This window comes from Lissotriton helveticus, chromosome 4_2, assembly GCF_964261635.1.
Source record: "Lissotriton helveticus chromosome 4_2, aLisHel1.1, whole genome shotgun sequence".
NCBI lineage: Eukaryota > Metazoa > Chordata > Amphibia > Caudata > Salamandridae > Lissotriton > Lissotriton helveticus.
Window position 1 is genome coordinate 121,470,387 of NC_136064.1, and position 72,089 is coordinate 121,542,475.

The 72,089-nt window shown below is 44.9% G+C and overlaps 1 protein-coding gene across 1 annotated transcript; it reads right to left on the reverse strand.

The window, feature by feature from the left end:
* Positions 1–344: 344 nt before the first annotated feature.
* On the reverse strand, positions 345–52,269 carry LOC144751964 (nicotinamide N-methyltransferase-like). The gene is made up of 3 exons (XM_078639926.1): positions 52,114–52,269; positions 16,787–16,979; positions 345–890 (listed from the first exon to the last, which is right to left on the reverse strand). Exons 1-3 carry the CDS (start codon positions 52,259–52,261, stop codon positions 452–454), a joined length of 780 nt encoding a protein of 259 aa, XP_078496052.1. The 5' UTR covers positions 52,262–52,269; the 3' UTR covers positions 345–451.
* Positions 52,270–72,089: the final 19,820 nt, after the last annotated feature.

A 72,089-nucleotide genomic window follows, 5' to 3' on the forward strand; every position in this document is an offset into this window, starting at 1 on the left:
CGTCCATCAACTGTTTCTTTTGCATGTGAGAATGTGATGATGCATGGAATGTTGGTATTGGTGTGCAGGGTGAATCTTGCGGGATAATTACAGATGGAGGAGAAAAAGGAGGACTAACAGGACCTATCAGGATGTCACTGGAACCTAAAAGCCTAACATGGAGCACAGAACTTTCCTTCTGTCTGAGTGGCTACAGAATATTATTTTATAATGACTCTGTCATCCAAACGCAATAAAGAAAGTTGTGTGAGGGAAGCAAAAGTTCATCATGACTCATTTTATTTATCAACTTACTCATTAATATGCTTATTCTTTGTTGTTTATCAACATTGCATGTTTGGCTTAGTAGAACACTTGCAGTTTCCAGGTAGTAATCATCAATCTTGAATTATACTGGAGGTTCAAGGGCTGTGACACTGCCTTGTCCCTCGTGGTTTCCACAGTACTGCATTTATGTGTCAGAAGACATCTCTCTTTCTTTGCGAGCTTTTAAACTACAAATAGCAGTAAAATCTGAAACATCATATGACTTGTTGAGTTGTCGAGTACAAATGTGAAGGTCCACAACAACATAACCGGCCTCAATGACAGCACTCCTCACAAACTCGTCATCGAGGTACAAATGGGGACACTTGACTGTGCCAGCCATGAAATATGTGCATCCGAGGGAGATGGTCAATATCAGATGCCCCCCAGTTTTCAACAGTGAGGATATATTTTTCAGGGCACCGCAGAAGGTCTTCTTGTCTATCACAAAGAGCTCCAGGCAGTGTGTGAGCAGCAGACAGTCAGCCTGGGGCAGGCTTATGGGTGACAACGGGGCACTGCTCAAGACATCACACTTGAGAACTTGCTTGGCTTTTCTGCGGACTATGTTTAGTTTCTCATCACTAAAAATGGAAACATATAAAAAGAACAGCATGATTAGGTATGAGAGATAAAAGAAAACAATGTTGTTATTCTTTACACATAACAGTAAATAATGACAACTAATTTGTGTCCCACCCATCTGTTAAACACATACATGATCAGGACGGCAACCTGATGCCATGAGTCATGGTGGTCATGTGCTCATGACAGCCGGGAGCCGTCCGAATGTTGCCGCTCCGCCCACGCTCGATTAATTCCCCGCCTGTGTGGGAAGATTTAATCAGTGGGTGGAGTTCGGACAGATCACAGCCATCATGAGCACATGCCCACCGTGATTTATGATGGCCGGGAGGCGTCACGGGTACCGAGCGCCGCCACCCCATGCACCAAAGCGGATTTGACGCTCGGCAAAAAGGTTAACAATCTGTGGTACATAAACTATAGGCCAATAACTGTTGATTCTTCCCTCGGTTGTTCTTTATTCAACACAATGATTTCAGGTTTGACTTTTTAAGTATATTCCAGCCTGGATGTATTTGAGAAAGACATATTTTTGATGGTGTTAAGATAGCCCGACGTCTTTTTTTATTGGCTTTAGTGTGGATTCATGATAAAGCTCCAGGAGATGTTGCAACAAGGGACATTAACCTGATAGTTTAAATTATAGGATTTGCCATTGGTGCAATAGGATCAGTGTGCAATGGTCACTAGGCTAATGTGCAAGATGCAAGTCCTAAAAAACGAAGTGGTGGGAGCAACCAAGCTAGTCATCACAGCATGTAACAAAGGCACATGCATTCACAGGAAGTGGCATCACAACCCATGACCTCAAAGAAAGTGACATTACAAGAAGTGACACCATATTTTACGACCTCATGAATATGTTTAGCAGGTCTACCATGAGTTCATTTGAGACTTAATAAAACTTAACAAATTAAACCTGTTTAGTACTTCAGTCAGTGACTTGAGTTCCCTGTCTAAAGAAATGAACAGCTCCAAATTGGGTGAAGTTTGGTGTCTGACTAACTACAGTCAACAAGCCTTCTGAGTGCTACTAGCTGGGTATGCCAAACTTGGCACCAAGAGCAAAGCACAGTCCGTGCGCTGCATTAAAAATACTAGGCACTGAAACTGTGAATGTCATAACTATAACGTGTTAATCTACCCAAAATACCAACTTCATAAACGCTGAAAAAAATTTGCACACTTTAAACTTTATAAAAAAAATTACGTTGCACATTGCAGTTGGTATTCTGATCATGGCAAACAATAGATACAGTTGGAGTTGGATATGTTGCACATATAATAATTCAGGCATTCTGTACCATGCTATATCACCATAAGCTTTTTAGTAACTAGTGTGACCTTAAAGAAATCCTGTGTATCAGGTACTTTTTGTTGTGGTGGGCAGGAGGAGCCACCTTCCAGACTGAGTGTCATACACATGGCGATGAGCACTCAGCCATCTGTCAACACAAGGATTACATGGAGGCAGAGGAGGGCCCATGAGATCTATGAACATTAGTAAAGAAAGACGTACAAACCCAAGACAGATTTGTAAGGGTAACATGATCAAGTTCTTTGTGAGAAGATATCTTTCTTAGTCACTTGCAGTCACTGGTAATGTGTTTATGGCCCTCAAAATAGGTTGCAGTTGTTCTGTTTTCTCATTCCACCGTTGTCAATAGAGTCTTTGAAACTTTCTAATATGAGTTTATAAATAAAATAGAAGCTCCTACCTAGGTCTTTACACTAGCACACACTACATAATTAGAATTAGTCTCCTGTTCATTTCTTCAAAGGTCCTGCTAGGAGGGTGTTTCTGCAGACATTAGTGTAGCCATGGTTCTAAAGCACATGGACTGCCAGCACTTGTCTAGCATACATAAATTGTCCATGTATGCTCTGTGGGTGCGGCTCCTTCAGCTTTAATCACACAGCATTAAATGTCCTAAGAAAAAGTAGTAAAAGATGACAAAAACAACATGTCTGCATCCAAGAATCAAGTGGTCAACATCAGTGAAGGAACAATATAAAGGCTTAACTATATATAAGGTAAAATACTGAACAGAATGGAGAACTGATTAACTACTCAACTGTTTTAGCTTCCAGTTTACTACTGTAGAGACCTCTGTGTAGCATGCAGATCTGTTTGAATCTTAGCCACACCACATCAGACTTTCACCATTGTAGAAAACTGATGTAATTAGAACCAGTGAGATGAATTAGGAACATATAAAGTTATGAGACAAGTGTATAGACACGAGTGAGATCCTAGAACTGCAGAAAACAGCGCTGAACCTTGTCAGACAGTTCAGTTTCCAAAGCATGGGTACGAGGTGAGATCCATCATTGGAATGTTTGGACATCACCCAGTGTGCTTGCAGAGACTGTGAAATGGACCATAAAGAGAATCGGCAAGAAGTATATAAGCAAACCCCCTTGATTTCGGCAGAAGACTCAACACTTTTGAAAGCTACCCACAAAACAATGTTGCAGTTTGTCAATGTAAGTTTTCCTTTACTCACGGATTAAACATGCTAACTCTCCTGCCAGCCTTCTCCAGCAGCGGTACAAAAGGGGGTGGTGATGGACGGAAAATCTGAACCAATCAAATACTCACACCCAGTAAATAGATCTGGGTTTAATCCTTCATCGTTCTTTAGCCCACTCTGCCACCCCAGTTCAGACATGGCTATATGCAAATCAGTTTGACCCTGTGCCTCATGGGAACAGTCCAGCCCGAACTGCCAAGACATGCCTTCCCTGGACCGGAAACAAGCTTCCGACGACCGGTTTCTCGCATTGCAGCCGTCTTCAGCCCGGCTTGCTTGAATCCAGTGGCAAAGTGAGCAAGGGACTCACGTCTGAGCATACCCCGCCACACATATGGCAGCCAAAAGCGGTACAAAAGTGGGTGGTGATGGACGGAGCATCTGAACCAATCAAACACTCACACCCAGTCAAAAGATCTGGGTTTAATCCATCACCGTTCTTTAGCCCACTCTGCCACCCCAGTTCAGACATGGCTATATGCAAATCAGTCTGACCCTGTGCCTCATGGGAACAGTCCAGCCCGAACTGCCAAGCCATGCCTTCCCTGGACCGGAAACAAGCTTCTGAGGACCGGTTTCTCTTAAGAGTGCGCATGTCCTGAGAGTACCAAGGGGCATTTTTAGGTCTCTGTTTGGATTTGATGTCCTTAAGTGGAATAGTGGAGTCAAGAGAGGTGGTAATCCATTTATTGAAATTGTCGTTGCTGATGATCGGATCGGGGTTGTTTTCCGGGGCAGAAGCTTCCAGTGCGGAAGTCCACAGGTTGGTGTTGAGTTGTGACCATTTGCGGTTTCTGCTTGGGACGGGGGGTGGTGTGGGGCGAGATTCTGCTGGAGCCCAGGAGAATGGGATCATGAAGTGGTCCGTCCATGGAAGGGTGATGGGTGAATTAACTGTAAAATGGGAACAGTTATTAAAAATTGGGTCCAAGAGGTGACCTTTTTCGTGGGTGGGTTGCAGAACTAGCTGGGGGAGGTCTAGTGCTAGTAGATTATTTCGTAGTTCGGCGGCTGCCGAATCCAGGGGGTCATCCAGGTGCACGTTTAGATCGCCTAATAGAGTGTAATTAGGTGATGAGTAGATACCACTGGCTATCTCTGGGGCAAGTTGGTTTATAAAGTTAGTCGGGGTGCCGGGTGGTCGGTAGATGAGAGTCCCTGAGAAGGCACAGGTGGGGGAAAAGTCCAGCGAGAAAGTGAGGTGTTCGCAGTTGGATAGATTAGTTGGAGAGGAGCGGCAGGTGTAGCAGTTTTTATAAATGATAGCTAAGCCACTGCCTTTTCCAGTAGAGCGATCTGCTCGAAGAATTTGGTATTCTGCAGGGAGTCATTAAATGACATCGGGGTCGGAGTCAGTTTGGAGCCAAGTTTCTGTGAGGAAAATGGCGTTGAGGTCTTTGTCCGAGATCAGCAGGGATATTTCTGTGGCATGTTTAGGGAGGGATCTGCAGTTAAGTAGGACCATGCGGAACGAGGGGGGGGGGTGGTAGGGTGGCTTTGAAACTTACAGTGTGAACAGTTGAAGTGGTTTGTGGTGGGGTCCCATGTTGCGAAGCAAATATTATTAGAGTGTCCACGTAGGAGATGTAGTTTGCTGGAGGAGTACTGTGTGAGACAAATTTTGCCAGCGGTCATGGCCCCTGGTCCCGGTCGGTCGCGGACGGGCGCAGACGGGCGCGCCTTTGGTGCGCCTTTGGCGCCCCGCCGGCACCGCCGCTGCGCCCATCCGCTGCGCCTCCTGGGTAGGGAAATCATTTTGTAGGGCTAGGGCCTCGGGGTGGGAGGGGCCTAGCAAAGGTGATCGGGTTCCTCACCCAAGATGGTGGACCCGGAAGTTGAAAATGCGACAGGGAAGCCGAAGGCTCTGTCGGTTTCACGAGGGGGGGGCAGGATGCGCTATCACTCAGCGTCAGCCTGAATAGTAAGTGCCAGAATACAAAGTGTGATTTTTAAAAGGTGCAAATTATACAGCGTTCGATTTTCAAAGTGCGCGTTAAAAACAATATTTGTTTTTTTCAGTCCAGCGGTAAATTTACTAGCGTTGTCCCGGCTTCCGCCTCAGGACCAAGCAACACACACCACACTCACTCGTAGTCAGTGGGTGATTGGTGTAATCGTTGATCTTTTGTAGGGCTAGGGCCTCGGGTGGGAGGGGCCTAGCAAGGTGATCAGGTTCCTCACCCAAGATGGCAGACCCGGAATTCTTAATAAACTAAAACCGAGACGTATGTCAACCTTTTTCTTGATGGAAAGAGCTCATAGGGCGCTAGGCTCGCCGCCGAGGCTGGGACTCCTTGTTGTACCATAATTACCTGTATACTGAACTCCAGAGATCTGGATGAAATATTACAGGCTGCATGTATGCATGTGGACCTACAGTTGGACAACACAGTGATCTGTAGGTACTCAGACATAACCTTACAAGTGCAGTGTCTATGAAGAAGCTTTAATGAAGTAAAAAAGGCCCTCCATGCTAAGTAACTGAAATATATAATGCTCTACCCCTCCAAGCTGAGAGTTATCACAAACAGAAAGACACTGCACTTTGCTACTCTGGAAGAAGCCTGGGGTTGGCTGGAAGGTTGGAGATTGGTTGGGAAAGGGGCAACTGCTGACAGAAAGACAGGGTCAAAGGCCACAGCGAGAGAAGGGCCATCCCCCTGACAGCCAACGAGATCCTTCACAGGCTTCACAGAACTGTGCTTTTTGTGTTTGTGGTGTGAGAAGAGGGTGGGCTATTGGCCCCCGGGTTATCCCTTTGGTATTGAGGGGGGCACTGATATCCAGCAGCAACTGAGGGTGCACATTCTAAGCGACAAATATGATAGACATGCATGAGGCTTCACAATGGAAAAATATAGTCCTGGAATGTCAATGGGTTAAACGAGTAGCATCAAACATACATTGGTTTTGCTGGCCACATGTGTGGACTTGATCTTGGCTGATGTGTGTTGGATGGTACTTGGCTAGAGGTGTGCATGGATGGTACTTGGCTGGTGATGTGTGTGGATGATATTTGGCTGCCGATGTACATGGATAGTGCTTGGCTGGTAGTGTGTGAGAAATGGCACTTGGATGTCTGTATGTGTGGACTGTCACTTAGCTGGCTGTGTGGCTTAAGTGGATCCCCATAGTTTTCTTAACGGCTTCGCTATGGCCAGAATTCCCCAGCGGTGCTGATAAATTTGACGCGCGCGCGGTTGGGATGGCCCCCGGTCATCCTCCGCACATGCCCACCGTGATGTCAGACGGCCGGCTGACACATGGAAGCGGTTAATCCAAATCCTCCGCAAACCTGAATCTTTGAGAAAAAGTCATAATTTTCTCACATTTCTCACAAGTTGTGGAATCACCTGCCCGGCATAAATTTCAAACCCCCTAGCGTTCCTCCAGGACTCTTGATAAAGATGTTATCTCACTTGTGAGGGTGGGCCAAGTGCCCACAACAGGTAATGGCCCAAAACATATTGTGAGGTAAAAAAATTATTGATCACAAAATGGCCTGGCTTTGCAGTGGGGGTCATCGGTGTTTTTAGTCCTGGACTCAGCAGCCATCGAGGTAAACCTACCAAACCCAGACAGTTCTGAAAACTAGACACCACAGGAGTCCAGGGAGATGTAGCTTGCATTGATCCCCCAATGTTTTCTTACACAGAATCCCCTGCAAACCTCACATTTAGCTAAAAAACAATCACAGTTGCCTCATATTTTTGTGTGAAAAAGCTGTGGGATCACTGGCCCAACACAAATTTCCTACCACCCAGTGTTTTCCAGGTTTCCTTTTAAAAATTGTACCTCATTTCTGTCAGTGTGCCAAGTGCCTGTGACAGGGGAGGGTCCAAAACATATTGTGAAGACATCAAAATGACCTATCACAAAAAACCTGGTTTTGCAAGGGGGCACCTACATTTTTGGTACTGGGCTCGGCGGCCATCGGGCGAAACCTACCGAACCCAGACATTTCTGAAAACTAGACATCCAAGCGAGTCCTGGGAGTTGTGCCTTGTGTGAATTACTCCATGCATCCTGATAAAGATGCTCTCTCACTTGTGTGGGTGGGCCAAGTGCCCCTAACAGGGAAGTCCCCAAAATGAATTGTGAAGACATCAAATTATCTATAACAGAATGACTTGGTTTTGCAAGAGGGGCACCTGTAGTTTTGGTCCTGGGCTTGGTGGCCATCTAGGGTAACTTACCAAACCAAGACATTTCTGAAAACTAGACTTCTGGGAGGGCCCATGGATGTGTAGCTTGAATTTTCTTACTAAGAATAGCCTGCAGACTTGAAATTACTCATATTTGTTCACATTCCTGTGTGGGATCACTGCACCAGCACAAATGTCCTACCACCCAGTGAACCCCTTTGTCTCCTGAGTAAAATTATAGAAGTCAGCTGCTGGGTGTCAACAGATGTGTCTCCTCTGAAATAAGGTTATATAGAGAAAAAGCATCATTGCCTTGGACCGAGATTGTTATCAGGCTGCTGTTGTTTGTTTTCCACAGCTGTGTCACCTCATGGACGTAATAACAAACATGTTTGTATAATGCACGTGAGGGTCTTATACATGATGGCAAGGAACTGTGATAATGTTCCTGTTAGAACTGGCACCTTGGCGTGAGTCTCCCTTCCACTTTTTGCTGATGTACCTCAGATGTTTTGCTGGTATTCGATGCTTAGGGCACTGCGCCATGGCCAATCCGTGCCACAGTGCAAGTGCTCCCAATATTAAGTGTATGTGTAATTGATTTCCACGATTGGCTTATTTGGTTTACCGTCAGTCCCCAGTAACGTGCACGAGGAGTGCTGGGGCTTGTAGACACAAATGCTTCTAGTGGGCCTGCAGCACTGGTTGCGCCACCCACAGAAGCAGCCTCGTAAGATATCCCTCGGGTCTGCCATTGCAGACCCGCGTACAGTCTCGTACTGTCACGCTGACTGCGCAAATGCCCACACTTGCCAGTCCCTGAACCTTCCCTAACCTTCATATCAGTCACCCCTATGGTAGGCCTACGGGCAGGGTGCATTGTAAGCGTAAGGTAGGACAAGCCTAGAGTGTGGCATGTCCTAGTAGTGATTTACCGCCCTTTTCTTTCTTCACTATTGAAGGGCTACCGGTTCTCTTAGGCCAGATGCGCTGTCACCACTATTACACGCTATAGTCCCGGCAAGCTCAGGGAACACGTTAGCACGTCGAGTTTAGTATGCCTGAACTCAGAATAATAAAATACTTCCTTTAGTAAGGTTTATTTTTATATCCTGTGTTTGCAAATGCTACTTTTTAGAAAGTTAGCCTTTGCTGGCCTAACAGTTTCAGCTCGCCTCTGCCAGGATGTGTATCTGCTGTCTGGGTTTGTGTGAGTGACAGGGCTGGGAGATTCCCAGGGACAGTCTGGGGCTCCAGGTGGTGAATAGGGTGTTTTCTCCAGGATGGGTGGGCGGAGTAGTCCTTGGCTCAGAATAGGGTTGTGCTCCACCACCACAATGCTGGCTCCACCTCCTGCGGAGCATCTGATGTCTCTGCCCTGCACCCTGAAAGAAGACGGCAGCCTCCTGTCAACAGAGTATTCCAAAACCGGGTTGAACTAGGCTCAGGCCCCCTGGCCAGCAAAGACAAAAGAAACGCAGTATAAATATAGGAGCTCCGCTCCTTGATGGTGGGTTTCTAAAGCGCTAGAATCGACTCCCGAAGGAGTATCTCTGCGCTGTAGACCGCTGGGGAACCCGTCCTGGCTTTCCCTGTGAGATGCTCCCTACTGGGTATCTCCATGGTGAAACCAGGCAGCCCCAGCATATGTGGGGGGCCGCTGTGGGGATGAGGCAGGCTAATGCCCAGAGTTGCCGAGTGTGATCCCTAGTTAGAGTAGGCACCGAGGCGAGAATTATCGAGTCCGTTGACCCTGGTCCAAGACCCTGCCGCGTCGGGAATTGAACCCTGGTCTCGGGCCATCCTCTGCTCCCGGGTCTGCCGCCTCTAACAAGTGAGCCACACCCCTCCACACCTTACAAATCAGATCCAGTTTTGAATGCGACGAACCTCTGCCTGACTAGAAGGACCAAGAGAAGCTGAAGGACAGAAACCAGTGTGTATCCTGTAAGACCGGCCTGCAGTGGTGCCTTGCAGAGAACGGTGAGGAAAGGACCAGAAAGAACTTTGTAGACTTGTGCCTGAAACGATCTCCAAGGGCTTGATCGAGAGCTTGCCCCCTGAACGGAACCCCAGGACCATTGGGTTCTATTCTGCTTGTGCCCGGCTGCTGTTGGGCCTTAGTTCTTATTCCCTCACCAGAGTTGTGACTCGGGTGCCTTCGCCCCCTCCCAGGTCGTGACAGCTCGGAACCTGGTCGCCCCGCCGTAGAGAGCCCCGCTCATCCCTGAGTCGCTCTCCGCTTCAGTGCCGGGCCGCCCGCTCTCCTGTCACCTCGCCGCTAACGGAGCGCGTTGTGTGCCTCTCATGTTCTCCAGCTGGAATCTGCACGGAGAGCATTCCATAGCCTCGGACGGTCCGTACGTCATAACGTACCCTACTGTCTCGCTTTGCCCTCCTGCATACCAAGGCTCGTGCCGCACCTCAAGAAAGGCCTCCCTGTACTGTGGTACCGGAAGCCTCGTGCTGCACCCGTCTGCCCGAGAACGCGACGCCCCTCACAGATCCACGAGTGCGACCCGGCGTGCTAAGAAGTGGTATGTCCCGCAGGCCTGAACGGCACCTCTCCCTGTGAGCTGCATCGACCCCGGATCGCCGCATCCCTCCACAGTCCTGCTCCCCCGCCTCGCTCCTCGAGGGGGACCGAGTCGGAGAGATCCTCTGGAGAACCGTCAGCCTCGTCCCGGGTCCGCCCTCACCAGTAGCCGCTCCAGAAATGCCTTGGACTTCCACCAGCAAGGTATACTTGAACTCCGTCTCGAGTTCATATCAGATCCAGGGTCCGCAACGTTCTTATTTCCCTGTCATCGTAACTTGCTGAACAACGAACATTCAAAGACTAACTTGTCTATTGTAATCTGGTGGCCTCAAATCGCTAAACGTTATATGGTCTTGTGATAATCCTGCTTGAATCTATCTTTTATATAAAGTATACGTATTTTTGATACAACCATACGACTGGTGTCCATTTGTGTTTGGTCAGTGGGGTTACTGTGTGTGATCATAAATGCTTAACTAACTATCGCCCTGAGGATTAGCCTTGTCTGCTCGTGCCACACTACCTAGAGGGTGAGCAGTGGTTATTCAAAGGAGTAGTTCCCTTGCCCTGACTGGAAGTGAGGGTCCCTGCTTGTCACAAGTGCATACCTGTGCCAACCAGAAACCTCCGTTCCAACATTGGTACCAGCGGTGAGGATTTCGGATTTGCATTTATGATTCATGTACAGTGAATTACTGATCACCACTTAGTGAGAGCAGACCTATAACGAAGCCACAGATTTACGTTCTTGCCAAGAGGTCTCCAATCTCCAAACCATGCCTGGTTCACTCCCCGAAAGAGCATCCTCTGTTATCTCTGGAGTTGACGATGTTGACTGGGAAGGGCTTGACAAATGCAAAGTTGAGCAAGCTGACCCTAAGTGTCGCTTGTTCGCAAAACCCGCACCCACTGGTGCTCCACCCTGGCAAATAGCTAATGTTAATTTTGGGGAGGAAGTAGCCGTCCAAATGGGTGGGGATCCCATACAGATGACCCTAGTCTCGCTAGGAGACAGTGAGATGGTCCCCATGAACTACCTACCCAGTAACACTAAGAAATATGGGCAGGTAGTGACCATCAACGGTAAGAAGGCGGAGGCTCTTCGAGATACAGGAGCCAGTGTGACTGCAGTGAGGCAGCACCTGGTGTCTCAAGAGCAGGTAGTACCGCACGCCTACTGTAGGGTTGTCAATGCTGACAATTCTGAGAGCCAGTGTCCAATGGCTCAGGTTACCTTTGAGTGGGGGAGGGGGGTCTCAGGTACTCTGCAAGTAGCTGTGAGGACCTCCATGCCTGTAGATTGTCGGCTAGGGAATGATTTGGAGAACTTTCCTTGGGGAAAGATGGAGAAAACAAGTCATCAGCGGATGGTGGGTCTACCCGACTGGGCGTGCATGACCACGCAGTCCATGCCAGCCAGTAGGGGTGTTGAAGAAGTCCTGGAGCCTGAAGGAGAGGTCCAGGAACCAGCCTTAGAGAGAAGGCGCCGGGGGTGCGGACAGCCGGCTCCCGAAGTTCCCACGGCCCAGGAGGAGGCACACCTTGAGGGGGATGCCCTGGAGCCTACCGGGGAACAGATCGCCGAACTGGGGGACCTGCCTGAGCTGACCCATTGGCAGCAAGAAGGAGGCCCCTCCAGGGAGAAGTTCTGCAAGGAGCAGAAAGAATGCCCTTCTCTCATGGGTATGCGGCAGCAGGCTGCAGACCAGGCAAATGGTGTTCAGTCTGGAAAACACTTGATCTACTGGGAGAACGATCTCCTGTATTCAGAGTCTAAGGCTGCTGAACCTGGGTCAGCCCATGTGCTGGTGGTACCCAAGAAGTTCAAAGCCTTCCTACTGGGTTTGGCTCACTATGTGCAGTTAGCAGGACATTTGGGGATGGACAAGACCTATGACAGGTTTGTCACCCATTTTTATTGGCCCCAAATGCACAGGAGCTCAGACGCTCACTGTAGGACATGCCAAACTTGCCAGGCAAGTGGTAAGTGCGGAGGGAAGAACAAGGCTCCCCTCCAACCATTCCCCGTCATCAGTACCCCATTCCAGCGAGTAGAAATTGACATTGTGGGGCCTCTGGACCCCAAGACAGCCATGGGCAACAGGTTCATCCTGGTCTTGGTGGACCATGCCACCCGGTACCCTGAAGCCATCCCTCTGAGGAAAGTGACGGCCCCCGTGGTGGGACAAGCACTGATGGGAATTTTCTCTTGAGTGGGATTCCCTCTAGAGGTGGTGTCTGACAGGGGCACCAATTTCATATCGAAATATATGAAGTCCCTTTGGCAAGAGTGTGGCGTACCGAGAGGTGTCACAGAAGTCTCTGGGGTTCAGTCCCTTCGAGCTTCTGTATTCTACGGTCACCCGGTTCGAGGGCCTCTGAGTCTGGTTAGGGAAGACTGGGAGCAATCTCCCAGGAAACCAGATGAGGCGATTCAGGCAACTTGCTGAGGCAAACCTGGAAGCCAGCCAGGAAGAGATGAAGCGGTGGTACGACCAGAATGCCACTCTGGTGGAGCTTCAACATGGACAAAATGTGTGGGTCTTGGCCCCAGTGGAGCCCTGTGCACTTCAGGATAAGTGGACGGGTCCACTTGATGTTGTGGAGCGCAAGAGTCCTGTCACCTACCTGGTGAACTTGCAAACTCCCAGGAACCCTTTGAGGGTCCTACATGTTAACCGCCTTAAGCCCCACTTGGAAATGTCCGAAGTGGGTATGCTGTTGGCAACCGATGACGGAATGGAGGAGGTGACCGAGCCTCTTCCGGACCTCTTGGTGGCCTCTGAGCGAGTGACAGGGCTGGGAGATTCCCGGGGACAGTCTGGGGCTCCAGGTGGTGAATAGGGTGCTTACTCCAGGATGGGTGGGCGGAGCAGTCCTTGACTCTGAATAGGGTTGTGCTCCACCACCACAATGCTGACTCCACCTCCTGCGGAGAGTCTGATGTCTCTGCCCTGTGCCCTGAAAGAAGACAGGAGCGTCCTGTCAACAGAGTACTCCAAAACCGGGTTGAACTAGGCTCAGGCCCTCTGGCCTGCAAAGACAAAAGAAACGCAGTATAAATATAGGAGCTCCGCTCCTTACAAATCAGATCCAGTTTTGACCACAACAAACCTCTGCCTGACTAGAAGGACCAAGAGAAGCTGAAGGACGGAAACCAGTCTGTATCCTGTAAGACTGGCCTGCAGTGGTTCCTTGCTGAGAACGGAGAGGAAAGGACCAGAAAGGACTTTGTAGACTTGTGCCTTAAACGATCTCCAAGGGCTTGATCGAGAGATTGCCCCCTGAACGGAACCCCAGGACCATTGGGATATATTCTGCTAGTGCCCATCTGCTGTTGGGCCTTAGTTCTTATTCCCTCGCCAGAGTTGTGACTCGGGTGCCTTTGCCCCCTCCCAGGTCGTGACAGCTCAGAGCCTGGTCGCCCCGCCGTAGAGAGCCCCGCTCATCCCTGAGTCGCTCTCTGCTTCAGTGCCGGGCCGCCCACTCTCCTGTCATCTCGCCGCTAACGGAGCGCGCTGTGTGCCTCTCATCTTCTCCAGCCGGAATCTGCACGGAGAGCATTCCATAGCCTCGCACGGTGCATATGTCGTAACGTACCGGACTGTCTCGCTTTGCCCTCCTGCATACCAAGGCTCGTGTCGCACCTCAAGAAAGGCCTCCCCGTACCGTGGTACCGGAAGCCTGGTGCTGCACTCGTCTGCCCGAGAACGCGACGCCCCTCACAGATCCACGAGTACGACCTGGCGTGCTAAGAAGTAGTACGTCCCGCAGGCCTGAACGGCGCCTCAGCCTGGCCCGCTAGTGCAAGGGGTTCGCCCTTCTGCGCACAAAGTCCTCAGACCCAAAGGAAAAAGTTGGCACGGAAACTGGAATTGCAAAACATAGAATTTATTAAACTTCATGAAGTGGTGCTAAAGTTCGGACAATACCCTTCGGCACTATGAGAAGTAGCACAAAGGGCTACCGGACACATGGTTTATTTATACCCACACAGGGGCTCAAGAGAAGGTGGTACAAAGCACAAAAGCACTTTTTATGTCCATTTTATGTCCATACAAGGTAATATCGAGAAGCAAAATCGAGCAGTGGGAGGAGTTAACAAACGTGGGATCTCAGCTAACTCATTCCAATCTAGGGCTAACCATTAGCAGATGTTGACCCTAACGGTCAGCGGCAAAACACAGAGATGCTATTATTAGACTGTTCCTGGGCAGATTCAAAGGCCATGAGCAGAAAGGTAGGACAACACACATGGTCGACATGAGGCAGCGTGTAGCAGACAAAATGGCTGCTGCGAATACAAAATGGATGCCGCCAAATTTCAAGATAATGGTCAAAACTCGATGTCTTTTGCTAACGCTCAACTCAATCGATGTTATAATACAACACCGTGAGCTGCATCGACCCTGGATCGCCGCAACCCTCCACAGTCTGGCACTCCCACCTCGCTCCTCGAGAGGGACCGAGTCGGAGATATCCTCTGGAGAACCTTCGGCCTCGTCCCGGGTCCGCCCTCACCTGTAGACGCGCCTGAAACGCCTCGGACTTCCACAAGCAAGGTGTGTGATCATAAATGCTTAACTAACTATCGCCCTGATGATTAGCCTTGTCTGCTCGCGCCACACTACCTAGAGGGTGAGCAGGGGTTATTCGAAGGAGTAGTTCCCTTGCCCTGACTGGAAGTGAGGGTCCCTGCTTGTCACAAATGCATACCTGTGCCAACCAGAGACCTCCGGTTCCAACAGTTCCCACAAAGTCCTCTGTGTCAGCAAGGTCTGTTTTTCCAAGAAACTAACCCTCGAGTCACAAAGGCAAATGTGTCAAAAGTCAATGGGACAAAGTAAATACAACTTTAGAAAAAAACTGTGTACAAGTAAAATTGCACTATTTCTTACCAGGCTGAGCTCAGGCACATGACAATACAATAACAAATGCTGAATTAGAATGTATGAATACACCAAAGAAGCCAACAATGTAACAGGCGCGCAGGCTCTTCTGAATTACACACAGCCAATTACCCCAATGCTGAATATGATGACTAAATGGACCATCACCTAGGAAAAGTCTCTTCTCTAGGGAGATATAAATTCACGGATATCAAATCAGACTTAAATCCAAGGAGGATTGAAAGGGGCTTTCATCATACCATTAACCACCACAAGTTTTTTAAAGTGTGAGCTCCTGTTCAGAGAGACTAAAAACCACGGCTCCCATTACAATTTTGGTGCAACTCCTAATTCGGGCTCTAACACAGTTTTGAACCTGCATTGGAATTTTGCATATTGAAGTTACACCAATACCATAGGGCTTTTTTCCAGGACTATTTTCTCCTAGAAAAACTTGTATTATATTTTGTGGCACAAACTGCACATTCTACTTTGCATAGCTCAGAATTAGTGACAATACCTGGCATAAGTGTAGTATCCCTTACTGAAAATTCCAGAATGTGGAATTGCTCATAATAGAATATCTGCTCAATATTGCACCCCTTGGTATTGTTACTTTCTGGGTGCATTATTATCGACTAGGACACACATATGTTTTGCATAAGCAGGCTTTGAAATGTCAAATATCAATCTTTTTGTTTAATCTGAAGCACAATTGAACTTCCTTTCCCAGAATATGAATGCACACTTACCATCAACACCTGGGCCCATGTCACAGATAAGGTACCCTGCCATGTTCAGCGTTGGGCACAGACCAGGTCAGTGTTCACTAGCTCAATGATGCACTGCCCTGAGAGCAGTCACAATGTAGTGCCTGCCCAGCGGGCAGCACATTAATGAAAGAGAACCAGCAGTTTGAAGCCACCCCCTTTACATTTCATTATGCTGGTGGCATTGTGGCCTGCTTTTGGAAGGGGGCATACATCTTTCCACAGGTGGGTGCAGCGAATTACTGCAACCCTCGCTGCAGATACATATCTTGGGGTTTCATAGGACCCCCTTTTCTTCTTTTCATGGGGCTCCCTATGTGGGCTCAGGGCCTAGTTCCCACCTCTTTGTGGAACACAGTCAGTGTGCCTCCTGACAGCATCTTTACTTCTGTACCTTTAACATAGCAAGCGTGCAGAGGTAATGTGTTTCCTCATTTGAATGGCTGCATGTAAAGTAATACCCACTTGAGGTTGTCCCGGTGCTACATATGACCAAGCAGAAGCTGTATTACACGAGGAGCTGTCCAAGCTTCTGCAATAATACCCAAGTTCCTTAAGTGTTCAACAAGTGTGTGCATATGTGTGTTGCACACTTGCAGACTTTTGATAATAAGCTCCTTGATCTACATCCAGGACTTGTGCATATATAATAAAATCAGACGCTTGAGATAATATGTACTCTACATGGTCTATACACTGCTAGTGTGACTCCAAACTTGCATGAAACACACCTACCTGATAGAGGTGAACGTATGATATGTGCAGAACATATATCCTGAGAGCAGGGGTGGAGGGTTTGTGTTATTGGGGGAATTGAAGGTGAGTAAATGCACTTCAATCTGACTCAAATTTAGCTTCAACTTGCAATACAAAACTGTACGCATATCCGTAAACTCTACCCTGGCATGTGTGCCGCACTCTGTGAGCACTCAAGTTCTTTAGAAAGGATATAAATCAAGACTTGAAAAAGAAAACAAATAGGACAATCATATTATACAGTAGAATACTTATTACATACCAGTTTTTCTGCTTCTGTATGTCACTCAAGTCCATGGCATCTGGTTTGTTCTTCAGCCATTTCTCTACCTCCTCAATGGTTTTATCGTGCGGGGAGGCAAAAATGATCTCAGTGAAATAGTCGCAGATTGGTACAGTATAATGTATGAAGGGGGCCAACAATATTTGAATCAGAGTATTTCCTTCAACAGCACCTGTTTAGAGAAATATTCAAAAGTTAGAGCATTGGATATCTATAACATGATTCAAATGACTGAAGGGGAATAAACAGACATATACCTGGTCTAATCATTCTTCCTACATGCTATTTTATGCAGCATCAGACCTTCTTCTGAATGGAACTCTTCCTAGAAGGTTATTCAAAGAATTTGGGAACACATCTGTAAGGATGGTGAGTGACTTCAGGACTGCTGTTGAGTCAAGCACAGATGATCTGTAGGTTACAAGGTTTAATCCCTGATCATTCCTTCCTTTTGAGGTTTGTAAATTGAGTACTCTTAATATGAGTAATAACAACAACTCTTACTTATGGTACTTAGAAGCAGTAGAGGTGTGGTATGAGGTGTAATATAATACTAGGTTATTGTTACACACAATAGAATATAAGACTTGTACAGTTTAGGAGATAAACAATCATAGTCTTGGCCACTGTCCTCTGTAATTATTACCTCTTAGAATGCCAGAATTTTGCATAACTCTAGAGTCCAAAAATGTGACTCACCTCATTGTCAGAATTTTGTTATTTGTATTGCTCCATCAATGTGCAAACCTTCAATATCTCTTACAGAGGACCGCAACACAAAATCTTTATTTAAATGAGATGTGGCGGCTTGTAAGGAAACTATGAATGATAAAGTTTATTCTTGACAGACTCTCAGGGAACAAAGGATTTGCAGGGTCAGAGTTTTCTAAATGTTGACAACTATATCTGAAGAGGTGAATGGGTCAGGTATTCGATGCACCAATTCTAAATTATTGATTGAAACAGCCATTTTAAAACTAATCTGCACAGTTTGGAGAACTGGGTTAAAAGTACATTCTGTATTTGTTGCTAAGGTTAGTGTAGTTAATTTAAGCTGTGAATATTATGAGTTTTAAATAATTATCTGACTAAAGCATTGAAGAAAATAGAAAAAAAATCCGTTGGTCATAGTTTTGTTATTAGGAATCTGGGACCTTGGCATCCAGTGCCTGCTTTATTCTTCAGATCTCATGTTTTCTGTTCCAGTTTGCTTGTCTTTCCTTTGTCATAACACCCATTTAGGTATAGCCCTAATAGGAATGTGTGGTTTGTAGGTGATGGGACATAGACTAAGGAAAATGCTCTTGGGCCTAGTACCAAACTAGGAGCTCTTGATAAACTCTTCTGAGTAGTTGCACTGTTACCCTACACAGTATAATACAAGGAAAGGTGTAAGATATCTTCTTAGGAATGTTCTAGTTTTAGGGGGACACAAAATAAAGAAAAACAACCTTTGTGGCAATCAGATTTATGTTACACTAAATTATTCAAGCAGGAACCTCTTGTCAATGGAAAGACTTATATCTCATCTGGGATTGTGAACCAATAATATTGTCCTGTGGACAATACTGCTTCTTCGGAAAGATACTTTTTAAGGTGACCCCTGCCTCCCAATTCACAATCATGACCTCGGAAAAAGAAGCAAAGAGGAAGACCAAGTTTGATATATTTTCTCGGTTTCACTCCCTCCTCTTCTGGCTAATGTCTACATATGATCACAGAACATCCCTCTGGGTGTCGGTGATCAGAGAATGATCAATATAGTTCAGGCCATAAGGACATTCACCCATGCACTGCGGATAGAGTTCAGCATGCACTGTATTCTTCTGATAGTGTATACCCTCTAGTGAGTCATGGGTTGATTGTGACAATTATGTAATGAAAATACTTCTGAAGAAGGAGGAGTTGAGCTCCGATTTGAATTGATGTAGTGCATTTACAAGAAATATAGGAATACAGTTAGGACGGGAAAAAGAATCCCAATGCTACCAATCCCAACTTCCACAGACATCAACCCCAACCACCTGCTTACTGCCTGGGACCAGCTCAACACACAAAACACCACAGCCATAATGAATTCCATCCTCTCATAAGCCCCTTCGAACCCCTGTCCCCACTTCGTTTTCAACCTTGGAAGCAAAAAGCATAAAAATCAACAACAATCTCACAAACATTTTCAACCTTTCCAGCACCACAATCCCTATCCCAGACTAATTGAAAAATGCTGGGGTCAAACCATTTCTCTAGAAACTGTCTGCCAAACCCAGCAAACTCAAGATCTACCATACCATCTTTCTGCTCCCCTTTCCTGTCAAATTCCCCGAGAAGGCCATCAGCCGCAAACTCATTAAACACCTGGTGAAAAACAGTCTGGATTCCAAACCAACCACAACATCGAGACTGCCCATCTCATGGCCACAAAGAAATCAGAACCCTCCTTGACTGGGGCAAAAAGGAGGCGCTGATCCTCCTCAATTGGATTGCTTCCTTCCTCAATGGAAGAACCCAGAGTATCTGGCTACTGTATTTCAGCTCTGAATCCAAAACATAGTCTGCATCATCCCTCAAAGCTCGCCCCTCAGCCCTACACTGTTCAACACCTACATCACCTCCATGGCCAATATCATCAGAACCCATGGACTAAACATCATATCCTGTGCCAACGACACCCGGCTCATTCTCTCAGTTTCAGAAGATCCCTGCACTGCGATGTTCAAGGATGTTCAGGAGCATGATGATCATCACCGACTGGATGAAAGATAACTGTCTAAGACTCAACACAAACAAATCAGAAGTGCTGATTTTCTGGAACAAATCCTTATGGAATGTCCCTTGCTGGCCTTCCACACTTGGACCCTGACCCACTCCAACACATCATGCCTGGCACGTCCGCATCATGCTGCAAAGCAAGCTTACCATAAAAATCAAGAATACCACAGTCTCCTCCACCTGCTTCCTCACTAACCGCATGTTCTGTAAGTTCTTTAAATGGCTCCCTAGCAACACCAGACACACTGTCACTCAAGTCCTAGGGATCAGCATGCCGGGCTAGAGCAACACACTATATGTAGGAGTCACAACACATTTCTGGAATAGACTGCAGACCATACAGAACTCAGTGGCCAGACTCAACCTTGGTCTACTAAAGCAAACCCACTTCACCCCTCTCATCAAGAAGCTCCACTGGTTCCCCATTCAGAAGAGATGTCAGTTCAAGACTCTGAGCCATACCCACAAAGCCCTACACAACAAGGACTGGCATACGTCAACTACCACCTGAATTACCACCAACCCTCCAGGCACCTGAGCTCTTCCTACCACTCCCTCCCTCACACCCCCAGCTTCCACCTAAGCAACAGTGGAGGATGCGCCTTCTATTACTTCACTATGAAGACCTAGTACTACCTCCCCTCCACCTCTGCGCCTCTTCCTCTCTGTTTAAATTCAGGAAAATAGTTAAGACCTGGCTGTTCCAATCAAACCCTTCCTAAGCAGAAGGGGTCTCAGTGCTCAGATACCCTCGAGGGTAGTTAGCCCCATTTTAAAAGAACTGGTTGACTGCATGCTGATAGTTTCATAATAACTACTGCATCCAACGTCAGAATTTCTTATATGTATACCTGCATTCTGGTTCTGCACACAGCTTTTAATACATTCCACAACTGATTCAAATACATACAGGGACCACTGACTGATTAATTTTTAAATCATCAGTCGCAGAATACATTTTACGAGTCAACAACATGATTCCCAAAGCAGTTACTAGCCCATCTTCATGGCACATAACTGATCAATGGTTGGTGCTGGGAATTGCAGTAACAAATAATGAATGCATTTTTTGTCTTTTATTACAGCATACATTTCTGTTGGGTTATTGTTGCTTTTTTAATCCTAAAAGTAGAGTTCCGAAGGACATTGAGGGGAAGATGGCTCATGATACTTGTGGTGTCCATGACAATTGCACCAGCTTCAATGAACACCAAATCTGAGGATACATTGACTACCGGACATGCAGGATATTTTATATCCACCCTGCTGAGTTCTGGAGACTGTTCCTTTTCCCTATAGCAAATACTCAATGACTCTTTTAGCCAACTAAACTTCTGTTTCATTATCCTTGTAGCCTTCCACCATGTCCTCTATATATATATTCTATTTCTCAGTTACCTGTGCCTTTTCCCTAGATTTACATCCAGGCAGAGATTGGAAGTGAAAGTTATACTATAAGTGTAGTATGTTTAGTAGCAGGTATATATTGGAATGCAGTTTTTTGTACTTACATTCCTGAAGATCCAATTGCATACAAACATAGTGATGAGATGAAAATGAAAGTGGGTACCCTTTGTTTGTATCATAGATCCAGCATTGTGGCACAGATGTACTCTTCTGAGGACACAATCTCTTTTTGCATCCCATGATTTGTGTTCAGACAAAGACATAAGGTGTTCACCAAAGCAGCCGCTTCTTTATTACATTGGCTGATGTTTGTTCCACCTTTGCAATGTTCCTGCAGCATATGCAACAGTGGGATTGGTTGGCTGAGGGCACTCTCCTCCAAAGGCAATGGCATTTGGACCAAACACTCTATTAGCATCCATTTGCCACCCGTAATCATTATGGCATAGGCAATAACCCCCCTTTGAAGTACATTTTCATTAATAGACAAATGTATTGCTGCATGAAGCAGGAGAAGGGCCAACAGGATACAATCTCCTGAATGGTGCTTTAAATGACTACATTAGCATGCCTATTTTTTCTTAACTGATTCTCTGATTTGAAAGGCTGAATAGAGTGCACACCCTGCAACAGTTGACCAGAATGTTGTTAAACACTTGTTCTGGTTTTGAGAAATTCATGCAAAATTAAGTTGATGCAATATGATAAACATTGGAGTCTGAAGTATCCTCGATCAACCTTGAATTTAACAACATTGCTTCCATTATCATTAGCAACAAGTATAGTGCTGCGACATCTGGGTTGAAATCACTTGTATTCTTTCATAGTAAAGTCTTCGTAGATGTTCGCAGCTGTATATTCTTCCTCCATGGAAAACATTGGAAGTGTTGCCTGCTAATCAGCACCTTGAAAAGCAACAGTAATTATGATATCTTCTGCCAGCCTTTATTTAACCCTTTGCAGGAGACCCAGTGTGCAGTGATGCACATGTAGTTTATAACTCGACAACTATTCTACACGTCTTTCGTGATATGGACTAATGAAAAATACTCCCCTAGATTGCTTCACCAATCAATTGCATCACTTGATGGTGTAACACTCACATAGCAGCTGTGAAAAAAATAGATCCAGCTCGGAACATTGGAATTTGAACATTCACTCTCTGTCCCCCTCAACAAAAAGGGAGGAGGTCAAGCGCTAACATTTTGCCCAGCTTTCCCTCATGGGTTTAGAAGAACAATGAGTCCATGCTGAACATAAACTTGAATAATAATTGATTATTGGGTCTGTTGTCTTTGTGCGGCTCCCCCTTCAACTGACCTACTGGGAGCAGGTAGGCTGCTTGGAAGTTTTGAGCTGACTATGTCCCTCTTTTCCATATGCCACGCTAGGATTTGTGTGTGTGATGACGGCATACTAAGAGTGACAGTCACAGTGCTGCGTCACATGATAAAATATTCTTCCTTATCACCACTTATTTCTTCTCTCTCGGAAGCAGCTGTCCTTCTGAGGTGCTCTTCCCATACGATTGCATGTTGTTTTATGATATGGGAAAGTTGACTGCCATCCCACATACTGTACTGTCCACCTCACTTACCACAACACGCTTGTTTACTGGAAATTGTGAAATCTGCAATGCAGCATTCATGGAGTCTAAGTGTGAAGAAACCTCATGAACACACACGCACACACACACCCACACACACACACATACACTGGCTCCACAAATTGATGGTTACCCACATGGCCACCTGCATGGGCCATTGCATGCCATCAGTAAAGCAGAAAAAAACAAATCGCCGTCAAAAGTCACCATGCATGGTAACGCATGGGAACTCTCCCAAGTCCGTCAAAAGTCACCGCGCCTGGTAACGCTCCCAAGTCAGAAGTGACTTGGGAGCATTACCATGTGCGGTGAATTTTGACGGCGATTTGTTTTTTCACGAAGACGGTCGTGAGGTCCTCTTTGGTATTTCCAACTCGTAATTCACTCTGTAATCCTTAGGTACAGGAGGATGTGAAAACTTTGCGCCCGACAGTGGATCCCTTCAATCGACAGCACCTGAATTGCTATACCTCCTTTATTCTGACCTCATCTATCTTCATGAGGATATGTGTGCACACTTAATCACACCCACTGTCACAAAGCTATTCCTAACAGAACTAAACAATTTCAAACAAAAGCACAAGTGCACCACTTTTCAATATGCAGGGTAACCAAATATACAATTCATTCCCAAACTGCAGTCTTCTTCTAAAGTTTTCTTTATTCCAGTATCAAAAAGATTTGTAAAAACAAGGTCATAAGCATCACTTGTTGAAAGTGGCACAGCCGATGCGTTTCGTCCTTGAAGCGGACTTCTTCAGGGCAACGGTTGTTCCCATATCATATAAGGGTAACTAGGTTGACTGATATGTGTATCCAATTCCAAGGAGTCATAAACTGCAAAGTACCAACTTCAAATTCTGAAATTATAGTGATCCATAGTATGATCTACAATGTTATTAGATCTAAACCAAGGACTGCATGTTCATAGTCATTGACAAAATTTGTCAGCATATAGGCACTTCCTTCCGGATTTCGAAACTATATCTATTCGATGGCAGTCAATAATGTGAATGGTTTCCCCATGTAAAAACAGCATCAATAGTTTTGCTCCTGATGCTGTTTTTACATGAGGAAACCATTCACATTATTGAGTGTCATCAAGCAGATTATTTGTTTTCCTTGTAAAAACAAAAGACAAGAGGTGTTTGTCAGAACAGGAATTTCGTCCAGGAGGACCGTTATAGAAGCGAGTCTGAGGACAGTCTCAAAGTACAATCAATCTGAGCAAGGTTTAATACATTTATTGGGTATCATAAAGTACTTCCGTTGATCCTTTTTTAGTAAGGAATCCAGGCCTTTTCTTTGGAGTCATAAATAAGGCCCCTGATAACAATTGCAAGTGGGCCTCGATCTTGCATGGAGACAATGTGGGCCAGTGGATAATGTGTTAAGATGTCCAGCATGAGGGGCATGTGATCACTGCGTGTACTGTGTGTGCTGTGTCCTGAATGGCTATGTGTTCATAACTTCATGTAGCATCTAACTTTATGGTGTTTTAGGGAATAGACTAACCCCTCTGGCCATGTGTGCTTTATTTGGGCCAATAGTCCTGGAGAATCGTGGCATGACTGCGCCTATCTGTTCAATAGACCTGTGTTTCCTGTTCGCACGTTTGAGTCAAGGTTGACGGTGAGTTCAAAGAGGGAGAATTTGATATTAGAGATGGACTATGTTCTTACAAGTGAATGTATTATTAAGATCGACTTTTCCAAACTTATCAGAGCTATTGACACAAAGTAGAATATGACATTCACAAACAATACACTCAGCCCCCGAAGTCAGGGCTGTAATGCTTCATGGGCTGTTAAGTGAGTGCCACATCTCTCAAGTTAGTGCTCATGGTCATTACCTATTCACTATAGATGACACTCAGCTTAAGCCCCATAAGTAGTCTCAGGAGTCCCACTCTGACTCTGCCTCTGTATTAGAAACTATGTAGTAAAATCAAAAGTATTCCAGTGCTGAAGTGCTATCTTGTAAACAGTTTTTCCCAGGGCCAACTAGCCCAAAATCAGTCTTACCTCACCAGCAGGATCGAAGTGACAGCAGTCTCTGAGATCACCCCTCAGTAGGCACTGAAGCTGCAGCATCTATTTCTGGTAAATTCTTTGCACTCAGCGGCCCTCGAGTTCCTCACATGCTGTTATGCAGTCACAGTTGCGGGGGGGTCCTTGCAGCTCTGCCAAGCTTTGTAAGTTCTTCAGCTCTTCTCACAGTTGGTGGGGGTGCAAAGGTCCTGGTGCTGGTCCTCAGTCATTGTATAAGCTTGCTCGGGGCTCTCACCCCCAATGATCGTCTTGCCTAGTTCACACTTCTTGTTCGCTCCTGTTGGAGGCCTCTGACAACAGGGTTCACCATTGCACAGTGTTCTGACTGGATCAGCACAGCGGGGTTCATGGCAACCACCCAGCATACAGAGTCTGCAGATTTCCATTGCACATGGGCTACGGCCTACTCGGAACAGCAAGTTGTTCTCATCTGCCTCACCTAGCATATGGGGCTGCTGACTTAACACAGCATTGGGCAATGACCCGTTTGGGGGAGTATCAGTCATCGCTCCCTTCATGACTGCCCTTTTCTTGCATATGAGGGTCACCTACTTTCCTTTTTCCTGCACACTGGCACAGACCTTATCAGTGCAGTAGCCATCTCCTAACACCTCACTGATAGGCTCCACTCACTAGGACTCTTTAGTGGACCTCACTGCCTCCTCTTCTTCAGAGGGCAGATACTGGTGCTCCAGGCTCTGGATCAGGCAGTCTTAGATAGCATGGGTGATATGTTCTCATACAGCCAGGGAGTCTTGGCCTCAGTCCTAGTCACAGGCAGAAGTCTTACAGAGTTTCTCCTCCTTTTCTCAGACACACATATGCCTAGCACATGCACATCTCATTCACATACTGTTCTGCGTTATCACAGTACGGTACCATTCACAGGACATATTTATCCTTACCGTAGCTAGGGGAATTTTCCTTGCGTCTCTTTTTATTAGTTATGCCAGCCTCTCTGCAACAAACCTTTTACGTCAAAGAGGTTTCCTTTCTATGTATCCGCGCCACTGAGGACATATTTATCCTCACTGCAGCCAGGGGGATTTTTTCTTGCATTTTCTTTTTAGCAGTTATGCCAGCCTCCCTGGAGTAAGCCTGTTATCACCCACACAACATAAATGGAACTTACTGAACCATGTACACTTCTGATTTCTCAGTAGATGAAGATGTTTTTACGATTATTTGAACCACTACGGGAAACGCTGATGCAACCTTTCAGCATTAGGAGCTATACCATCACGGACCAGCTGTATTTCAGGTACCTGCTTTAAAATAGTAACCTATCTGCACTGTACATATCATACCCTGCATAATAGGAAGTCCACTAATACTATTACGAACGGAACCTTAAGGCCGCTCACATTAAATCACCTTGTGTTAGTAAGCTTTAGCATTTATGTTTCCATATCTGAACATAATAACCTCTTCCATCAGTTAATGCCGCTGAATAAACGTGAATCAATGAAGCCCGGCTCAGCCCTGTTATGGTTAACTTTGTCAGCTTGTTTAATATAGCCATGGTTTAACACTAACAGTAATAGCTGATCTTGCTTTCTGATTTTCCTCTTGGTGGGCAAAAAACAGACAAAGAAGCCCCATGTTTACATTCTGACTGCATTCGTTGTAATCAATATTATCTACATTACTGAAGATAGAATACATGGTAAGCATTGTTATCCCATACTCTATCCAGCTAAATAAAATATTCATCAAGTATGGTATCTTCACCATATCTACATCCTTCCTGCCCTTTAATCCCTTTAAAGCAATTCATTGAAGTATGAAAAAATAGGCAAAAACGAATCCCCGGCCATCAGCATAGATGTACACTTAAACCATCGACTGGAGACACATTATTTCCTCTCTCTTCTTTTTTTCTCTTTCTCTCATTAATGAGTACCCTGGTATTATTTTCATCCTCTCCTCTGGTCTTTATGATCTTTTTTCTTCCCTATTATGTTCTCACATGATGGAATAATAAATGTTTGTTCTAATTAGAGCATATCCTGTTAACATTTTCTTCATGATAAAGAAAATAGAATGAACTGCGGTATATCATTGTTTTTTATCATATCACTGGCTTTATTGCCTATATAAAAATTATTAATCATTGTGTATATTAAATGTATTAATTGTTTTCTTTTGCACTGCCTAGCACAGAGGCATATTTTTAAAACACTGTTTATCTATTTTTAGTAACAAGATGGTAGTGTCCTGAGGAAGACACATTCAATGTGTCGAAACGCGTAGACGGAAACCATCTCCTGACTGTATTATTCAATTATACAAACAAATTATGCACATCTGTTGTATATTCATTGAAAGAAATCTTTTTATTGTCGTTTAATTAGTATGTCAATGCATCATTTCGTGACATTCTTATAAAAAAAGTTTTTATTAAATTGAACTTTCTGTGCTAACTTTGTGCTATTTTTTTGTGCTTTATTATTTATTATTATTGCATTTTCTTAATTTGTGCCAGTGATTGTGTGTTGCCTGGGTGCATTATTTTCCACAAATTTGATTTACTAAAACTATTATTTGAATTGCTATTGTATAAGAGGTATGGGTTCAAGGCAGGAGTTAATAAAGTGCAAGTTTGAAAAGGTGCATGTACATACTAAAAAAGTACATACGATTTAAAATGTTTAAATTGTATACGACCTGTAAAAAATTTAAATGTCATGCCTTTTCCTTTTTGTATTAGATTGACAGCAAATAAATATCTACTAACACTAAAAAGAATTTTATGCGATGTATCAATTTTCGAAATCCTAGTAACTCCTGATTGGGACCTAATTTCCAAATTTGGACAGATGGGTTTGATCCATTTTTTTCTTGGAATAGTGTACGTTGGACAGAAATATAGTAAGTGGGGATTATTTTCTACTGCATTCGATTGGCATAGAGGGCAGTATATTTCACTGTCATCAGCATTTTTGTGTAACAATTTTGCTGTTTTATAATTAACTTGCAAGACGTCAAAATGGGTCGTCATATACACAGATTTTGCCAATTGCGGTTGAACTTTGTCCAAATATTGCCCAACATGGGGAAATATTTTTATTAACAGGAACTGTGATGTTAGCCTACCTATACCAGAACTGAAGTGGATACTATTTTGCATTAATGCCCAAAATGTATTGTTCAAGATATTTTTGGAGAGCGATGTTAAGGAATTTGATACATCCCAATAGTGATTTAACCCTAATTTGCTGAACCACAGGCGCACATGCCTAACCCACTGGAGGGTAACATGTTGGTCAAATCTTAAGATCTCAATTAACCCCACTTTATTGTTTGGGAGTTCTTCTGTGGTCCACACAGGGACCCGGAATAGTAACGGTCTCAATATGGCCTAATGGTCAATGCACTTTACATTCAGATCTACGGTCATAGGGATCAGGGGTGTATGTAAATGCATACATAATAGCATCCTTAAAAATGTGTTTTCATCCCCCATCAACTACTTACCCCCTCAGAGTTCTACACCACAAAGGGTTGCAGACTATTCCCTATATTTATAGACTTTAAGTGCGGGAGATACAGTCTTGATTACACTGTTCTGATGATTTTCGGTATTAACAAGGTGTCTTAAAGCAAAATAGTCTTGCTTTTTTGCAGGTGCAAATACCAGGTCAGTTTAGTATCTAATGTAATGCTGAGGTAATTAAAATTGGACACATAGTCTAGCTTCTGTTTTTGGACAATGATATTTTTTTGAAAAATGTATGAGGTTTTGTATCCATGTATTTTGCTTTGTTAGAATGTATTTCAATGTCCTTTAAATCGTAATATTCGCTAAGAGAATCTAATAGGTGTTGAAGACCCTTTGGGGTTTGTGATAATAGAATTGTATCATCAGCAATTAGTAGAGCCAGTACTGGCACCATCCTAATTTCGGTGAATCATGTTTACACCCTAAAAGATGGTTCACAACATCATTTACAGATAATGAAAAGAGGGTAGATGCCAGAAACACATCCTTACCTTACTCTTCTTCTGCTATGGATTGCCTCAGTGCGTTTACTCCTGGGTCCCCATCTGACTTTGGCATCGTTGTCTTCATGCAATCTGACTATATGTAATAGAAGATCTTCAGGTACACCCTGATTTTTAAGAGAGTTCTAAAAAGAATCGATGGGGATAAGATCAAAGGCCGCCTTCTAGTTTATAAAAGCTAAGTAAAGGTGTCCTTTAGTTAGAGTAGTATATTTCAAACCTTTACAGAGAAGTCTAAAGACCTGGTCGATTGTGCTTGCTCTTGATTTAAACCCAGCTTGATACTGCGATAACATGTTGTTTCCCTTTATCCTGTTATTAGGTTTAGATAAAATCTACTTAGCATAGATCTTTTGTAAGATGTCGATTAGGCTTATAGGCCTATAGTTAGCAGGATCGTGTTGGTTTCCCTTTTTAGAAATCGGGATAATTTCAGCCTCTTTCCATGACTCTGGTAATGGGGCTCCTGTTGCTACAGCATTACAAAGAAGATTTATGTAAGTTCCCTAGAGTGCTTTGTCATGTCTCAGCAGGTCCGGGGGCTTTTCCTGTCTGGACTGCATCAATAGCCGTTGCGGTTTCTTCTAAACTAACATACGGGGCATGATTGTGTCTGCTTTGAGCAGTTGCTAGGGGGCATATTGTCTTTATTAAATATTTAATTGTATGTTCGGTAGGGATGTATGTCATTTACAATGCGGGCTTTACACCGCGCTACCATTACGATGCAGCCATCATAACGCAAGTCGGTACATTGACTTGCACTGGAGGCGCTGGATTTAGGAATAGTATGATTTACTATACCAACTCCAGCCTACGTAACAGTATGGAAGGTGTTGGAATAGTAAACCATACTATTCCTTAGTATATAGCACCATCCAGTGCAAGTCGTTGTAACAACTTGCGCTGTGATGGCTGCGTCGTAATGGTAGTGCGGTGTAAAGCCCGCGTTGTCATGGCTGTCTCCCATGTACCTGATTCCAAAACGAGATCCATGCTGGTTCTGCCCGTTTTATTGCCCATAGCTAATCTTCTCCAGAAACCTGCATGGTCCTTATTCTTAGCTGCAATGATCAAGTCGTCCCAGACATGATCATCCCAATCTCTTTTTGTTTGTATTAGTAATTGATTATATCTAGCCATTTTATCCCTTAATGCTTTGACATTGTTAGATCTCACAGCTGCTAGTAACTCACTCTTTGCTTTCTAGCACTCACTGTTATACCAATGGTTAGTTTAGGGGTGAATAACTGCCCCAGCTACCTTACTCAGGATCTGTTTCAGTTTATCTATCATAGTGCGATGGATCTACACTATAGGGATCTTTGGTATAGATAAATCTATATAATGGGCTGTGACATCTGAGAAAGTATTATAGATCCTCATAATAGCTTTACAATTGCCTAAGATCGAAAGTCATTTTAGGGCTCCGCGATTATTGCTGACTATCAGTTGGATTGGAATTATAGTACTAACATTGTTTCTCAGAGTCCTGGTTTCAAAGACGGATAGTGTTATTGTTAGGCACAACAGGAAATGATCACTATCATCTCTGGCATCTACTTTTAGATTGAGTATATTTGCCCGAGAATTACAGTAGCCATTATGTAGCCAATTCTACTTCTTGGTAAATACTCTTTTAAATGTATGGGCCATTAAAGTCCCTGCCCTGAAATTAGTCAGATCAATTATGCCACTACAATTGTGCAGGGTACAGTAGAGCCTGCCTCATAAGGTGGGACACCATTTGCCCTATCCTCCTCCTCAAAAATAGTTTCCAACCCCACAACCAGTTTGAATTTACAATTAAACTCTCCCCCTATAATTACTACTGCCCTGGCATCTATAGTACTTAAGAATTTATCAAGTAACTCTATCACTGGAGATTCCTAACTAGCTGGTCCTGGTCTGTTATAAGTATTCAGTAAGTAGATTTCAGCTTTATTGTGTGTTTTTACTGTTACCCCCAAAATATCCTGTGTTGGGAATTCCAGCTGGAATGTTTCGACATTGAGGGTGATTTTTCCCAATAGTATCAGATGACCTGATGGTCTGCCTCTCATTGAGGGAACGATTCATAAAGGGGGTGGTGATGGACAGAGTATCTGAATTAAGCAGAACACTCCTACCCAGTCAAAATATCAGGGCTTGATCCATCACCGTTATTTAGCTCACTGCACCATCCCAGCTCAGAACCTGGCTACATGCAAATTAGCCTGACCCTGGCCCAGTGCATCATGGGAACAGGGCTGACCAAACTACCAAGCCAATTCTTTACTGGAAAGGAAACAAGCTTCCGGGGACCGGTTTCTGGGATTACAGCCGTCTTCGGCCCGGCTTGCTTGAATCCTGATGGTGCAGAGAGCAAGGGACTCACATCTGAGCATACCCTTCCACACTTGTGGTGGCCAAAACGATTCATAAAGGGAGTGGTGATGGACAGAGTATCTGAATTAAGCAGAACACTCCTACCCAGTCAAAAGATCAGGGCTTGATCCATCACCGTTATTTAGCTCACTGCACCAACCCAGCTCAGAAACTGGCTACATGCAAATTAGTCTGACCCTGGCCCAGTGCATCATGGAAACAGGGCAGACCAAACTACCAAGTCAATTCTTTACTGGAAAGGAAACAAGCTTCCGGCGACCGGTTTCTGGCATTACAGCCGTCTTCGGCCCAGCTTGCTTGAATCCTGATGGTGCAGTGAGTAAGGGACTCACATCTGAGCATACCCTTCCACACTTGTGGTGGCCAAAACGATTCATAAAGGGGGTGGTGATGGACAGAGTATCTGAATTAAGCAGAACACTCCTACCCAGTCAAAATATCAGGGCTTGATCCATCACCGTTATTTAGCTCACTGCACCATCCCAGCTCAGAACCTGGCTACATGCAAATTAGCCTGACCCTGGTCCAGTGCATCATGGGAACAGGGCTGACCAAACTACCAAGCCAATTCTTTACTGAAGAGGAAACAAGCTTCCGGGGACCGGTTTTTGGGATTACAGCCGTCTTCGGCCCGGCTTGCTTGAATCCTGATGGTGCAGAGAGCAAGGGACTCACATCTGAGCATACCCTTCCACACTTGTGGTGGCCAAAACGATTCATAAAGGGAGTGGTGATGGACAGAGTATCTGAATTAAGCAGAACACTCCTACCCAGTCAAAAGATCAGTGCTTGATCCATCACCGTTATTTAGCTCACTGCACCAACCCAGCTCAGAAACTGGCTACATGCAAATTAGTCTGACCCTGGCCCAGTGCATCATGGAAACAGGGCAGACCAAACTACCAAGTCAATTCTTTACTGGAAAGGAAACAAGCTTCCGGGGATCGGTTTCTGGCATTACAGCCGTCTTCGGCCCAGCTTGCTTGAATCCTGATGGTGCAGTGAGTAAGGGACTCACATCTGAGCATACCCTTCCACACTTGTGGTGGCCAAAACGATTCATAAAGGGGGTGGTGATGGACAGAGTATCTGAATTAAGCAGAACACTCCTACCCAGTCAAAAGATCAGGGCTTGATCCATCACCTTTATTTAGCTCACTGCACCATCCCAGCTCAGAACCTGGCTACATGCAAATTAGGCTGACCCTGGCCCAGTGCATCATGGGAACAGGGCAGACCAAACTACCAAGCCAATTCTTTACTGGAAAGGAAACAAGCTTTGGGGGACCGGTTTCTGGCATTACAGCCGGCTTCCGCCCGGCTTGCTTGAATCCTGATGGTGCAGTGAGCAAGGGACTCACATCTGAGCATACCCTTCCACACTTGTGGTGGCCAAAACGATTCAAAAAGGGGGTGGTGATGGACAGAGTATCTGAATTAAGCAGAACACTCCTACCCAGTCAAAAGATCAGGGCTTGATCCATCACCGTTATTTAGCTCACTGCACCATCCCAGCTCAGAACCTGGCTACATGCAAATTAGTCTGACCCTGGCCCAGTGCATCATGGGAACAGGGCAGACTAAACTACCAAGCCAATTCTTTACTGGAAAGGAAACAAGCTTCCGGGGACCGGTTTCTGGCATTACAGCCGTCTTTGGCCCGGCTTGCTTGAATCCTGATGGTGCAGTGAGTAAGGGACTCACATCTGAGCATACCCTTCCACACTTGTGGTGGCCAAAACGATTCATAAAGGGGGTGGTGATGGACAGAGTATCTGAATTAAGCAGAACACTCCTACCCAGTCAAAATATCAGGGCTTGATCCATCACCGTTATTTAGCTCACTGCACCATCCCAACTCAGAACCTGGCTACATGCAAATTAGCCTGACCCTGGCCCAGTGCATCATGGGAACAGGGCTGACCAAACTACCAAGCCAATTCTTTACTGGAAAGGAAACAAGCTTCCGGGGACCGGTTTCTGGGATTACAGCCGTCTTCGGCCCGGCTTGCTTGAATCCTGATGGTGCAGAGAGCAAGGGACTCACATCTGAGCATACCCTTCCACACTTGTGGTGGCCAAAACGATTCATAAAGGGAGTGGTGATGGACAGAGTATCTGAATTAAGCAGAACACTCCTACCCAGTCAAAAGATCAGGGCTTGATCCATCACCGTTATTTAGCTCACTGCACCAACCCAGCTCAGAAACTGGCTACATGCAAATTAGTCTGACCCTGGCCCAGTTCATCATGGAAACAGGGCAGACCAAACTACCAAGTCAATTCTTTACTGGAAAGGAAACAAGCTTCCGGCGACCGGTTTCTGGCATTACAGCCGTCTTCGGCCCAGCTTGCTTGAATCCTGATGGTGCAGTGAGTAAGGGACTCACATCTGAGCATACCCTTCCACACTTGTGGTGGCCAAAACGATTCATAAAGGGGGTGGTGATGGACAGAGTATCTGAATTAAGCAGAACACTCCTACCCAGTCAAAATATCAGGGCTTGATCCATCACCGTTATTTAGCTCACTGCACCATCCCAGCTCAGAACCTGGCTACATGCAAATTAGCCTGACCCTGGTCCAGTGCATCATGGGAACAGGGCTGACCAAACTACCAAGCCAATTCTTTACTGAAGAGGAAACAAGCTTCCGGGGACCGGTTTTTGGGATTACAGCCGTCTTCGGCCCGGCTTGCTTGAATCCTGATGGTGCAGAGAGCAAGGGACTCACATCTGAGCATACCCTTCCACACTTGTGGTGGCCAAAACGATTCATAAAGGGAGTGGTGATGGACAGAGTATCTGAATTAAGCAGAACACTCCTACCCAGTCAAAAGATCAGTGCTTGATCCATCACCGTTATTTAGCTCACTGCACCAACCCAGCTCAGAAACTGGCTACATGCAAATTAGTCTGACCCTGGCCCAGTGCATCATGGAAACAGGGCAGACCAAACTACCAAGTCAATTCTTTACTGGAAAGGAAACAAGCTTCCGGGGACCGGTTTCTGGCATTACAGCCGTCTTCGGCCCAGCTTGCTTGAATCCTGATGGTGCAGTGAGTAAGGGACTCACATCTGAGCATACCCTTCCACACTTGTGGTGGCCAAAACGATTCATAAAGGGGGTGGTGATGGACAGAGTATCTGAATTAAGCAGAACACTCCTACCCAGTCAAAAGATCAGGGCTTGATCCATCACCTTTATTTAGCTCACTGCACCATCCCAGCTCAGAACCTGGCTACATGCAAATTAGGCTGACCCTGGCCCAGTGCATCATGGGAACAGGGCAGACCAAACTACCAAGCCAATTCTTTACTGGAAAGGAAACAAGCTTTGGGGGACCGGTTTCTGGCATTACAGCCGGCTTCCGCCCGGCTTGCTTGAATCCTGATGGTGCAGTGAGCAAGGGACTCACATCTGAGCATACCCTTCCACACTTGTGGTGGCCAAAACGATTCGAAAAGGGGGTGGTGATGGACAGAGTATCTGAATTAAGCAGAACACTCCTACCCAGTCAAAAGATCAGGGCTTGATCCATCACCGTTATTTAGCTTACTGCACCATCCCAGCTCAGAACCTGGCTACATGCAAATTAGTCTGACCCTGGCCCAGTGCATCATGGGAACAGGGCAGACCAAACTACCAAGCCAATTCTTTACTGGAAAGGAAACAAGCTTCCGGGGACCGGTTTCTGGCATTACAGCCGTCTTCGGCCCGGCTTGCTTGAATCCTGATGGTGCAGTGAGCAAGGGACTCACATCTGAGCATACCCTTCCACACTAGTGGTGGCCAAAACGATTCATAAAGGGGGTGGTGATGGACAGAGTATCTGAATTAAGCAGAACACTCCTACCCAGTCAAAAGATCAGGGCTTGATCCATCACCGTTATTTAGCTCACTGCACCATCCCAGCTCAGAACCTGGCTACATGCAAATTAGTCTGACCATGGCCCAGTGCATCATGGGAACAGGGCAGACCAAACTACCAAGCCAATTCTTTACTGGAAAGGAAACAAGCTTCCGGGGACCGGTTTCTGGCATTACAGCCGTCTTCGGCCCGGCTTGCTTGAATCCTGATGGTGCAGTGAGCAAGGGACTCACATCTGAGCATACCCTTCCACACTTGTGGTGGCCAAAACGATTCATAAAGGAATGGTGATGGACAGAGTATCTGAATTAGGCAGAACACTCCTACCCAGTCAAAAGATCAGGACTTGATCCATCACCATTATTTAGCTCACTGCACCATCCCAGCTCAGAACCTGGCTACATGCAAATTAGTCTGACCCTGGCCCAGTGCATCATGGGAACAGGGCAGACCAAACTACCAAGCCAATTCTTTACTGGAAAGGAAACAAGCTTCCGGGGACCGGTTTCTGGCATTACAGCCGTCTTTGGCCCGGCTTGCTTGAATCCTGATGGTGCAGTGAGTAAGGGACTCACATCTGAGCATACCCTTCCACACTTGTGGTGGCCAAAACGATTCATAAAGGGGGTGGTGATGGACAGAGTATCTGATTTAAGCAGAACACTCCTACCCAGTCAAAAGATCAGGGCTTGATCCATCACCGTTATTTAGCTCACTGCACCATCCCAGCTCAGAACCTGGCTACATGCAAATTAGTCTGACCCTGGCCCAGTGCATCATGGGAACAGGGCAGACCAAACTACCAAGCCAATTCTTTACTGGAAAGGAAACAAGCTTCCGGGGACCGGTTTCTGGCATTACAGCCGTCTTCGGCCCGGCTTGCTTGAATCCTGATGGTGCAGTGAGCAAGGGACTCACATCTGAGCATACCCTTCCACACTTGTGGTGGCCAAAACGATTCATAAAGGGGGTGGTGATGGACAGAGTATCTGAATTAAACAGAACACTCCTACCCAGTCAAAAGATCAGGGATTGATCCATCACCGTTATTTAGCTCACTGCACCATCCCAGCTCAGAACCTGGCTACATGCAAATTAGTCTGACCCTGGCCCAGTGCATCATGGGAACAGGGCAGACCAAACTACCAAGCCAATTCTTTACTGGAAAGGAAACAAGCTTCCGGGGACCGGTTTCGGGCATTACAGCCGTCTTCGGCCCGGCTTGCTTGAATCCTGATGGTGCAGTTGGCCACCATGAGTGTGGAAGGGTATGCTCAGACATGAGTCCCTTGCTCATTGCACCATCAGGATTCAAGCAAGCCGGGCCGAAGACGGCTGTAATGCCAGAAACCGGTCCCCGGAAGCTTGTTTCCTTTCCAGTGAAGAATTGACTTGGTAGTTTGGTCTGCCCTGTTCCCATGATGCACTGGGCCAGGGACAGACTAATTTGCATATAGCCAGGTTCTGAACTGGGATGTTGCAGTGAGCTAAAAAACGGTGATGGATCAAGCCCTGATCTGTTGACTGGGTAGGAGTGTTCTGATTAACTCAGATACTCTGTCCATCACCACCCCCTTTTTGTAATTATTTTGGCCACCATGAGTGTGGAAGGGTATGCTCAGACATGAGTCCCTTGCTCATTGCACCATCAGGATTCAAGCAAGCCGGGCCGAAGACGGCTGTAATGCCAGAAACCGGTACCCGGAAGCTTGTTTCCTTTCCAGTGAAGAATTGGCTTGGTAGTTTGGTCTGCCCTGTTCCCATGATGCACTGGGCCAGGGACAGACTAATTTGCATATAGCCAGGTTCTGAACTGGAATGGTGCAGTGAGCTAAAAAACGGTGATGGATCAAGCCCTGATCTGTTGACTGGGTAGGAGTGTTCTGATTAACTCAGATACTCTGTCCATCACCACCCCCTTTTTGTAATTATTTTGGCCACCATGAGTGTGGAAGGGTATGCTCAGACATGAGTCCCTTGCTCATTGCACCATCAGGATTCAAGCAAGCCAGGCCGAAGATGGCTGTAATGCCAGAAACCGGTCCCCGGAAGCTTGTTTCCTTTCCAGTGAAGAATTGGCTTGGTAGTTTGGTCTGCCCTGTTCCCATGATGCACTGGGCCAGGGACAGACTAATTTGCATATAGCCAGGTTCTGAACTGGGATGGTGCAGTGAGCTAAAAAAACGGTGATGGATCAAGCCCTGATATGTTGACTGGGTAGGAGTGTTCTGATTAACTCAGATACTCTGTCCATCACCACCCCCTTTTTGTAATTCTCCTTGAGGGAACAGCACTGACACTAAACGTTTTGTAGCCAAGATTTTACGGGATGTCTAGTGCCCAGGTTTCTTGTAGCAGGCAGAAGTCATTTTGGCTTATTTGCTCCAGCCATTCACAATCTATTAATTTACGTTTTAGTCATGCTATGTTCCAAAACAATGTTATTTCTTTCTGGGTTTATGGGCTGGCTTGGACATAATCTACCCCTATAGCTACCCTACATTCTGCAAGATTAACCTGTTGGTTAAAAAGGGTTCAATTGGATCTGGGTTTGCATTGGGCAAGCTTGGGAGCCTGTCCCATCGATCAAGTGTAGGGACAAGCATTGGGAGTTAATCGTCTGTTTGTAATGTAGAGTACAGTGCCTTGAGATACATTTTTACTTCACAGGCACTCTGCCTCCAATAGATCTGAATGTATTACTGACAGGCAGGTTCTCTTGTGTCAAAACCAATGTATTACCTTATTTTTTAATGACTCTTCATCCTCCTTATATGAAGAGAGATTGAGTTTAAGGACATTTGTCATATACACTTTCTATCCCACTGGCCTGCAACTGCCAATTGTTCCTTATTTGGTGGAGGTCTGCCTACGATCTGAACCACTAGTGGATGGATATCGCTTCAGCTTCGCAATATAATGGTCCTGCACCCATGGTGGTCTATCTCTACCTATTCCACTTTGATTGGCGTGTCCCTCCTGGTTATTATTATGATGAAAGTTGTTATTATCAGTGTACCTTTGGGCACCCGCTGTCTTTTCCTGGTACTCATTCTCTCTCTCAAGTCTTGTTTTTCTGTAACAACTAGTCATCCCCCTAGTCCCAGCTACCTATCCTCATGATTTTTACTTTGTAAGTCATTACTCATGCGAAGGTGTTGTGATCTTAAATTGATATTTTCAGCTCATTGAGAGTCAGCCTGGTGCCTCCTACGGCATCCTAGAGGTTCCTCTGGTGCCGTGTCCCTATCTAAATTAGCATGCCAGGTTAAATTCCCTATTACTGCTTTGGCAACCGCATCCGTTAGAGCATCTAATCTCTGCACAAGCTCAATTATTAGTTGAACACTGTTATTGGTTTGCACACTGTGGACCAGTTTTTCTGGCACTTTAGATACACTTTGTGTTGTAGTGGCTTTTCCTTTTGTGTTACCATGTTGTTGTGTAGGCATGTTTGGGTTGGAATTCTGTACAGGGTGAACCATGAAGTCATCATCTGGCACTGATACAGAGTTTAAAGGGGAGAACCTATTTGATCCCACGATGGGCAGTGGGTCCTCCTACCAGTGTCAATACTAGTTAACTCATTTAGGGCACAGGTCTTCATCTCCTATGAGGCATCACAATTGCGTTGTGTAAAAAGCATAGGTGGTGGTTGATGGGTTTCTGTTGCACGGAGCGGGGGCTCAAATATTTCTTTTGTTTGGCCCAATGTGTAGTGCTCTCTACAACGCACTATAGAAGGTGGTGATTTTTTCTTTTACATGTTAGCGGGTTTGCATTTGTTACTTAGCATTGATTCAACCTCTTCAATCAGGTCATCTATTTCTTCAATGGTGTCGTTTTGAGCAGCACTTTTTCTTATCCTCGATGATTTCCCTTTATCTGGCCCCTCTACAGCCTTCCGCTTGCCCATAATAACAACAGGATTTTTTGATTAAGATGGAAATGGAAAGGAAGTGCCTCCCCAGTGCTTCCCCCACCCGAGTTTGCTTTGGGAATTTCCCCCTTTTCCTCATCACTAATGACAAAATGTATTCAAAGAGACAACAACAGTTGGCAATAGTTCACAGACAGGAGGATAATTTGAACCCTTGCCAGTACCATTGACTATCGTCTTAACCAAAAGTTATAAAATTGAGCTCCAAACAAGGTGTATACCATAGAAAGTCAACAGTGCACCCTTGAAGTCGATGGAGCTTATATTACAAAGTTTTTCAGGTTCTCATCCCGGTAGATCATGATCCAGCCACATTCCAATATTGAATATGGATATCACTTCAGCCGCTCTCATGGTGGTCTATCTCTACCTATTCCATACCGATTGGCGTGTCCCTCTTGGTTATTATTATGCTGAATGTCGTTATTATCAGTGTACTTTTGGGCACCCCTGTCTTTTCCTTGTACTCATTCCCTCTCTCAAGTTTTGCTCTTCTGTACCGACTAGTCATCCCCTTCTCCCAGCTATACTTATCCTCAGGGTTCAAATTTGGTCTCAAAACAATCTGGGTACTTGATTAAACAATAGTTGCTCTTTAGCAACTACAATCAGGGCCATTTAAAGTCTTACCTAGGGGCTGTAGATACACAAGGGCACCAAAGCCAAAGGGGATATCCTTACCCTGCCCTACATCTTCCTGTCACTTACTGGCACAGATGGGCCTGCCCTTGGCCCGGGATTTGCCCCGGCACATCCTGCACTGCAGGAGATCTGGAAGGCTTAAGGCACCTCCTGGCATGGCAAACGCGGCGTTACTGCCATAATGCTGGCTGGGGGCTGGAGTCTCTGCTCCCTTGGTCTGTGTAGCTAAAGGGGCTTCCCGTTCTGCAGGATCCCTGGAGGGCTTAAGGTTCCTCCTGGCACAGCATTATGTCACTGCCATGATGCTGGCTGAAGGCTGGAGTTTCTTCTCCTCCAGTCCATGTAGCTTAAAGGGCTTCCCGCACTGCTAGAGCCATGGACAACTTTAAGGCACCTCCGCACATGGCATTGGCAGCGTCACTGCTGCGTTGCTGGCTGGAGTTTTTGCTCCCACGGTCTGTGTAGGTAAAAGGGCTTCGCCATCTCACCTCAGAATAGCTAAGCTTTGCAAAGCAAGAAAACATTTTTGAGACCAAATCCACAGAGGCAAATTAGTAACACCTCTATCACTGTGGCTCCCAAGCCATCTGTGGCCGGTTGCAACAACTTCATGGAAAAAAAAGTTAGAGACATCCATATTTGGCTTCCCATCAGCAATTCCCTTAAAACGGTTGAGTATCTACCATGCAAGACACCTCAATCATGGTCATCTTTCTCTCCAGTCACTGAGCAGGACCTATAATAAAACTATCACCAAAGTAAAACACTTAAACCGTCATCAGGAGGCCAATCCAGACTCTATCAGCAAATCTCTAGCCAAACACCCATTCCCCGGTGAACCACAATGGTCCATTCTTCTCTTGAAAAGGGCCTCTTCCCAGAATGACTAAAAATGGGCCAAATCACTCCTTTTGAAATAACAACCTTTCAATCTAGAAAACATGAGCAACTACCGCCCAGTCTCCACACTCCCATTTTCAGGCAAAGTCATTGAAAGTTGTGTAGTGTTACAACTAGCCTCACACTTTCAAACTGCTGACTCTGGCTACTCTTGCCTCCTGGTCCTCATAGAATTTATCTACCATATTCAACACTGTCAACAGTCTTGATCTCCTTCATATTCTTGAACTACGCTTAGGATATGGAGAAACTGTTCCCAACTGGTTCTCCTCCTACCTCTCAAACATTCCCAAATTGTGAAAATAGAAATGGGCAATTCATTTTTAAGACCAGTCAGTGTTTACCGAGAGGTCCCTCAACCTTTTCTCTTCCACACGCAGCTTGCTCACCAGCTGCCTTCCCGATCCGAGGAGACGCAACATCAGGGGTCTGTTGATCCTGCCCGCTCCCACACCTTAGCCACTTGAAGGGACCACATTTCCCAGCATTCCTGATGTGGCGCACGGCCATCTGTATCACTAGGAAGCACAATGGAGGCGCTTCAAAAGTGGTTGCGGACTCCCACAGCACCAATGTACGTCAGTGACAGGAAGAGGCAGGGCATGGATACCCCTCTTTCATTTTCTAAGTCTGGCTGTGGAGTTGCTGTAGAGACCTTAAGGTACTGTTTATACCCTCCTGACTTTGACTGAACGATTACGCCATTGATGATACTTTCAGATTGAAATAGTCGGCCCCAGTACTTCTTGTGTATTATTTCTTCCTCTCGGTTGCTGCACTCTAGATCGTGCTCGTAAGGTATAATCACATTATGGCGACTCACCTTATTATACACGCTGGGTGAATTGTTTGTCTGAAGTGGTCATAATATTTAATTTGTAACTTACAGTTATGGGGAAAATGAAGTTACCAGGTGGAAGCGGGGATGGGGTGAGGCTGGAGGCAGTGGAACAATCTGAGGTAGTAGGGGCAAAAAGGCAAGGAAGCTCCAATTGCATGCTGGCAGTAATTGTGCACTACATCAGATAAATACACTAATAGGGGAATGCAAGGGTATTTTGGTGTCTGCGCCCACTACTCAACCCACTTGAACTACAACTCCCTCCAGTTTGATCCAACATCCAAATTCCACTACTCCTACCATCCCTGCAATGTTCTATAAAACACATACAAAGAAATTGTCTAATAACAACGACAAGGGGGTAGGGGTAGTAGGTGCCCAGCTAATACACACTACCTCGTTTAGACATATCTGATAACAAAATAAGTAGAGAAGGAGAACTAAAGTCAACACAGATGACACAGACCTCACCCGTGCAGAGAAAGGTAGTAAGGCCAGATATGATTATGGAGCACCAAGATATGCTACAACACTTCATTTTATTAAGCCAGGAAATGGGATCAAATGAGAAGTCAGATAGAGGAGTTAACGTTGATGGTCAAGCTATTAACCCCTTAAGTGCTGGCGTCGGCCATTAGATGTCGCGAGCACTACCTTCGTAGTGCTGCGCACGTCCAACGGCCGACGCAGCCCCGCCCGTGTTGCAGAAGTGCTGCACTGCCACGGAATCACGGCAGTGGGAAACGGGTTAACATGTGTTCCATCACAAAATGGGGATGGAAGGGACAGTAGCTGTACCGTATGCTTACAGGGCGCTACTCCTGCCACTCAGGTAACACCTAGGGCTACACCAGTCACTGCCCCCCAAGTAAAAAAAAAAACACTGAAGGCGGGATTCCATCCAGTTTGGGCAGGACCACGATAGATAATATCTGAGGTCACTTCCATCAAAGCCTAGACTCACTCCACATCCTACTGCTAGTAACATCGACAGCTCTTATAAAAACAGCACTCATGAGGGCTCCGTCACTGCATAATGAAAATACCACAGTGCATCCTACTCAGCCAGAGGTCGGGCAGAGACAAAGGCAACAAGTCCATCATTCCACAGAGTTCCCCAATACTCATAGAACTCTTATGGTGAACATACCAAAGCTTGACGCAATCAAAAGTGCACAAAACGAGGATTTCCTAATAAATAAAACTATTAATTGGATACGGCATGTCAGGGGATGCCCATCGGTGATAAGGGAAGACATATCAAAAGCTTGTAGGTTGTTTCACCAGCTCATCATCTGGATTGTATCGAGCTCACTATGACTAGGGCAGATCTAGCAGAAAATCTATTTGCTCTATAGTTTCCTACGAGCCGGCAAGGACTGTCAGCCATTCAGTTTAGACATTCCCCCCTGAGTAATGAGAACGGCCGCTCCTTCACCCAGAAACTATCTGGGATGAAGGGAAGCTTTACTTTAGAAAACAGTGACTGACTAAAGGTGACATTACCACTAAAGCAGAAGTACTATCAAACAGCTAATACCATCAATAAGGACAGTCCACCTAAGCGTTGAACACTTACCTATAGAGTTGGATCAAATCTCAGAATCTGCACCCCTTCCAACTAGACAAAATGAGGGGATAAGGAGGGAGGGTAGTCCAATTTCCTCAAGTTCCTCTTTTGTAAGTGGTCATTTGGCTGTTTGTACAATCCCCTTAAAGGAAACCCTGTCTTCCTGGAACATCGCAGGATTATGTTCAAAATTGGGCTCCCCAGAGTGGCATCATTTTATTGAGGGTTTTGATATCTGTCTCTTTCAAGAGACTTGGGCAGAAGCCACCCTCTTTTGTGTGGGATATTTAAATTTGTATAATCTGGCTACTAAAGGTGAAAGTTGGAGACCATCCCGGTGCTTGACAATCTGGGTGAGACAGGACCTAGAGTTAGACATCCAAGTACTTCCAACTTATACATCCAGGCTGCTAGATTGACTAGGGAAACAGACAGGACCATGGGTATATATAATGTCTATGTGTGAGGCACAAGAGGGAAGAAGTTGGGAGTTTTGGCGGCTCTTGTCAATCTTCTTGACATCAGCCAGATAGACACAAATGTCATTGTCGTGGGGGATCTGAACACGACGTTTGAGCCTCTAATGAGTGAGGAGGGTAATTTGTCAGAAGAGGAAGACATTTAGTGGGGTATCCCAAAGCAGGAGCTTGACCCAATAAAAAGATGGACCGAAGCGGTTATTCAAATCAATCTTTATGGAGAAGGGATTGCGGGCAGTTAATGGCCGTACACCCTCAGATAAAATATGGTCTACCACTTTTGACAATGGCTATAGTGTTAGTAGGATAGACTATGTATTGGTTAGCTTAGCTCTTTGGCTGCCATTAAGGATATGAGGGTTTAAGATAGATTAGAAAGTGACCACAGCCCATTATGTATGAACTTGGATCTAATAAGTTATAAGGCTCCCCATGAATCACAGGATACATATTCCACCACTGACGTTGTTTCATCTAACGACTTGAGGTGACTTAAATGGCACTCACATGCTCCTCTAAAGAATCATATTCTTAGAGGCAGAGTCTCTGCTCCATGGTTCAAAGATGCTCTTAAAACTGCTAAACTTGACTGTAAACAAGCAGAGCGGAAATGGAGACGCGACTACAAGGAACCCTTTAAAGAAATATGGAAAACAAAAATTCTTGCCTACAAAAGCCTCATTATTAGATCAAAAGCTGATTACTACTCCTCTCTTATTTGCAATTCCACCAATAATGGCAGGAGTATTTTTAACATCTTGAACAGCGTTACCAACCCAGACGCTTGCAAGAATGAGATTGTCCCGTCTCAAGATCTTTGTGACAATCTTGCCATATTCTTTAAAGAAAAAATTGATCTGATTCTTCAGGATTTGGACATCTCCACTGATGATGATCCCACTCTGGAATCTAGACCCGCCCCATTGCCTAACCAGGCACCCAAGCCGGCTTTGACTCTGGAAAGCCCCTTGCTCAGCTTCCTACCACTTACCTTTGAAAATGTTTCTAATATAGCGAGTGAGATTGTTTCCGGCTCTCCGTTGGACCCACTCCCCCCTAAAATTTGGAAGGAACTTGCTGTTGAGCTTTTTCCCTCCCTCCACCTCATCTGCAATCAATCTCTGACAACTGGCACCGTCCCTGCTCACTGGAAGCCTGCGCTCGTCTCTCCCCTTCTAAAAAAACCTTCACTAGATCCTGAGTGCTCAAAAAACTACCGTCCCATTTCACTACTGCCTTTCCCCACCAAGATAGTTGAGCGGGTAGTTAGTAACACTCTTTCCACCCACTTGGAACAACGTCTCCTTCTTGACGAGGATCAATTTGGCTTCCGACCGGCCCATGGGACTGAAACTGCCCTCATCACCGCCATGGATGAACTTCAGAGGCGCGCAGACAGAAATCAGGCTTCCTTTTTGATCTTGCTTGATATGTCTGCCGCCTTTGACACAGTTAATCACAAGATCTTGCTAAGGCGGTTGTTTGAAGCAGGGGTGAGAGACTCAGCTTTGAGCTGGTTCCAGTCTTTTCTGCAGGGCAGGCAGCAGGCGGTTTCAATGCCTCCTTTTCAGTCACCTTTCTCCCCGGTCTTGCATGGTGTGCCTCAGGGCTCTGCCATCAGTCCTATACTTTTTAACATTTACCTTAGGCCACTAATTTTGCTTATTAAAGGTTTTGGCATTCGAATTGTTAATTATGCCGATGACACGCAGATGATCCTCTCCTCGGAAGGAGAGAAGTCCATCTCTGTGGAGGTCTTACACAACTGCCTCAGGAATACGGCCAGCTGGCTAAAGGCGAATTCGCTTCAGTTTAATGCCGGGAAAACTGAAGTGCTTTTTAGCGCTGGAACAAGGATCCCCCGTCCGTTTCCCAACAATTTCTGGCCCCCGGAATCCGGCTCTATTGTCCGGCCATCGGACTCTGTCCGTAACCTGGGAGTTATGTTGAATCATGGGCTCAGTATGGATACCCATGTTCAGAAAACATCGGCCTGCTGTTTTGCCATTCTCCGCTCACTTAGGAAGGTTCTGCCCCTGTTACCATCCCACGCTCGTACCCAGGTGGTTAGATGTACCATCCTGAGCAGGTTGGACTATTGTAATGCCCTCCTGCTCGGGTCCCCTGAGTACCTACTGGACAGACTCCAAAGGGTTCAATCTGCGGCGGCGAGATTGGCGTTGGGACTGCCTAGGAGATCTCATGGTCCATCTGCCCTTGCAAAACTACATTGGCTTCCTCTTAGACAGAGGATCCAATTCAAAGCCCTTTGCATTGTGTTTAGGGCTCTTCACGGATGTGGCCCAGCTCCCCTTAGGTCCAAGTTCGTCTGGTATACTCCTTCCAGATACCTTTGTTCTTCGGATGCTAAACTGGTAGCTGTTCCCAGATTTAGGAAGGTCAGAGCTGGTGGCAGATCCTTTCAGGTGACTGCATCCAGACTCTGGAACACTCTCCCCATCGAGATTAGGGCCACTAATGAACTTTTGCAGTTTAGGAAAAAGGTAAAAACTTGGCTTTTCCCTGGCTAGCTTCGCTGGTCAGGCATACTCTGCTGTCTCTTTTCTACCTTGGTTTGGATTTTGTTAGCGCCAGGATGCCTGCAATGACAGTCGCGCTCTATAAATTCTTAAAATTAAATAAAAAACTTAAAATAAGATAACTGAAGTACTAGGTGGCATCAAAATGGATATAGGGCATGCTCTAAATGAGCTTCAGGCCAGTGTAGTAAATTCGATGGCCTTAGAGCAAGCTATCCGCATACACAATACATTTTTTGGTTAGCTACGTACGTAATTTATTAAAAAGGGTATTACTAAAAAGGTTGATATTCCTAAAACACAGAAAGGGTACAACAAAGACTGTAAAAAGGCATGTGCAGACCTAGGGGAGGCTATTAAAGAAGGTGTCCCAATAATGGAACGAGTAGCTAGGGCTACCTATCAGGCGCCCAAGCAAAGGCAAAGAAACAATGGGACAATAAAAAATGGGAGGAACTTAGGGAGGCATGTGTCAGGTGAAAGTTTCCCTAACCAGTTCTGGAATGTACACAAATGGGATAGAGGTGGGCAGGCCTGCCAGCACCAAAACCATGTCTCACAGTCAGAGTGGGTAAACTAATTCAAACCCTGATATGCCGTAAATGAGTATGAGATAGAGGGCGATACAGCTAAACATTTTGCCCAGGATGCAGCCTTTAGCAAGGCAGATGTTTAGGTGGCACTTAAATCTACTTTGGCTGAAAAGTACCAGGTCCAGATGGAATACCAGGGGATATATTCCTTTATGATAAGGATAGATGGTGTCTGTACATTCTCCTATTGACAAATGCCATAGCCCAGGGTACGCCGGTCCCAGGCTCCTGGAAAGGAGCTGAATTCATACCAGTTTTTTTAAAAAAGGGACAAATCGTACCCAGGGAATTATAGGCCGATCAGCTTAATAGATTCTTTGCAAAAGGTAATGGGTAGGTTGGTGCTTAACAAAGTCCAAGAATGGATCGATCAGTTTAGCATTCTATCGCCATTACAAGCAGGGTTCTGAGCTTTCACTAGCACTATTGACCGAGTGTTTCGGTTTGTCTTGCTTTTTTAAAAACAGTAACCATGGGCAAGGGCAGTTTGTATGCTGTTTTCGTTGACCTTAGGTCAGCATTTCATCTTGAACCACGACCTAGACTATGGAGGACATTACAGGAAATGGGATTACCATCAGTCCTGTTGACACTCATCGTTAGAATGCACAAGGACAACAAGGTTGAGATTCGATGGGGTACGCAGGGCGAAGTTACGGAATCTTTCCCTATAAAGAAGGGAGTTTGCCATGGTTGTGTGATGGCCCCATCACTATTTTCCTTATACATCAATGGAATAGTGAACTTTATGAGGGCTACCCCAATGGATGCCCCAACAGTAGCAGGAGAAAAAGTACCCATACTAATGTTCGCAAAGGACACATTGATAATTTTCATGACGCCGGGTAGCCTCCAGAGAGCTTGAACTATCTTTGAGGAGTTCTGCTTGAGCCGTGGATTGGAGGTCAATGTGTCAAAAACGAAACTGATGGCCTTTAATTTGCATAGGGCCTTCAATGGGGCATTAAAATGAACAGCATCCTGATAGAGCAAGTTAAGGAGACTACATACCTAGGGGTAAACATACAGGAGGGATTAAATTGTGCTCACCAGGTTGATATAGCATCCCTAAATATCAACAACTAGAGGGGGTGCTGCACAAGGAATATAACACCTCATTCTCTAAGACAATAAGCACGGCAATCAAGATCTATAACAAGAAAGTTAATAGCTCCCCCTTATACGGTGCTGAGCTTTGGGGGCAGGAGAATTTAGTTAAGCTCACACTATCAGAAATTAAGTTCTTTTGAAAAATTACCAACTTGCCACAGAGTACCCCGACACGCCCATTATTGAATGATCTTGGGAGGAACCAATCAAAGACACTGCTAAACTATGTCTTCTTTTGTATTGGCGTAGACACTGGTCTATCCCACAACTTGCAGAGTACGCAGCTGGTTTCCTAGACATAATAAGGGTAGACACATCATACCAAATAAAATGGTTGAGGGGGCTTAGAGCTATCCTATCGAATATTGGTTTAAATACACTGTGGGTAGATCCCCAAAATTCTACTTTTCCCCACAAAAAGATTTTGAAAGCCAAGTATTAGGAAATAGTCCAGAATAATACAGTGTGAAGTTGTGAGTCCTCTTCTATTACAGGGCGATTCTTGGACAGTAAACCTATCCCTAGGCTGGAACAATATTGGGATTTTATTACAAAGCCCCATGAGCAAAAATTATATTTCCAGTTTATGGTGGGTACATTGCCACTAAGAGTCTTTACCTGTAGATAGACCAAACCTAGCAATGACTTGTGTCTTGTATTGTAGTGTAGATCCTATTTCGATAATAGACTCTGCGTATTGGAATAATATTCCCTATAGGATTGGCATCGGACGTAGGTCAGTATGCCCCTATTGAGTATATTAAACGTAATTAATTTGTACCAGTTAACTAAGAGGCCACTAGAAACTCCTTGTAAACAAGAAGGGAGTAGTTTCTGACAACCGCATAAACATGACAACTTTATTTTCCTTTAGAACCGGAACACTCTAAGAATCGTGGAAACAACAGATAACAGTTTCACTCAATTAATCTTGCATGCTTAGTTTCTTCAGAGTTAAACAGAAAGAATAGATGGGTATTTCATTAAAAGGATTTATTGAACAGTCTTGTTTCTCGTGTAAGAGATAAGCGCGGTTACAATCACAAGACAGTTTGCGAGATATATTATGTACAGTGTAAGAAGTAGAAAGAAATAATACTGAGCTAGCATTATCTTTTAGCTATGACACATATATTCATATACATAAACAACATAAGCTAAAAATGTGAGTACTCATAAGATGCTTCTCTAACTAGTTCTTACTTAGTGTACCTAACCTAAGTGTTGTACAAGGTAAGAAGTAGGTGATGTATTCTATAGTATGATAGGCTATGGTATGGTATGCTACGTTTTAGTATGCCAAGAGTCTGAAATGCCAAGTTTAGTATGCCAAGAGTCCCTCTAGGTTCTAGTCAGCTCCATACCTTGAGAATGAGAGAGGTAAGAATCTCTTTCCGGGTCTCAAACTCTAACACCCACCGAAGGGGGTCAGAACGCTGGAAGCTAGATTCTCTGCAAGCAGGGATACCACATCTCTTGTCAGTGCGTCAGTCTGGGACACGGTCTCCTCTAAAGTCGAGGTCTCCTCCAACTTGTTTGGGCAAGGGAAGGTATATTTATATCCGGTATGTGCCTTCGAATGTTAGCATTGACATAAAGTTGGGCAGAGGAATGCGTCAGGAATGAACCCTTAAGGAATAGCGGTTCCTGCATAATAAATTAGTTCTTGGAGAAATCAATAATCCTTTACTAGGGGAACTCCCAAGAGTTTAAGGGTCTGATTTCTAAGAACTCGTTATGACGATGGGGTAGACGGATGTAAGTGACCATGCCTCTATTTGGGTAGCATGGCTAATGCCCAAAAAAGGACTGGGATCTTATGCCTATATAAGGGAAATGTGAATTGTGCCTATATAAGGACATGTATCATGAAAAACTATATACGGACGCGAAAGCGGAATACAACAGTATGCCAGCATAGTAAGGAATCATTAGCCCTTTTTGTTGGTTGTATGTACTGGATACAATGCCCAATGCTGTGTCTGGCTGTCACCAACTTGCAAGCTCTTGGGGACAAGAAGGTCCAGTGAAGCTGAAAGCATCCTAAGAACTGACACAACAGAGGTGATAGTCATAGCAATGGCGTAATAGCTTTGGTGGGTGTGGGCAATAAGAGCATGTTTCCTTGATTAAGCTTTAGATCAAAAGAGATTATGTCATGCTGTACAGTATAACATGTGGAATCATCTGCCTTTCCTCAAACTAGTTTGCCTGGAGATCTGTAGCTTCCATTATGGTACAGCTACAACGTTTTTCTCATAATTATTGTTATTGCATTTTTAAATTGTATCGAGTGTTTTTATGGTAATTGTATTCATCCATCCATTTGGGCGTGTATCAGTTTTATGATGTCTTATGGAATTGTTTTAGATGTATTTTTATGTGCTTCAATTACCTAACTCGTCAAATAAAGATTTTTTGGATTGGATTGGTCCCTCAAGATCTTATCCTCTTCTCAACCCTCTTCGACCCTTACCTAGAACCCCTTTGAGGTATTCTCAGAAACTCTAGGATTCTCGTCTACATTTACTCTGAAAATACCCAAAGGTATATGAAAATCTTATCCCCAGAGGATGGTGCCCTGCTTTCAAATCTCTCTTGAAGATACAAAACTGGATTTCCAACTACAATTTAAAACTCAACCCAACTAAAACAGTATTTCTTTTGATTTCACCTCCGAAAACAAAAATTCCAGTACAAGAATGGATGACCATCTTTCCTGCCATTGACACAGGAGTCAGATCACTTGGCCTTACCCTTGATAATCGTGTCAATCTTCAGAGCAACTTGGCAGTCATGGACAACAGCACACATAACCAACTGAGGCTCATCAAACAATTGATTCCAGAACAAGACCTCAAATAGTGGCACAGTCTCTCTAGACTAGACCGTGGAATTGCCCTTCTCTAAGTCATTCCCAAAGTTAAAGTTTCCCTTATGGGATGAAGTACTACCTAAATGTGAGTCAGACAGCTTAATGGGTGGGTTCTTGGATTTTAAGAGTGTCATGTTATTTGAATAATTTCTTGATAAGATTGAGTGTCCATTAGCAAAACAACTGTATACAAAATTCAGACATAGAATCTTTCCAATTAACAGCTTCTGGGAAGTTACGTTTTGTGCCAATACTCTTTGTCAGTCATGCCATCTGGAGATTGAAACTTTGCACCATTTCTCTTTTATTGCACATCTTAGGCAAATAATCTCAAAAAGTCGTTTAAGCCCATCTGTCACCTCCTAGGAATTAGGTATGAGTATGCTTTGAGAATTATGAAATCACCACATTTTTATCTTCTGCCTGGATTACATGTAGGAACATTTTAGAGTCCAGGGCTGATCATTCATGGAATGTGATTGACTCTACAACTAATGTGCATTACTACTGCTGCTTCTGTGATATTTATATACGGTTGTGTTCCCTTCAATGCATGTTTCACATTGAGAGGATTTTTGAATAATAGTGTAAGCACTTTGTTTGTGGAATTCATGTCTTTGCAATTGTGCACAATGTAGTGGTAACCTCGTAGATCATCCTGTCACTGTGCATAATGTGATCAAGTGTCATTTTGTGGTCAATTAAGCTGTATTTATTAAAGTGCTTTGATTGTGTCTTGAATCTCTTTTCTAACTGATACTGGAGTTTATTGTCATTGCTTGGTTTTGTTGCCTTTACGTTGTTTTTAAACATCTCTGAATCAATACTAAACTTTCTGACTGATATAAATATTTCTCCAGTGATGTGATAATATGCGAAATACATTCAAATTGCTTCCCAGTACTACTTTCCAAACAGTAAAATGACAAATCTGGACATACTATAGAAGCAACACAATTAAATAGAGGAAACATATACAACCTCTATGTTCTTTTATCTCAAATTGTCCTTTCCCCTTACATTATTATCCACTAATTCCACAATGACCTGTCCTGAACCCTCTAATCCAAACTCCAACCCATTCAAAATACAAAAAATACAAATTTCAAAATGAGCTCAAATAGTGGCGCCTGCCCTCTGTCAAACAGCAAACATTTTGCAACATATGCATTGAATGTACTTGATCATTTTGAAGCTAGATGATGCAATAAAAATAGGAGATAAAAGAATAAAGTTGACTTCCCTTGGGGATCCAAATCCAAAACGACCAAGAGCTCAACAAAGAACAGAACCAAGTATATGGTAAAGGAAGAGAAAGTTGCCACTGTATACATTACAGTCTCACTTTCATGGTAACATCTCTCTTTCAAAATAATAACTAAAAAGTTATGCATTTCTCACTGAAACATTAACCAAACTGTCTTCTAGGGTAAAAAATCACGTAAAAATAAGCATTTATCAGTGCCTTCCTTAAGTATTTGTGTCTTGCGTTTAACTTGATCACATTGTTCCTGTTCTCCAACAATATAATTTTTACCCTAACAGAAGAGACAGTGGTGGTAAATGTTTGGCAAGTAATGGGAAGAACATCCAGCAGACGGAGATGCTTGGTAGGTCAGAGCATTGCTGAGGTACTCGGGTTGAGTTCATCAACTCAATCAGAACATATAAAGAAATCATATAGTCTGTGGACATGAAATAACATAGATAGTACATACCTCCCGATGTGAAAATCTTGAGGAAACCATTAAACATCCCAGTTAAATCATCAAAAAATTCAGATTGCTGGGCCAGGTAGGTTTGTATATACTGTCTTGAATCAAAATAATCATCATAGAATTCCTTGTTAGTAACAGCGGAGGCCATTTTCTCCAGTGCACTATTCTCCTGCTTTCAGTAATGTTACCTGTACTCACTTTATATTGCAACAATCTACAATATGAATAATTCCTCTTACTGCATTTGCAAGTTATTTTAGCTCCAATCCAATTTAAATTTTAAATGTTGGTTTAATGTTTGCATGTTATGTTATGCAGATTTGTAGACTGCATGATCACCTGAGGAGGTTTCCTGGAACTCAGCAGGTGTGAGTATAGGTACACTTAGGGCCTAGGGAGATGAATCGAAAAGCCAGGTCTTTAACTTCTTGCAGAATTTAAAAAGTGAGGAGGATGCTACCATGTGTGGAGGCAGGCCAGACAATGTTTTAGGAGCTCTGGAGTGAGGTGGAGGCTCCCATGTGTGGAGTCAGGCCGTGCAATGTTTTACGGGCTCTGGAGTGAGGTGGAGGCTCCCATGTGTGGAGTCAGGCCGTCTATTGCTTTTGGGGCTCTGGAGTGAGGCAGAGACTCCCATGTGTGGAGGCAGGCCATATAATGTTTTAGGAGCTCTGGAGTGAGGCGGAGGCTCCCATGTGTGGAGTCAGGCCGTCTATTGCTTTTGGGGCTCTGGAGTGAGGCGGAGACTCCCATGTATGGAGTCGGGCTGTGTAAAGCTTTAGGGGCTCTGGAGAAAGATGGAGGCTCCCGTGTGGGGAGGCAGGCTGTGCAGTGCTTTCGGGGCCCTGAAGTGAGGGGGAGGCTTCCATGGTTGGAGTCAGACCGTGCAAGTATTTCGGGCCCCAAAGTGAGGGGGAGGCTCCCATGGTTAGAGGCAGGCCAAGCAATGCTTTCAGGGCCCTGAAATGAGGTAGAGGTTCCCCTGTGTAGAGGCAGGCTGTGCAACGCTTTAGGGGCCCTGAAGTGAGGCACAGGCTCCCCTGTGTAAAGGCAGACCGTGCAACGCTTTAGGGGCTCTGAAGTGAGCAGGAGGCTCCCCTGTGTAGAGGCAGGATGTGCAACGCTTATGGGGCACTGTAGGAGAAGGCTTTTCCACCAAACCTGGTCTTCCGCATGCCTGGGATCTCTGCAAGTAGGAGCCTAGATTTGCAGAGGTGTATGGATGGTTTGTTAACCCAGATGCAATTGTTGATGTATGTTACGCCAGTGTTATGTAGTGCCCTGAAAGTGTGGGAGAAGTGTGTTGTGATTGTTTATGAATATGGGCAAATGGAGCTCCTTCAGGTGTGTTGTGAATTAAGTGCACAGGAGTTTGAGAGTGATTCTGGCCACTGAGTTCTGAATTGTCTCTAGATTTTCTAGATACCAGACCCTCCTGTCACGTGCCTTTTTCTTCCCAGTCAGGCAGGCAACAAACCCAGTGAAGGGGATGCCCCAGAACTGGTTTGAGATGGCCATAGAGCAGGGGACTCCTCATTATCTTGGTTCCACCTCTGGGTGGGCACACAAGCTGTGCCCAAAGCTTTTTCCCCTAAAAAATATTATACCTATAGCCAATAAATGAGCTGCACCTTACAATGATTTTTCATTGTGTACTGACTATTCAGCAATGCGTATGATAAAATTAAAAAAAGTAAAAATGGGTTTGAAGGAAAACTTTAATGTACATAAGATACTGAGTTTAGGAACAGTGGTTATTTGTACATCGCTGAATATGAAGTTGGGTATACTGTCATGTGATTTAGAGGGTAGTTTTAATACAAATTCTTTTTTGCACACTAACCTACGTTTGGAAACCATAAATACAGAGAAATCCAATTAGTAATAACAAGTGTTCAACTACTCTGTGTTCACACATTCATCCTGTCAAAAATGTACCCCACTCGTGTTGCTGGGCTTAGCTCCAGAGGCAAAAAAAGCTTGAAAACTTGCCTTGAAGACATCAGATTTCACCCAGTGGAATTCACATTTTTTTTACAATGTGGGTTGCTGTGGCCTTTTCCTGAAGTGCCCAGCTGACCAGTAGGAACTGATGCTGTGCTAGAACCCTCAGGTAGCATCTATTGGAATGAGCCATGATCCTCACATTCTGTTTCTGACGTACCGGGTCACTTGGCTGTGTCTTAATTGAGTGCTAACACCTCTGAAAATGAATTACATACCTCTTAAACACCGGGACCAACCACCCAACTTAATCTGTGCAAGGTGTTAATTTGCTTGGCTAAAGGCATCTCCCATTTGGAGCTCCTTTGCAACACTAATTCAGTTTCAGTGGACCATGAGCAAGAATGTATGAGTCCTGTATAACTCATCATTGCATAAAATCTCCAATCTTGTCACACTGGAGCATTATGAGCTCTGAAAAATAAGACTAAGGACTTGATTTGAGATCTGAAGATTGGTTGCTCTGTCACAAATATGACATATATCCTCTCCACGATGTTACAATTACCATTGGATGCATATAGGTGAATGTACAGACCGTCCAACGGTTTTCCACCGGGTTGATGAGTCGACCGGGTGGAAAAGCTGTTAATATGGTGGCGGTGTCTAGTAGACACCGCCATCCATATTAAGATACGTGCAGGCTTTTGCCTTGCCGCCACAGAAAGGCATGCAGTTTTCAACATTGGGGGCCCACAGCGGGTCTCCAGGGATTCTGGGGGGTGGAGGGTGCACATGGGGGGTACCTATGTGTGGTGTTGGGTTCAATCAGGTCTACATACTCTGCTAAACTCTCGAGCACCTTAGAATAGAAGTTGGCACGGACACTGGAAAATGCAAAAGACAAGTTTATTAGGACCCCATGGGGTGGTGGTACATTCCTACAGCACCCTTCGGCATTGCAAGAAGTAGCACACCGAACATCGGTGTGCGCCCTCTTTTATACAATTTAATAGCAATAAAAAGATAGGCGTTTACAAGTTTACACATTTTAGGTACATATAAGGTCATTTTTGGAACACAGCCAGCATGTGGGAGGAGTTCAGTAGTACTGGCCAGTTTAAGCTAACATTCCTAAAGAATGACCAGTCGATGTATAATGCGCATGTGCGCTTGACCAGTACTAAAAATAGCCTGTTGCTGAGCAAAGTAGACGACCATGGGTATCGAGAAAGGACAAAAGGGCATGCTGACCACGAGGCAGCGTGTTCATATAAAATGGAAGCCAACGGATTCAAAATGGCCCCCATACATTTTAGTCAAGTAAACGGAATAGATCGTGTAGCTGAGCTAAACGCTAACTCAGGAGCTGCCAAAATACGACAGACGGCCCTTTTAGCGTTTAGCAAAAGCTACCTCATAACGGAAGTAATCAGGGTCTTCATCATCAATATCGATCGCCATTATTTTCATCACTTCATCATTAATTAGTTTCTCTTGCTTAATAATAGCTCGTTTGGACGGGAAACAAGCTGTGATACATACAGAGCATAAGGTAGGGCCACATTGAATACACAAACAAAGAGAAAAGAATATTCCGATAATAATACATAGAATAGTTAATAACTTTCAACCCCATGTACCAAGTAGAGTCCAGAACCAACTAGAAAAGGTCCATGTTCCATTCTCTGGGTGAATCTCAGCAGCTATTTTAAGTAGTTTGGTAATAGCATCATATACGGAAGGGGAATTATCTGGCACGTACACGCAGCAGCTACTACCGATAATGCGACATGCTCCTCCACGATCAGCTAATATCACATCTAGAACCATCCTGTTCTGGAGCGTTACAATTCTAGTAATCTGTACTTCTTCAGTTATGTTTCCCAAAGCAGAGGCAGTTTCATTAGCAACCGCCTCCACAACATGTGTAAGTCGTCTTATCTTTCTACTGTTTAATGCAGCTCCTACAAATGAAAATAACCCTAAATTGAAATTTACATATTGCTGTAAAGAGGTATCGGTCTGGTCTACTCCATCAATATCTAATGTTCTTTTAACCCTATTTAGTACAAAGTCGTGATACAACACATAATCATTATGATACATAGGTGGGGCAATAAACACAGGCGGTAATACAAACGATATATAACAAGCTCCTAACCATCCAATTGGAAGACGATGATATCCCTTATTTCCACAAATAAAATATGTATTACGTGAGGCTACAAATGCAATTCCATTTGGAGTATCAAATGTGAGCGTAATATTACATTTGCTTCGGCCTACAGGGATTGTACCTTTATTTCTGATACAAAGGTCTGCTTTCGTATCAATAACAGTTATCACATGTGAGGTCGATACATTTATGAATCTTTGATTTGTAAAAATACGAGGTGTAGTTACATTGTCCGGACGGTATTCTTCCCATTCAAATTTAGTTCCTTCAGCTTGTGGATAGCCATCTATGTCATTGAAACAAATTTTGTTCAACCGAAAAAGTAGTCCACCTTTCGTTGGCCATCGTAAAGTGAAAAGAAGAGTGTACCAAGCATTGCAGGAACCATTATGAGAAAACCGGAGAGGAATAAGTGGAGTTCCTCCCCTCTTCTGATGTCCAGGCAATATTCCACATACCCAACAATTGGACATGTTGGTCATATTGTGAGTATGATGCAAAATCTGAATGAAGCTATTATTCAAATAAGTCTGCCTATGTCTCTCTTCATGATAAGGCAAAGTAAAATGAAAATGTTCGGATGGGCTTGGAGTGGTAGGCAGTAAATGTTCTCGTGCAGGAAACAATTGTTCTATAGTCCAAGCTATTACTGCTATTACCACTATAGTCAAAGCAAACAGTACAGCACCAAAAATTCTCCCCTTTCTTGTCGGAGGTGTCATAATTCTCGAAACAATTTTCTCCAAAAGCAAAACTAAAAAATAAAAAGGTAGTTCTGGACTGAGGCTGCCGTTGATTTTTTCTCCGAGATTCAAGACGGGTGTCGCTACACTGGACAGAACTGACCCCCCCCCTTGATATTCCCGGCTTCCGTTTCACAAACCTCAGAGCGGTAACTAACCAGTTTCAAAAATGCAAGAAAAATTATTTCCTAGGACGTAGATTGTACTTCACTCCATCAGAAACAGTGTGGTCCGGGAAGGCTCCCTCCGGTTCATTAACAGCTGGGCTCTTTTCTGTATCCAGAATATCTCTGTAGTCAGATAACACCACAGGGCTCCCCAGGTCCGGAGAGACACGTCGGCAGAGCGTCAAATGTATCCACCGCTTCTTGTTCGTGACGCGCACAGCCGTCCGTGTTGCTAGCAGCACCTGTTCAGGGCCACGCCACCTCGGCTCCAAGCTGCTAGTTCTCTCGAATACCTTGATCATTACATGATCACCAGGACGTAGATCGTGAGCCTCTCCAGTGGAGTTGTCGGGGAGCGCTTCTCGAACCTGTTGATGAATAGAAAGTAAATCATTTGTTAATCGCGCCAAATAATCGTTCATCATTATACAAGGTACATCATGTATCAAGCGAGGCTTAGGAAGTCCCCAAATATTCATCGGCCTTCCAAACACCACCTCATAGGGAGTGAGGCCAGATCGGGAATGTGGCACTGATCAAATAGACAGCAATGCCAAAGGCAAAGCGTCCGGCCATTTCAAAGATGTGGATGCCACAATCTTTGCTAGCTTCAGCTTCAGAGTTGCATTATACCTTTCTACCAAACCTGCTGATTGTGGATGAAAGACAGCATGGAATCTTTGCTTGATTCCCAATCCTTTTAGGATGTACTCCACTACTTTCCCAATGAAATGAGGACCATTATCATTCCACATAAACTTACAAACACCATAGCGCGGGAAGTACTCTTTGAGTAACACCTTAGCTGTTGTCAATGCTGTATTATCTTTCGTGGGGTAAGCCTCAATCCATTTGCTGAAGGCACACACCACCACTAAGACATACTTGAGGGTATTACAGCGCTCCAGCTGGATGTAATCCATTTGCAATACTTCGAATGGTGCAGTAGGTGGAACAAACCCTCCTTTGGGAGTATAAGTCCCTTGTCCCGGATTGTGCTGTAAACATATCAGACAGGTCTGAACCACTCTCTTGGCCGTACTAGCAATTTCAGGATTTTCCCAAACCCGTGTAAGCAATTTAGTGATTGCAAGAGCTCCAACATGTGCCAGCCCATGTGTCATTTGAACCATTGTTTGTAAATAGGCCGTAGGTAATTTCCATCTTTCCATGTCTTTACTACGCCAACAACCCTCATCATCCAACACTCCTTCAGTGGCCCATCTCACAAGTTCCGCTTCAGATGCTGGTCTCTGTATGTCTAATATTTCTTCTCTAGCATCGTGCCATCGTTCAGCTTGTGATTTCACCACGTACATGGGAGAGTTATTTTGTAGCATAGCAGTCTCTCTCGCAATGCGATCTGCAAAAGCATTTCCTTGTCCAATTTTATCTGTCACCTTTTTGTGTGCACTGCATTTGACTATCGCTACCTTCTTTGTACATAATAGTGCATTCAGGCGATCACGTACCAATTCTCCATGCATGATATGCACTCCATGTGAAGTCAAGAACCCTCGTTCTTTCCAGAGTAGGCCAAAATCATGCACTACTCCAAAAGCGTAGCGACTGTCCGTGTAGATGTTCACACATAGTCCAGCACTTAACTCACATGCTTTCGTTAAGGCTATCAATTCTGCTGCTTGGGCCGATTTCTGGGGTATTCGTGCTGTTTTCTACCACTGTCTTAAGTGTCGTGATGGCATAGGCTGCGGAAGTCGTGCCATCTGATAATTTCACACACGATCCCTCAACCCACAGTTCCCCATCTACATCTGGAAATGGTGTATCCTGTAAATCGATACGACCCTTTGTTTGTTCCTCAGTCAGAAAAACACAGATATGTTGTTCTTTATTCTGGGTCTCAGCAACACGATAGGGCAATAAAGTAGCGGGGTTCAGTGTAGCACATCGTCTTAGTGTGATGTGTGGCGCCATCAACGTTAGCTCATATCCTGTTAAACGTGCACTAGTTAGATGCTGTGTTTTCGTTTGATTCAACAAAGCATCTACCGCATGGGGGACTAACACCAACAATTTGTGTGACAAAACTATCCCCTCACTTTGTCGTATAGCTACTGCTGTTGCTGCAACTGCTCGAAAACATCCAGGCAATCCTCGAGCCACAGGGTCGAGTACCGCCGAGAAGTATGCACAGGGTCTCTGTTTGTCTCCGTGCGTCTGCACTAAGACTGACTATGCTCACCCATCCTTCTCATGTACGTACAATGTAAAAATCTTCATGTAATCAGGTGTACCTAACACTGGTGCAGAACAAAGAGCTTGCCTCAATTGCTCAAAAGCATTCTGACATTCATCTGTCCATTCAATGGGAATCAGTGTATCTTTGGACAACAATGCTAACAATGGTTTAACAATGTGAGAAAATCCCAATATCCATTGCCTACAAAAAGACGTCAGACCTCTAAAGGCACGAACATCTTTCTGAGTACGGTGTGTGTCTAAAACTGCTTGAATTCGATCTGGTGTCAATGCACGGCCCTTCTTAGACAAAAGATGACCAAGGTAGGTCACCTTGGGTCTACAGTATTGTAACTTTTTCTTCGAAACCTTATGATTATGTTTAGCAAGGAAGGAAAGCAAGGAAAAGGTACTTTTCTCACATTGTTCCTGCTTATCTGCTGCAAGTAAAATGTCATCCACATACTGAATAAGAGCCACTCCAGCCTGCAATTCAAAAGAATCAAGCTGTCGTTTTAAAGCCTGACTATAAATGCTAGGACTTTCTGTATAACCTTGAGGAACTCGACAGAATCGAAACGATTTGTTATTTAATGTAAAACCAAAAAGATATCGACTGTTAGATGTACAGGAATCGAGAAAAATGAATTTTTTAGGTCGATGACTGTAAAAGTAGTTGCCGTCGGTGGAACCAATGTAAGCAACGTGGTGATGTCAGACACCACCGGGTACTGAGGCACTACTATCTTGTTAATTTCCCTCAAATCAATAATAAAACGATAAACCTTAGTATCTGTATCTCTCTTAAGGAACGAAAGAATTGGGCTGTTACAAACATTATAGGGAACTTCCTCAACCACCCCTGCCGTAATCAAATCATTCACAATGTGTATCAATGCAATTTCGCCCTCTCTAGATATTTTGTATTGTGGGACACGTGGCAGAGATACTCCCTCCTTTACGGTAATATGCATTAGAGGAATAATCATCTGCCCTACACCAGTATCAGAAGTGGCCCACAACGTCTTTGGTAGGGAGGCTAATACTTCAGATTCTTGGAGAAGACACACTCGCTCAATTTCTGGATAATTTTCATTTAACACAACCCGTACTCCTTCCGGAGCACAACGAATAGTAGCTCGAAAATGTTTTAACATATCGAGCCCCATAATGTTATCTGGTGTGTTTGGGGACAGCAAAAATGGACATGGGGCAGCAAATTTATCAATATAAAATGTAACAGGTTGAGACATTGGGCTAGAAGTAGGTGTTCCATCGAACCCTATAGCTGTAATTACCTCACCAGACAGGGGAGCCCTTGGAACCAAGTGTTTGGACAAAGCGCTACGAGTAGCTCCTGTATCTACCAGAAACTGATCAGTAGAACCCAAGACATGTGCTTCTATATATGGACCCCTTTGATCAACTGGTACCTCAACCGATTCCATACCCCATCCTACGCAATCCTATGCATGACGCTCGTCACGTGACTCAAGCGAGTCACCCTCATTTATCTGGTATTGATTTCATCGATCGAACGTGTTATAATCTGTCTGTCCACGACCCCTCGCTTCACTCCTTCCGCGATCATTCGCTCCACCTCTCGATCCCCCATAATTACTCCTAGACCTTCCACTTCCTCGACCACGCTGACTACGCCGTTCTCTCAGCACCGGACAGTCTGAAACCCAGTGTCCAAACTGTTTGCAGTATGCACACTGATCGTCAGAGATGTCGGAACGGGGAGGAGGCGCATTATTATACGATCCTCGTCTACCCCTATCGTTCCCCCTCGTAGCCTGGACCTGAGCCAACATTACCTTTGTCTTCAAATCTTTCACTTTCTTATCACTACTTTCCTTTGCCTCCAATTCCTGTCGTTCATAATATTGAGCCATAGTCAATAAAGAAACAGGGGTTGCCGTGGTCCATGAACTTTCACTCACCTTTAATCGTTTTGCAATCTCCGGTAGGAGATTGGCCACATACTTGTCAACAAATAAATGCCTGCCTGTATCTTCTGTTAATGATTGACCACTGTAATCATGAAACGCTTCCTCAAAGCGGGAAAAGAAATCAGAAACCGATTCATCCATTTTCTGTTTACAAGAGGCTAACATGGTCCAATCAATTTTCCTAGCGGGAACAAGCGTTTTTAATTTGTTTAGTATAGCCCCTGGGAGTTCTAATACTAATTGACAAGGCTTACATGCTGGTTCCCTGTCTAAATCAGCTTGAGCTATGTCCTTCCAACTTGCCCCAAGAACCGTTTGATCATCATACTTACGAATCGCCCTCCACATATCAGGGGGCAATATTAGCCCAAAAAACAGGTCAATATCAACTAATGTCATAATACACGAAGAAATTGTGCTTTCAACACTTTCATAGAAAGCCGCTGGATTTTACGGGGATCAGGCAAAGCATTCTTAAGCGCCATAACATCTGCTCTATAACAAGGCGTATAAACCCAATTATATATAAAATAACCCTTCGCGTCTTTGGACGTTTTATCGTCATCTGTGCCATCCCCTTTATGAGGGACATACAAAGGCGCAGCTTCTCGCATAGGTCTAACATTAATCGAGGCGTTCTTATCTGTTCCAAAGATAGAGCATTCTTTGGATATCTCCGTCGATCCAGACGTAGGTGAACCCGATGTCTTTTCCAACTCCCGTAGCCACGACGCCTCATTCCGTAGCTGAACCAAGCGCTTGAAAAACTCATCCGCATCTGAAAGAACAAAAAGACCTTTACGAAAGTTATCACTACCCTTCGATATATCCTTACGTTCTTACTCAGAAGAATACTTTCTAAATCAATTAACGACCTCGTCTCCAAAATGATCTAAAAAATACAATCGCTCCTTATCAGACCATTGCTCCATTTGCTTACTAATCTCAGAAACAGTTACTGTATTAACATTTAGTTTTCGTGCAAACGACCGCAATTCCGCAGTTTTATCCGAAGATAACCGAGTACGCTGTGCAGTCCGATCTTCCTCATCCGATTCCTCGTTCGGAGCCGTAGGTGCAACATACGGAGGCGGGCAACGATCTAATAACGAAAAATCATCTATTTCATTAGTAAGGACCGGATAAAGAGGATGTCGGATAGGGAATTGCCCATTAATCTGTAAATTACGTTCTCGAGTCTCCCTCTCTTTCTGTTCCTGTAACTCCTTCTCCTGTAGCTGTAAAGCTTTATCACGCGCAGCCCTTCGCTGCACCTTCTCCGCCAAGGCTTCCTCACGCTTCAATCGTTCACGCACCTCTTTCTCCACATACGCACACAATCAAACATATCCTGTCTAGACCTACGCTGAAACAAACACTGCTCTACATATTGTACCTTTCGTACATCGAATGACCCATGTAGTGGCCATTGCAATTCACGATCGGCTTTGGTATACCTATGCCACAATGAACTATACATTATTGGCGGAATACCAAATTTTACATTCATCTCACGATTAGGGGTCCCCTCTGGGGGAGCCGGCTGTGATTCATTTAATCGATAACTGGTACCATTTCCAAAACAGCACATCCCTCGGAGTGTGCTGAGAACAGGCATGTCAAAAATATCACGAAAATGTGATACTACATAAAATGGCATTTAATATGCTTTGTACACAGCGTGCCGCTCAAACAAATTCAAAATCAGAGAAATATCCCTACATGCCTGCCTATGTGAGGTGCACTCCACATATAAGTCAAATTCATAGATCCAAACGTTAGCTAACTCAAAACAAATTCAAATTCAAAAAGCCACAGTAAGTGTCAGTAGACTTCCTTACCAATCATAAGCTTACCAAGTATCTTCAAACGTCCAAGGTCCAACTGCCAAGTTCTTTAATCGAATCAGCCAAACGGCACTACACGACACTCCAAGATCAGAATCTCAGTCGAGGACCGGCGCCACCTGGAAGGTCAGATCAGAAGGAAGGGAAAAACACCGTGGGTGCCAAGACTCGGGTCACTCAATGGCAGCGATTGCTTCCATGGCGAGTTTCCAAACCTTCGTTACGACCTCTCCTTCGGGCATCCGAGTCGCTGATGAGTCCCTTCGTGGTCGCCAATTGTGGTGTTGGGTTCAATCAGGTCTACATACTCTGCTAAACTCTCGAGCACCTTAGAATAGAAGTTGGCACGGACACTGGAAAATGCAAAAGACAAGTTTATTAGGACCCCAAGGGGTGGTGGTACATTCCTACAGCACCCTTCGGCATTGCAAGAAGTAGCACACCGAACTTCGGTGTGCGCCCTCTTTTACACAATTTAATAGCAATAAAAAGATAGGCGTTTACAAGTTTACACATTTTAGGTACATATAAGGTCATTTTTGGAACACAGCCAGCATGTGGGAGGAGTTCAGTAGTACTGGTCAGTTTAAGCTAACATTCCTAAAGAATGACCAGTCGATGTATAATGCGCATGTGCGCTTGACCAGTACTAAAAATAGCCTGTTGCTGAGCAAAGTAGACGACCATGGGTATCGAGAAAGGACAAAAGGGCATGCTAACCACGAGGCAGCGTGTTCATGTAAAATGGAAGCCAACGGATTCAAAATGGCCCCCATACATTTTAGTCAAGTAAACGGAATAGATCGTGTAGCTGAGCTAAACGCTAACTCAGGAGCTGCCAAAATACGACATATGATACCCCCTACATTTCAATGTACAACGTGGCAGGCACCTCACGGTGCCTGTCACGTTGTGCATTGGAATGCACAACTTACATTTTTGGCATTGCCCGTTACAATGTAAAATTTTTGGGATGCATTTAGGATGCACCCGCCAGTGTGGCGGGTGCATCCTAATTGTCGTTACGGGACCGCTGCATGCATTGCGGGTGGTCCCATTTCCCAGGGCTATGGCGGGCGGACAAAGTCCACCCGGCATACTAATGAGCCCCAGTCTCAAGGTAAAATCTCTTACCCGAACCAACCTATTTCATGTCCGACCTACGTTCCTTTTGGTAATCCTGAAATCACACTTAGGTACCAGTCAACTACAACCATAGATTCTCATTAGTGATGTACTTTTCTTTGGTGAATTTTCATTTGCATTTTTGAAAGTTCATATCTCTCAATCTCCTCATTAGGTCTTTGTCATTTTGGTGTTATTTATCCCCTGTTTTTATAATTATGTTTAGGAATTGAAGTCGGATTTTTATTGTGTTGTGTTTTTTACATTTGAAGTGTTTTGTTACTTCTAAATGTTTTGCACATTAAAGCAGTTAGGTCTGTCCACTTTGTACCAGAACTACCAGGGGTTAAGCTCATGTTTTAAATATTTGAAAGTTGACTGGACATAAGAGGATAGTGGTTGTCTTACTTGTATTGAATCTCCATCATCCAAATTAATAAATCAATTTCTTACACTCACAATCAATCAATAAGTAAGAGGACCTTCCATCACATCTTTAGCTAAGACTTTTCTCCCAAGAATGCTAAGCCCTTTTTCTTGCTAGCTGAGAACTTCGTTCATACATCATTATAACTTTTCCCTCACCAAAGGTATCCACACCAAATGTGGGTCCTTTTTCACAACATTCTGGGGATTGTGAAGGCTTCTGGAGTGGATTGAGAAATTAGCCAAAATAAAGCTACATTTTGTCTTTCTCATGAAAACTTCGAAAAAGTGCTGTGCTGCACAAAGAGCCATGTATTGTTTTTTTCAAAAAATTGCATAAATAAAAGTTTTGTTGTGCGTGGAAGACAATCTTTCCATCTTCCATTAAACAATACCGTTGTATCAAAATCACAATTTTTTTTACCAGTTTTGCATTTTCCCAGTAGTGTGTCAATTTTCCTGACTTGTGTGGTTTCAGCCTACTTGCATTTTGTGAAGAAACATGTGGAAATCCCATGGGTCATCTGTAACTTATTGTCACAATGGTCGATTTACATTTGTCTGTTATGTCCAAAACACTCCTCTGGTCCAAGCGATATATAGGGTTTATAGATTCCCCTAAAGAAATGTGAAACCCTGAGCCAATAAATGAGCAGCACCTTAAAATGATTTGTCATTTTGTATTGACTCTATAGCAATGCATGTGGTAAAATAAAAGCATTAAAAATGGGTAGAAAGGAAACCTGAAATGTAGGCAAAATAGTGTGTTTAGGAAAAGTAGTTATTTATACACCTCTGTATTTGAGGTTAGCTCAGATGTTAGGGAAACCTTCCAAACCCAAGCATTTCTTAAAAGTAGACCTCGGGGAGTCCAGACTGGAATGACTTGTGTGGCTCTCACCAAGGTTAAAGTATATATTATTCCAGTAAAAACCATAATAATTTAAACAGCTGGATCATTAAAATGACAAGTTCATTGAATATGTAAAACACTGACTTCTAAGAATAAATGGCATTTTAATTTTGCCGATCCGCTTTAAGGTAAAATATTTATAAGTTAGTTAAAAAGTAAGTTAAAAATGTTAGTTCAGTTAGTTAAATTGGACAGACCATTAAAATTTGCACCAGGCTTTCTTCATGTAATTGGAACAGCCTGCACTTATTATTCTTTGATTTTGGTTGCCATTTGGAAATATATTCTAGTGTTAGACCTAAACAAAATCGTAAATGGAGTTTTTATAAAATGATCTAAGTAGTTTTGTAAAATATTTCTGAGGGTGTTATTCCCTATAATTTTCATTGGTTGTCCAGGCGCGTCTTCTTTTTACTTTTTTAAAAGTGTTGTGAGGAAGTGCCAAGTACCATATCTTTTTTGCTTTCAAGCCTTTTTTGATGTGATTCTTTGTTTAGTTTTATATAGCACAAACTAGACCTGAGGATATCAGAGCGCTTAACATGAGAACAGTTTCATGACTTGACTGGAGGTCTCTCCCCTGAGGCGGAAAGCCGGGGGTTCATTATTATCAATTTTAAAAGTGTGCATTTTTATCATTTTTGCTATTTGAGTTCTAATTTAGCTGCTTGTTTTAAATTGAGCTTGCCTGGCTCAATCGCCGCCTCACACGCTGTCCTAGTGCAGCAGACTACTTGCTGACGCCGGGAGACAGGCTGAGCAGGCGCCATATTGGAGGTAGGAAGGGTGGCGTCCCAGTAACTGGCCGCCTCCCACCCTCCGTAGCTCTGGATATAAGGGGACAATCATCCCGTCCGCGCAGCGGGCGGGCGCAGCGCGCCAAAGGCAAGCCCGTCTGCGCCCGTCCGCGCCAGACCCACGCCTAGCTCCACCCCCCCTGTATCGGACACTATAGAGAGGATTGTATATGCACCGGCGGAGATCATGCTGCTGAAGCCAGCGATTAGGATGGCCTGCCCACAACAGTACCCGGATATCTTTTGTGAACTCACCACATCTTACTGCTCTAACTGTAAGTCTTTTATCCCATCTATTCCATCTAAAATTAATATCCCAGACGATCATATCATAAAATCTGAGAAAATTATTATATCATTGATCAATGCCTGCTCTCTGGCCAGACATAGGCAGGAGTTAGCAGATTTAATTTTGGATAGAAAAATAGATATTCTTTTTATCACAGAGACATGGATGGATGAAGTATCCGGCCCTGATTTGCTGGTGGCAGTGCCACAGAACTTCTCGGTACATCGGTTAGACAGACAGGGGAAAAAAGGAGGAGGTTTAGCCATCATCTCCCGGAATACCTTTCCGGTTAGAATGTCTTCAATACCCTCACTTATATGTGAAGCTTTATATTTTGCCATTCAGCTTTCTCCGTCATACAATCTTAAAGGAGTCCTTATTTACAGACCCCCGGGCTCACAATCAGAATTCTTGTCCTCCTTTATGTCTTTTATGGAACCATTGGCAATTAATGACACCTTTATAGCCTTGGGAGATCTTAACTTCCACTTAGACAAACTAGAGGATCCTGAAACGGTAACACTACTGGCCGACTGTGAATCGCTGGGTTTAAACCAGCTCATAACTGTACCTACACACGAGGCCGGACATATTTTGGACGGCCTTTTCTCTAACATCAAGGAATTAGTAATTCAAGATGTATTGCCCCTCACGTGGTCTGATCATCATGCAATTGTCTGTCATATCCCTATTAATCAAGCCCCTAATCTTAAAATACCCCTTCCAACGCAGGAACCATTTAGAATTTGGAAGGATATTGATTATGAGATTTTTAGAAGATCTTTGGTTAAAACGTGTCCCGTCATCTCAGAAGACCCTAGCATAGCAGGAGACCAGTATTGCACCTGGTTGGGCAAGACGGTGGAGGCACATGTCCCGTTCAAAACCATCTCAAACAACAGGAAAGTGCCCTCAGCCCCGTGGTTCTCAGAAGCCTTGCAAAGGCAAAAGCAGGTCTGTAGGAACCACGAGAGAATTTGGCGAAAGACTTATGACAGCCAAAATAAATCTATATATAAAGGAACACTAGCTGTCTATAAAAAAATGATTCTGGACGAAAAAAAGAAATATTTTGAGGAACAAATCGAAAACTCAAAAAACTCAACAAGGCAATTATATGAGGTGGTAAAATCATTGGCCGGGAAATCTGAAGATTTAGCCCCCCCTCTTTCGCAGGATTTTTGCGACGCCCTAGCTAACTTTTTCTATTCAAAAGTACACGATATTTATAGTGAGTTTTCAGTTATGACTACTTCTATTAAGTTGAAGGGTACTTCTTCAGTCAAACCTCCTGACAGTGCATTTTCCCAATTCAGAGAGATAAGCGAGGAACAAACAGCTGACATCATCAGGCTTATAAAAACAGGCTCTGCCTTAGACCCATGCCCTCCAAAAAAAATTCCCCCAATAATTGATTTAATTAGTGAAGTTGCAACACAAGTTTGTAACAAGATGTTTATATCAGAGGTTTTTCCGGACAGATTGAAGAACACCTTACTCAAACCACTTCTTAAAAAATCTGGTCTTGACAAAAACACGTTAAAAAATTGTAGACCCATTGCTAGCCTGCGGTTTCTAGCTAAAGTAGCAGAAAAAGCAATGAATAAAAAACTGTCCGAATATATTGAGTACAACATATTACTTGACGACTCCCAATTTGGGTTTCGTAAAATGCATGGGACTGAGACTGCACTTATCAAGGCTGCCGACGATATTAGGACCATCGGGGACCAAGGAGGGACAGCGGTGCTGGTCCTGTTGGATTTATCCGCCGCCTTTGACACGGTCAATCATTCTATCTTGATTGACCGTGTCGAAGAAATGGGCGTCCAGTCGATGGCCAGTGCCATCAGGCAGATCGCAGGCAGTAACTTTAGGATCCTTCAGGTCTGCGGATCTTGCTCTTCCATGTGGTGTTCCCCAGGGCTCATCCCTAAGTCCGACACTTTTTAATATCTACGTGTCGGACTTAGGTAGGGTTATTAAAAACTACCGGATGAGCCTCACCACATATGCCGATGACACTCAGTTGGTGCTTGCCATCAAGAATGATGGAGAGGAGGTGGCAGCTTGGTTTCAGGAAGGCATGCTAGCAATTAAGGAATGGATGGCCAGTAATTGCTTACGACTCAATTCAGAGAAGACCGAGGTAATCATCTTCGGAAAGCTACTCCCATTGTGGTCTTCCGTTTGGTGGCCTCCGTCAATGGGAACTCTACCAACCCCTGTCAATAAGGTTAGAAATTTAGGAATAGTCTTTGACGAAAAACTGAATTTTACTAACCATGCTAACCAGATAGCAACGGCCGCCTTCTACAAACTCAGGCTTCTGAGGAAAATCTTGCCATTTCTTCCAGAAAATGCAAGGACAACGGTGGTTAGTTCCTTAGTATTATCAGCTCTGAATTACTGCAACGGTTTGTTTATGAATGCTCAATCTAAGGTGGTGACCAAATTACAACTGATTCAAAATGCCGCAGCAAGGCTGCTGTCAGGCACCCCTAAATACAAATCCGTTAAGCATGTAATAAGGAGCTACCACTGGCTAACTGTAAGAAATCGGATTAAATTTAAAACGTTATGCCTCACATTTAAAGCACTTCATGGTCTTGGCCCGGTGTTTCTCAGACAGAAGCTTATTTTATATCAACCCAGGAGATCACTCAGATCCAAGGATCTGTACCAACTAACAGTATCACGGACCAGGACGGCCACCTGGGGCGATAGATGTTTTACAAACACCGCGGCCAAACTTTGGAACACTCTGCCAATGGCGATAAGAACTACCTCATCACTGTTGCAATATAGAAAGTTGTTAAAAACTTGGCTAATTGACCAATGATCACTTTTTTCCACGGTGCCACTTTTGAAATCAGACAATGTTCCTACTGAGACTAGAAGTTGAGCTACAGCGCCAAGACACCCACGGGTATAAGTCGCGCTTTATAAATTGTAAAAATAAATAAATAAATAAATTACAGATGGATAATCAATCAATCAATCATACCATTTGTATAGCGCACTACTCACCCGGGAGGGTCTCAAGGCGCTTGGGGGAGGGGGTATGCTACTGCTCGAACAGCCAGGTCTTGAGTTGTTTCCTGAAGGCGAGATGGTCCTGGGTCAGCCGAAGGTGGATGGGGAGGGAGTTCCATGTCTTGGCAGCCAGGTAAGAGAAGGATTCTCCTCCGGCGGTGGCTCTTCGGATGCATGGTACGGCTGCGAGGGCGAGGCTGGTGGACCGTAGCTGGCGGGTGGGCGTGTAGAAGGTCAGGCGGTTGTTGAGGTACTTGGGGCCCAGGTCATGGAGAGACTTGTGTGCGTGGGTGAGGAGCCGGAACGTGATCCTCTTGTCGACAGGGAGCCAGTGCAGGTTCCTCAGGTGGCTGGAGATGTGGCTGTGTCGGGGGACATCCAGGATGAGTCGGGCGGAGGCGTTCTGGATGCGCTGGAGTCTTTTCTGTAGCTTGGCTGTGGTTCCGTCTTAGAGGGCGTTTCCGTAGTCCAGTCGGCTGGTGACGAGTGCCTGGGTGACAGTCTTCCTGGTCTCGGTCGGGATCCAGCGGAAGATCTTGCGAAGCATACTCAGGGTGTTGAAGCACGATGAGGAGACGGCGTTGACTTGTCTGGTCATCGAGAGGGAGGAGTCCAGGATGAAGCCCAGGTTGCGTGCGTGGTCGGTTGGCTTGGGTGCGGTGCCCAGGGCTGGGGGCCACCAGGAGTCGTCCCAGGCGGAGGGCGAAGATCCCAGGATGAGGACTTCCGTCTTGTCCGAGTTCAGTTTCAGGCGGCTGTCCTTCATCCACTCGGCGACGTCTTTCATCCCTTCGTGTAGGCAGGTTCTGGCGGTGTCGGGGTCTCTGGTGAGGGAGAGGATCAGCTGGGAGTCGTCGGCGTAAGAGATGATGTTGAGATTGTGCTGGCGTGCGATGGCTGCAAGAGGTCTCATGTAGACGTTGAAGAGGGTGGGGCTGAGTGAAGATCCTTGCGGGACGCCGCAGATGACTTCGGTGGCCTCGGAGCGAAACGGGAGGAGGCGGACTCTTTGTGTTCTTCCGGCGAGGAACGAGAGGATCCACTCCAGTGCCTTCTCTTGGATACCGATGTTGCTGAGGCGCTGGACTAGGGTGCGGTGGCAGACAGTGTTGAACGCAGCGGAAAGGTCCAGGAGGATGAGGGCCACTGTTTCCCCCTTGTCGAGCAGGGTCCGGATGTCGTCGGTGGCTGCGATGAGGGCGGTCTCGGTGCTGTGGTTGGCTCTGAAGCCGGACTGCGAGGGGTCGAGGGATCCGTTCGTCTCGAGGAAGGCGGTCAGCTGTCTGTTGACGATCTTCTCGATGACTTTAGCAGGAAAAGGGAGGAGCGAGATGGGGCGGAAGTTCTTGAGGTCGGTGGGGTCTGCTGTAGGTTTCTTCAGGAGGGCGCTGAGCTCAGCGTGCTTCCAGTTCTCCGGAAAGGTGGCGGGGTTGAAGGAGGTGTTGATGATGTTCCGGAGTTGGGGTGCGATGGTGGAGTCGGCCTTGTTGAAGACGTGGTGTGGGCAGGGGTCGGTCGGTGATCCGGAGTGGATGGTGTTCATCGTGCGGGCTGTGTCTTCGGTGGTCACCGTGGTCCAGGTGCGGAGGGTGGCGGTGGGGGGCGTTGGTTCGACAGTTGGGTGCGTGGGTGGTGCACCGAAGCTGTTGTGGATGTCGGCGATCTTGCGGTGGAAGAACGAGGCGAGGGAGTCGCAGAGGTCTTGTGACGGAGTGATGTCGTTGGTGCCGGTGCTGGGGTTGGAGAACTCCTTGACGATGGTGAAGAGCTCTTTGCTGTCGTGGGCGTTGTTGTCCAGTCGTTCCATCAGGGATTTCTTCTTGGTGGTGCGGATGAGCTGGTGGTGCTTGCGGGTAGTGTGTTTGAGGGCGGTCATGTTGTCGGTGGTCCGGTCGAGGAGCCAGGCTTTCTCGAGGGTGCGGCAGGTCTTCTTGGAGTCCTTGAGCTCGTCGGTGAACCAGGATGCCTTCTTGCTTCTGGGTCTGCTGGGAGGGTTCTTTAGTGGCGCGAGGTCGTCGGCGCAGGCAGTCAGCCACTGTTTGAAGTTGCGGGCTGCTTCGTTGGGGTCCGTTGTGTTGGCGGGTGGGCTCTGGCTGAGGGAGGTGGTGAGCTGGTCCGCGGTGATCTTGCTCCAATTCCTGTGAGGTACCTGTTGCGGGTGGTGGTGGGTCGTGGATCTTTTGAAGCTGAAGTGGACGCAGCTGTGGTCGGTCCAGTGGAGTCCGGTGGCGTGGCTGAAGGTGATGTACTTGCTGGAAGAGAAGACGGGATCAAGCGTGTGGCCGGCGTAGTGGGTGGGGGTGTTGACCAGTTGCTTGAGTCCGAGGTTGGCGAGGTTTTCCAGCAGGGCGAT

What these genes read in the sequence shown, in the direction of transcription:
- LOC144751964 (XM_078639926.1), bottom strand. Translation starts at nt 52,261, where the DNA reads ATGGCCTCCGCTGTTACTAACAAGGAATTCTATGATGATTATTTTGAT. An exon ending in CAAGATTTTCACATCGGGAG is followed by an intron (nt 16,980 to 52,113) that starts GTATGTACTATC and finishes TTCTCTAAACAG; the next exon opens with GTGCTGTTGAAGGAAATACT. An exon ending in ATACAGAAGCAGAAAAACTG is followed by an intron (nt 891 to 16,786) that starts GTATGTAATAAG and finishes TTCCATTTTTAG; the next exon opens with TGATGAGAAACTAAACATAG.